The 68,602-nt window shown below is 46.6% G+C and overlaps 1 protein-coding gene across 1 annotated transcript; it reads right to left on the bottom strand.

Moving 5' to 3' along the window:
* Nucleotides 1–10,555: 10,555 nt before the first annotated feature.
* LOC148147678 (uncharacterized) lies at nt 10,556–60,446 on the bottom strand. The gene is made up of 7 exons (XM_087994622.1): nt 60,408–60,446; nt 47,943–48,011; nt 44,405–44,473; nt 39,592–39,660; nt 27,965–28,101; nt 19,843–19,966; nt 10,556–10,698 (listed from the first exon to the last, which is right to left on the bottom strand). Exons 1-6 carry the CDS (start codon nt 60,444–60,446, stop codon nt 19,846–19,848), a joined length of 504 nt encoding a protein of 167 aa, XP_087850748.1. The 3' UTR covers nt 10,556–10,698; nt 19,843–19,845.
* Nucleotides 60,447–68,602: the final 8,156 nt, after the last annotated feature.

Raw genomic sequence — 68,602 nt, 5'->3', positions numbered from 1 at the left:
TCGACAAAACAGACAACAGTTCTGCTTTGTGACAGACCGACCTTAGCCCGAAACAACAGAAACTGAGCAGACTCCCCCAAAACAGATGGGCCAGCTCATTTTTGGGAAGGCCTGCATTCAAATGGCATCCTTCTGGATGACCCAAAGCGATTTGCAGTCAGTGAAATACTGTACTTAGGTGGTGTCTTTGATATGAAGTTAGAGGTCAGCTGGATTTGAAACGGCTCTCACAGACAGTGATAAAAACCTTCTGTAAATGTTTGATTGAGAAGTATTGGCCATTATCTTCAAAATAATGCCAGGGGATCTTTTTAGACAGCGCAGCACTACCTACAGTGATGAACTGAACATCAGGATTAATACACTTCTCTGGAGTTTAAACATTCTGACTGAAGAGGGGTTGATGCTTACTGAAAGGAGAAAGTGAGGTCTGCAGATGCTGGAGATCAAAGTTGAAACTTTATTGCTGGAACAGCACAGCAGGTCAGGCAGCATCCAGGGAACAGGAGATTCGACGTTTCGGGCACAGGCCCTTCTTCAGGAATGAGCAGAGAGTGTTCAGCAGGAGAAGATAAAAGGTAGTGAATGCTTACTGAAACCCAACTGAAAAAATGTTAACTGATAAAGTTGTGAGCAAAATCATTATTCACTCTCTCCTTCACCCTGGCTGTTTCCCCTTACAACCTCATCTTCACACCGATTCAAAGGCCAACTGGTTTACCATCAACTGCACATCCGGCTGAATCACAAATCCTGGTGCCATCTGCCAAAACTGCTCACTGCAAGATTACCTTGGGTTTCTTTTCTCTGCTGCACACTGTCTTCAGAAATACTTCTGCCCATCTCTCCCACCATCACCTCCAACAATATGTGCAAGAAAGTCATCAATGTCTTTGTCATTAAGATCAAGACCATCTGATCAGCTGCTTCCCTCCCCTCCACTCGCCAAGCAGGTCAATATCATTTAATGGGAGAAAGTGAGGGCATACCTGATGAAAGAGTTTATGCTCGAAACTTCGACTCTCCTGCTCCTCAGATGCTGCCTGACTGGCTGTGTTTTTCCAGCACCACACTTTTTGACAATGTATTTTAATGGCCTAGCACCAATTTCTCTAGCCTAGTTTCTCTCCTACTTCTTCTCATGGTCTCTCTGAGTCCATCTTGTCTATGAGGGCCATCTCCTTCTCACTCAATCCTATCCCCCAAAAAACTGCTGACCACCATTGTTCCCTCCTGGTTCTGTGTTACACAATATCATAAACAGTTCTTGCCCCTGAGATGTTGTCCCTTTCTTTATTGTCATCACCCCTCTCCTCATAAAGACCGTTGACCTGATGGTCCTTGCAAACTGCCATTCCATCTCCAGCTCCTCCTCAAAACAGCATCAACAAAATATTCTCCCTCTTTCCCTAAACTTCATGTTTCAATCTCTCCAATCCGATTTTCACGTGTACTGTGGCTTCAAAGTAGTTTTTATCAATAAGCATCACTGCAGAAGATTTTTTTTATCACATGATCAACATCCTGGGGATTACTATTGACCAGAAACTGAACTGCATCAACCAAGTAAGTACAGAGGGGGTACAAGAGCAAGTCAGAAGATAGTAAGTCATTGCCTGACTCCCCAAAGCCTGTCCACCATCTACAAGGCCCAAGTCAGGAGTGAGATGGAATACTCCCCACTTGCCTGGATGGGTGTCTCTCCAACAACACTCAAGAAGCTTGACACATTCCAGGTTAAACCAGCCCGCTTTAATTGGTCCAACTCACAAATATCCACTCACTACATCACTGACGTTCATTAGTAGTAATGTGTACTTTCTACAAGACACACTGCAGAAATTCACAAGACTCCTTAAACATCCAAAACCACAACCACTTCCATCTAGAAGGGCAAGGGCAGCAGATAAATGGGTAACCATCACCTGCAATTTCCCCTCCAAATCACTCACCATCCTGACTTGGAAATATATCCCCATTCCTTTCTATCATTGGAGCAAAGTCCTGAAACTCCCTCCCTAATGGCATTGTGGGTCTACCTATAACATGTGGTTTGTAGCAGTTCAAGAAGGGATTTGAACTAGCTTCTGAAAGGCAGTTAGGGACAGGCAATAAATCCCTGAATGAATTTTACAAACCGCTGTTTGCAGTTATCAGATTATCTTATGAGAAAGTTAGAGTATTCTATAAAGGCCACCATTAGATGATGCAGAGAATAGAAACAAAGTTGGTATCATTCTCAAGCAAAGCCTGTCTAAAGATGGCACTGCAAGATGTAAATAAAACATCCTGTCTGACAAAATAAGAAGTTAGTTTAATTTTGAAGTTAAATTCCCTTCTCTTTAGTGCCCCTCTCCCTTTCCCTTCTAGCAGTCTCCTCTCTCTCCCACTTTCCATGTGCCGTCAGATAGGGTTTCCACAATTTTGACCCAGCAACAGCAACCCACCAAGGATGGTGAGTGGCTTGGACGCTTAGGTGGTTTTCCTATGTATTTGCTGCCCTTGTCCTTCTGGATAGAGGTAACTAAGGGTTTATAAGGTGCTGTTAAAAGAAGCTTGGCGAGTTGTTGAAGTACATCCAGAATATGGCACTCCAGCTGCCACTGTGCATTGGTGGTGAAGGGATTGGGTGTTTAAGGTGATGTCCAAATGAGTTGCTTTATCCTGGAAGGTGTTGAACTCATGTCTCTAATTGAATCTCTCCACTCTCCTGTTTGCCTTTCCGCTCTCTTGTCTCACAATCATAGAGTCATTATGAGCCTCAGAGAATCCATTTGGCTTTCATAGAGTCATAGAGATGTACAGCATGGAAACAGACCCTTCGGTCCAACCCGTCCATGCCGAACCAGATATCCCAACCCAATCTAGTCCCACCTACCAGCACCCGGCCCATATCTCTCCAAACCCTTCCTATTCATATACCCATCCAAATGCCTTTTAAATGTTGCAATTGTACCAGCCTCCACCACTTCCTCTGGCAGCTCATTCCATACACGTACCACCCTCTGCATGAAAAAGTTGCCCCTTAGGTCTCTTTTATATCTTTCCCCTCTCACCCTAAACCTATGCCCTCTAGTTCTGGACTCCCCCACCCCAGGGAAAAGTCTTTGTCTATTTATCCTATCCATGCCCCTCATAATTTTGTAAACCTCTATAAGGTCATCCCTCAGCCTCCGATACTCCAGGGAAAACAGCCCAGCCTGTTCAGCCTCTCCCTGTAGCTCAGATCCTCCAACCCTGGCAACATCCTTGTAAATCTTTTTCTGAACCCTTTCAAGTTTCACAACATCTTTCCGATAGGAAGGAGACCAGAATTGCATGCAATATTCCAACAGTGGCCTAACCAATGCCCTGTACAGCTGCAACATGACCTCCCAACTCCTGTACTCAATACTCTGACCAATAAAGGAAAGCATACCAAACGCCTTCTTCACTATCCTATCTAACTGCGACTCCACTTTCAAGGAGCTATGAACCTGCACTCCAAGGTCTCTTTATTCAGCAACACTCCCTAGGACCTTACCATTAAGTAAATAAGTCCTGCTAAGATTTGCTTTCCCAAAATGCTGCACCTCGCATTTATCTGAATTAAACTCCATCTGCCACTTCTCAGCCCATTGTCCCATCTGGTCCAGATCCTGTTGTAATTTGAGGTAACCCTCTTCGCTGTCCACTACACCTCCAATTTTGGTGTCATCTGCAAACTTACTAACTGTACCTCTTATGCTCGCATCCAAATCATTTATGTAAATGACAAAATCTCCTGTCTGTTCTCTCAGGTGACTAACCTTTCTGGGATCCCCCGCCCTCCAACGCTCCAACATCTGACCCAGCTCCAATCTTTTTCCTTCCTTTGACCTCCTGTTTCCTCCCCACAAGCCTCCTGTGCTGTCACCCTCTGATATCATCTTCCCTCTTGGATTTATGCCCTTGCCTTCTCTGATTCCTTTGGGGCAGCATAGTGGCTGATTGGTTAGCACTTCTGCCTCACAATCCCAGGTTTGATTCTACCCAAAGGTACAAACTCCATCTGTATGGAGTTTGCATATTCTTCTTGTGTCTGTGTCGGTTTCTTCCCACAGTGCAAAGATGTGCAGGCTAAGTGGATTGGCAATGCTAAATTACCTAAATGTCTGGGATGGTACGTAGATTAATCATGAGAAATGCAGGGTTACAGGGATAGGACAGTGGAGTGGGTTTGGTTGGGATGTTCAGGAGGGTCAATGTGGACTCACTGGGCTGAATGATCTCTTTCCACACAGTAGGGATTCTGTGATAAATTCAATGATCTCCTGTCAAACCCTTGCACCCAACAATCTTTTCACTGACCTCTCATCCCTCTCTCCACTCTCCAATCTCCTGTTTATTTTGCCCAATTCCTCCCAACTCCAATCTGCAGCTTTGCTCTGCAATCTCATGCACACTAACCCCTCTGGAGTATTGGCTCCCCTTCCAATTTCCCGTGTACCAATCCCCTCCCGTTCTACGCACCAATCTCCTTTCTTGCCTCTGATTTTGTTCCTTGATCTTTTACCCCTCCAATCTCCTGAATATACCCTCCTCTGAGTTCTCCTCTCCACCTTTGATCTCCTCTCCCTTCCCTGACCACTTCGAGGTAAGCAATAAAAAGATAGAAAATGGGTGGGTGACAGTAGGAGATCTTAAAATAAAATCAGGAAATACTGGAAACACTCAACACATCAGGGAGTATCTGTGGAGAGAAAGAGTTAATGTTTCAGATGGACTGTGACCTTTGTCAAAACATCATTTCTGAAATTGGGGGTGGGGGTGTCAGGACCCCTCCCGGTATTGATATTCCAGGTTCCTGCCCTGTGAAACAACAATGACTGTTTTGGAATTCAGCACTCCTGAACTAGGCATCCACTCTCTGAGGGGTCATGTCAACCTTCATGCTTCACAGTGGGAAAGTGTTCGGGGAGCACTGACCTTGCTGATCACAGAGCAGAAGCATGAACTTTGCTTTTCTGTCTCAACAGATATTGCCTCACCTGCTGAGTGCATCCAGTATTCGTTTTCATTTCGGATTTCCAACAGCCACAGCGCTTTGATCATGTAATAGAGAGGAAACAGTCTTCACACCTCTCGGTTCCACCTGGGTATAGTCTGTAATTGGGTGCAATTGGATTGGACTGTGATGAAGAGTCATCCAAACTCAAAATGTTAGCTTGCTTTCTCTTCATAGATGCTGCCTGACCCGCTGTGATCGCCAACATTTTCTGTTTTCAGTACAGAATCCAGCATCATCCCTCAGCCTCAGACACTCCAGGGAAAACAGCCCTACCTCTGTCCCTCTGGGCTTTGTTTCCACTTATCCACTCACTCCTGTCCCCTCCAACCCACTGTCATCAGCATAAATACTACCTTTTCATAGTTACTATCAGATCTGAATAAGGACCACTGCACTCTAAATGTTAACTCTATTTTCTCTCCACAGATGGTCCCCAACCTGTTGAGGTTTTCCAGGAATTTCTGCTTTAACTTTTCTCTGAGAGATTTACTTGGCTGATGGTGAGGAAGGTCCTCCCCACATCACATTCTTCTTGTACAGCTGGACTTTCAAATTTTGCCCTCGAGATGACTGTGGAGGGGAAGAAAAACCACTTTTCAGAATGTGCCTATGAAAAGGCACCTTTGACAGCACCTTCAAAACCTGCAAACTATATGAAACTTGAAAGGATTCAGAAAAGATTTACAAGGATGTTGCCAGGGTTGGAGGATTTGAGCTATGGGGAGAGGCTGAATAGGCTGGGGCTGTTTTTCCCTGGAGAGTCGGAGGCTGAGGGATGACCTTATAGAGGTTTACAAAATTATGAGGGGCATGGATAGGGTAAATAGACAAAGTCTTTTCCCTAGGATGGGGGAGTCCAGAACTAGAGGGCATGGGTTTAGGGTGACAGTGGGAAGATATAAAAGAGACCTAAGGGGCAACTTTTTCACACAGAGGGTGATATGTGTATGGACTGAGCTGCCAGAGGAAGTGGTGGAGGCTGGTACAATTGCAACATTTAAAAGGCATTTGGATGGGTATATGAATAGGACGGGTTTGGAGAGATATGGGCCGGGTGCTGGTAGGTGGGACTAGATTGGTTTGGGATATCTGGTTCAGCATGGACGGGTTGGACCGAAGGGTCTGTTTCCGTGCTGTACATCTCTATGACTCTATATCTCCTCAAGGGGCACATACTACAGAACACAACCATTTGCAAGATCCCAAGTCATTCTCCATCCAGATTTGCAAATTTATCACTGTTCCTTCAGTATCAAATCCTGGAATTGCCTTCCTATTAGCATTGTGGGTCTACCTACAGTTCAGTGACTACAATGTTTCAAGAAGGCAGCTCATCAGTACATTCTCAATGACAATAAACACAAGCCCTGCCAGTAATGCCCACATCCTGTGAATGAATTAAAAGGCAGAACTGGAAAAAGATGCAAGTTTTATCAAGGTTCAGACTGAGCAGCTATGAGACACAGGGTTCTGCTCTACAATTGTTCCTCAGGATACATCCTGAGATAAACAGTCAACAGCAGCTGGAGGACCATCAATTCAGTTAAAAATTGACCCAAGTCTTTCAGCGCAACGAGTTGTCCGTGACCAAGTCTTGAAGGCATTTATTTTCCAGGGTCTGGGACAATGCACTGAGGACTTCACTAAAACCTGGGACAACCACTGCAATGTCCTTCACTCTTCATATACCGAAGGCTGTCAAAAAATTCCTAGGGCTATGTGACTGACATGTAATGAACGTTGCAAATATTGACTGTAATTGTGAATGATATGAGTAACCTGCACTCATAGCTGGAGAAACCCAGCAAGTCTGGCAGCTGTGGAGAGAAAGCAGAGGCAATGTTTCAAGTTCAGTGACCTTTCTTCAGAACTGGTTGTAGCTAGAAAAAGATATAAATGCTGAACTCATGGATGTAGTAAGAGAGGGAAGAGGAGTAACCAATAGGTGGAGATGGAACCCAGAGAGAGAGAGATCAGTAGTTGGGCGGAAAAAGGAATGGGTAAAGGTGAGCCTGGGAGAATGAATAGCTGCTAATGGGGACCTGAAGTAGATGAGAATGTGTTGGCTGTGCTGAAAGCAGCTCATTGTCATGACAGGGCCAGGGGTATGGGAATGGGGAAAGGAATTGGAATAAAGTGTTCAGGTTATAAAGTTATTGAACTTGATATTGGGACCTGAAAGGTTAAGGGTCCTCAAGTGGAAAATGAGATGCTGTTCTTCCAGCTTGTGCTAGAGCATGGCAACAAGCCTGAGACCATTGGCCAGGGAACACGGTGGTGTACTGAAGTGACAGGCAACAGGAAGATCAGGATTATTTTTGCGGTTAGAATATGTGTTCTGTAAAGCAATCACCCAGTCTGCATTTCATCTCTCCAGAGTGTGAGCAGTGAATACAGTGGACTAGATTGAATGGAGTGCAGGTAAATCACTGCTTCACCTGGCTTTGGATGGTGAGGAGGGAGGAAGTAAATGGGTAGGTGTTATAATTTTGTGGTTGCTTGGGCAAGTGTCCAGGAGGGGTGGACCAGGATGACCTGGAGGGAACAGTCCTGCAGATGACAATGGAGGGAGCATCCCACAGGAGTTGTAGGAAGTGGTGGCTTATGATCCTTTGGATGTAGATGCTGGTGGGGTGGAAAGTGAGGACCGTTAGCAGCTTTTCTTCAGCTCACTTTTATCCATTCCTTTGTCTGCCCAGTTGCTATACTCTCTCTCTCTCTCTGGGCTCCTTGTCCATATTGCTGGAAAAGTGCAGCAGGTCAGGCAGCATCCAAGGAGCAGGAGAATCGACGTTTCGGGCATGAGCCGTTCTTCAGCATATTTCCCATATTCCATTCAATTTGTGTAGCTACAAGAACAAACCTGATGCACAGTAATAATGATTAGACGAAGCCAAGTTGAAGAACCTCTTGATGAAGGGCTCATGCCCGAAACGTCGATTCTCCTGTTCCCTGGATGCTGCCTGACCTGCTGTGCTTTTCCAGCAACACATTTTCAGCTCTGATCTCCAGCATCTGCAGTCCTCACTTTCTCCTTGTCCATATTGTTAACTGCCCCCCCTGTCTTCAGCATCTATACCGAAAGAGGTCATTGGACCTGAAATTTTGCTTCTGCTTTCTCTCCACAGGTGCTGCCAGACCTGTTGAGTTTGTCCAACTATTTCTGATTTTGTTTCAGATATCCAACATCCACAGTTAAACCTTAAGCTATCTCGAGAATGTGACTTGAAAGAAGTTCTGGGATTTACATGTTAATGAACCAAAACCTGCAGCCCATTCTAAAAGATGAAAGACTTAACAGCAAGCTAGATTTGCTCAATATATCGTATCAGTTGCATGACATTGTGGTCTTATGCTATAAATTCTGTGTCTTATGGTCCTGCTCCACAGCTACATGATGAAGGAGCAGCACTCCGAAAATGAGTACTTCCAAATAAACCTTTCGACTATAACCTGATTTTGTGATTTTTAACTTTGTACACTCCAGTCCAACATAGAGAGTGGCACAGTAGCTCAGTGGTTAGCACTGCTGCCTCACAGCACCAGGGTCCCAGGTTCCATTCTAGGCTTGGGTGACTCTCTGTGTGGAGTTTGCACGTTCTCCCCGTGTCTGAATGGGTTACCTCCGGGTGCTCTGGTTTCCTCCCACATTCCAAAAATGCGCAGGTTAGGTGAATTGGCCATGCTAAATTGCCCATAGTGTTAGGTGCATTAGGCGGAGGGTCGGTGTGGACTGGTTGGGCTGAAGGGCCTGTTTCCACACTGTAGGGAATCTAATCAGAGAAAAAACAGCACCTCCACATCTTGTTTACTGTTGAGAAACATGCAGTTTTGGATGAAACTGATTTAGCAACATACAAATATAGAAAACATTTTGTAATTTATTTTGCATTTTATTTAATGTCAACTTTGAATGGTCATGTAGTATATCTTTATAATGCTTAAAGTAAAAAAAGTATATTTTTTGGAAATTATTATTGTAGATTTGCATGAATGATTTCTGCAGTCTCTGTTCAGTTAATAGTGAAGTTTAATTATTGATCAGTGATTTCTACACTCTCAGGACCATTTGGCAGTTATGCATGCAGGCCAGAAATACTCAGCATATTTCCCATATTCCATTCAATTTGTGTAGCTGCAAGAGCAAACCTGATGCACAGTAATAATGATTAGACAAAGCCAAGTTGGAGAACCTCCTGATGAAGGGCTTGTGCCCAAAATGTCGATTCTCCTGCTCCTCGGATGCTGTCTGACCTGCTGTGCTTTTCCAGCACCACACTCTCGACTCTGATCTCCAGGATCTGCTGTCCTCACTTTCCCCTCAGTGAATTTGAAGGTTGGAGTTTGTTGACTAGACTAGTTTGGTATTCAGAAGGTTAGGCTTGGTGAGAGATAGCCTGTTGGCATAGCAGAAGAGGTCAACAAACAAATTTCTTTTTATGTTGGAGTGGTATTGGGAAATATAATGAAGATAAGTCCTACCAAAGTCAAAAGATTAACTCCAGAGTTTCTTTCTCCATAGATGCTGCCAGACCTGCTGAGTATTTGCAGCACTTTGTTTTTGTCAGCCAATATTGTCTGTCTTTCACATTCAGTCTTTTTGAGTGCTGTAATTTGATAATCTTAGTTTCCATTCAAACTCAGATTTCCCCATAATGAGTTTGAGGTCCTCATTTTTATTTCTATTGCTTTTATCACACAAGGCCCACCTTTTATTCATAGCAAACCTTCAGAATTAGGAATTTTACATTAACTTGCACCTCCTTCACTCCTGATCCCAGTAGCATTAGGACTATTGTTCAATGAAATATTTGATTGTTGTCTTTCCTTATTTCTCTTAATTGTACAGTTACGTTTACCAATTACAGATGCCAATGATGGCTGCCAAGTCATACAACTCAATCCAGTACAACATAGCAACATTGTAAAATATTCCTCACTCCCAGAGTTCAATCATTGAGCTCATTTGCAGCTTACATTGTCATCATATTAGTGTCAAGGTTTTTAGAAATGCTGCAATTTCATCTCAATGCCAATTACACAGAACTCTCAAACTTTCTTGACCTGATGAACATTTTCTCTTGATCATTTAAAACAGGAGTACAACTTAATTGAAATCAATCTTAACTATTATAGATATGCTTTGCATTAACATAGACAGACAAGTTCCTTTTGCCACTGAAAATTCACAGGTAACCTCCATTAAATCCTTTCGAATAGCACCATTACCCAACTGCTCGGTTATTCTGTTTGTGTAGCTGTGTGTTCTGTTGGAGTTGGAAAGTGCCTATCTGTCTCTATGTATGTGCATTTGTGTACTGAGTCTGCATGCACACCCAACCCCTTCACAGTGTAGCAACAGTTCCTGCATCATGGGTAAATCCACAAAATACTGGAACTGAAGTGCAGGTAGAACTAAGCCGAGTCGGTCACTTTTTCAAGTGTGACTCTTCATTGGAACTGGGTCACAACCAGCATTAGTGATCCTTCTCCTGTAGAGGTTTGCTGGACCTACCATATGCTTGTAGCATTTTCTGCTTTTATTTCACACTTCCAAACATTCATAGCAATTTTTTGCACTTCACATAAAAGACTTTTCTATATAATATGTTGCCATCAGCCGGTGGTGCCCAAAATCACGAACAGAGTCTACCATCAATGGTCTGATTCTGAAAAAGTGAGATACAGAAAATTCAGCTCGATGTAAACTGAGGTTTAGAATGCATTATAACATCTCTTTGAGCAGATATTACCTGTGCGTTAGCTGAATGCAAAACCTTTTCTGTTCATGAAGGTCACGTGGTTAATAAACTTCCTGATGACCACATGATGTCACCTCTTCTTGAGGAAACCAGTGAAAGCTCAGTTACAATATTGTGTGCAGTTTTGGTCTCCTAGTCTGAGAAAGGGCATTCTTGCTACTGAGGGAGTCCAGCAAAGGTTCACCAGACTGTTTCCTGGGATGGCAGGATTGATATATGAGGAAAGACTGGACCAACTGGGCTTGCACTTGCTGGAATTTAGAAAAATGAGGGGGGATCTCACAGAAACATATAAAATCCTGATGGAACTGGACAGGCTAGATACAGGAAAAATGTTCCCGATTTTGGAGAAGTCCAGAACTAGGGGTCACAAGAATAAGGGTGATGTGGAGGTGCTGGTGTTGGACTGCAGTGGACAAAGTTAAAAATCACCCAGTACCAGGTTATAGGCGAACAGGTGTATTTGGAAATACTAACCTTTGGAGTGCTGCTCTTTCGTCAGGTAGCTGGGTGGAGTAGGATCATAAGATGCAGAATTTATAGCAAAAGATCTCAGTGTCATGCAACTGGCACGATATATTGAATAAACCTAGATTGCTGTTAAGTCTTTTATCTTTTAGAATGGGTTGCAGGTTTTGGTTCATTACTGTGTAAATCCCAGAACTTCTTTCAAGTCACAATCTCGAGATAATTTAAAGTTTTATAAAAAAAAAAGTAACATCTCAGCTCAGACAATGCATTATAGGTATGAGGTTAGAGTCTAATGTTGAGCCAGACTGGTTCTATTTCCAAAATAGGAGTTTATAAAATGTTACATGGATTGACTGCCTGCAGGTTGTGTGCTTTTTGAACAAAATAGAATGTATCTGCAATTATAATTCAGCAAATGCAGATTCATCCCATAGACTTTGTGTGTGCCAAGTTTGGTACCCGTGATGATGGCCTCAACTCGGGCCTTGGGTTCATGTCACACTACAGGTGACTCCACTACACTACACACACACACACACTTACATACTCACACACTCACGCAGACCCTCTCTCATACGCAGGCTATCTCTCAAACACACATACACTCATGCAAACAACCTCTCACAAGCTTATACTCTATCACACTCACACACATCCTCTACCAAGCACATGCAAGCACACTCACACGCAAACACACTCACAGGCATAACTCACACACATACACACACACTCTCTCTCTCTCTTCCCCCTCACATGCATATGCACACACACATCGGTTTATGGGGTGAATTTGCATTTGCTGATTTGTAACTGCAGATACTTTCTATTTTGTTCAAAAAGCACACAACCTGCAGGCAGTCAATCCATTTTATAAATTCCTACGTTAAAAATAGAACCAGCTCGGCTCAAGACTGGGATACAGACAGACTCTAACCTCACATCTTACCCTATTGTTTGAGGTGAGATGTCCCGTTTTTTTTAATAAAACATTAAGTTATCTCGAGAATGTGACTGGGAAGAAGTTCTGGGATTTACATATTAATGAACTGAAACATGCAACCCATTCGAAAAGATGAAAGACTTAACAGCAATCTAGATTTGCTCAATATATCGTTTCAGTTGCATGACACTCAGATCTTTTGCTATACAGAACAACCTCGGTTATCTGAAAATCAATTAACTAAATTTTGGATTATCCGAATGTGATCCCAAGGTCCCATAAAAATATTATCCATTATCTGAAAAATCAGTTATCTGAGCACAGTTATCCGAACAAGATACTCCCCTCCCATTTCATTTGGATAATTGAGGTTGTTCTGTAAATTCTGTGTCTTATAATCCTGCTCCACAGCCACCTGATGAAGGTGCAGCTCCGAAAGATAGTATTTCCAGATTAACCTGTTGGACTATAACCTGACATTGAAAAGCACAGCCGGTGAGGCAGCATCCGAGCAGCAGGACAGTCGACATTTCAAGCATTAGCTCTTCATCAAGAATAATATTCAAAACATCGACTCTCCTACTCCTTGGATGCTGCCTGACCTGCTGCGCTTTTCCAGCAACACACATTTCAACTCTGATCTCTAGCATCTGCAGTCCTCACTTTCTCCTACAGGTATGTAACCTGGAGTTTGTGATTTTTAACCAAGAATAAGGGGTAATACACTCAGGACTGAGATGAGGAAGAATTTCTTCTCTCAGAGAGTTGTGAACCTGTGAAAACCTCTACCACAAAAAGCCTTTGGGGCCAGTTCAGTAGATATATTCAAGAGGGGACTGGATGTCGCCCTTACGGCTAAAGGGATCAAAGCATGTGGAAAGAAAGTGGGAATGGGATACTTAAACTGCATGATCAATCATGATCCATATTGAATGGTGGTCCAGGCTCGAAGGGCTGAATGGCCTACTCCTGTTCCTATTTTCTATGCCTCTCTGAGACATTTTGAACCTCAAACTGCCCGAGTTGGCCAATGTCCCTGGGGTGTGTTTGAGGGAACAGGAAAACATCATGACATGGTAACGTCTTTCATAGGTTGACTGACACAGACGTTGTCATTTGTGGTAGACTGACCATGCGAAACTCGATTTCCCCTGACACAGCCAAGCTTGTGAGAAGTACAATTACACGGTTCAGGCAGTGCTGAATGCAGACTAGCACCTGACGGCTTGCTAGTTCCTGTAATTGTTAGGCCTTTGCAAACTCCCTTTCTTGTCAGAGACATATTTATTAAAGTAATATTTGGCACTCTGCAGCCTGTAGTGATAATATTTGACAGTGTAATTGTAGTGGCAATCAAGAATAATGGTGGAAAATGTCAAAAGCAAAAATTGCTTAATTTTGAACTGACATAACAAAAAGAGATAAATATAACAGAAAGCTCAAAATCTACAATAAATTGCAACAAGTCTAGTGTCAAAAAGAGCATTTGTTTCCACCAGGTCAGGATCCCTGCAGTATACAAGTAATATGAGTAGTCAGCATTAGTTATTTGTCAGGATATTCACAGGAACGTGGTTTCAATCAGTAATGAATGTAGAGGGACTGGGTGGCACTGGTCCCACAATCACAAAGAAGCCCAGCTGGATTCACCCCAAACGTGGAATCTAACTTGTACCTACCACTCTGTGCTGGGCGGTGGGGGGGGGGGGGGGTGGACAGTTCTGGGGGGGTTGGACAGTGCTGGGGGGGTGGACAGTGCTGGGGGGGGGTGGACAGTTCTGGGGGTAGTGGACAGTGTTGGAAGGTGGACAGTGCTGGGAGGGTTGGACAGTGCTGGTAGGTGGACAATGCAGGGAGGCGGACAGTGCTGGGGGTGGGTGGACAGTGTTGGAAGGTGGACAGTGCTGGGAGGGTTGGACAGTGCTGGGAGGTGGACAATGCAGGGAGGCGGACAGTGCTGGGGGTGGGTGGACAGTACTGGGGGGGTGGACAGTGCTGGGGGTAGTGGACAGTGTTGGAAGGTGGACAGTGCTGGGAGGGTTGGACAGTGCTGGGAGGTGGACAATGCAGGGAGGCGGACAGTGCTGGGGGTGGGTGGACAGTGTTGGAAGGTGGACAGTGCTGGGAGGGTTGGACAGTGCTGGGAGGTGGACAATGCAGGGAGGCGGACAGTGCTGGGGGTGGGTGGACAGTACTGGGGGGGTGGACAGTGCTGGGGGTAGTGGACAGTGTTGGGAGGTGGACAGTGCTGGGAGGGTTAGACAGTGCTGGGGGATGGACAGTGCTGGGAGGCGGACAGTGCTGGGGGGGGTGGAAAGTGCTGGGGGGGTGGACAGTGCTGGGAGGGGTGGACAGTCCTGGGGGGAGTAGACAGTGCTGGGGGGGTGGACAGTGCTGGGGATGGTGTACAGTGCTGTGGGAGATGGACAGTGCTGGGAGGGTGGACTGTGCTGGGGATGGTGTACAGTGCTGTGGGAGATGGACAGTGCTGGGAGGGTGGACTGTGCTGGGGGGGTGGACAGTGCTGGGAAGTGGACAGTGCTGGGAAGTGGACAGTGCTGGGGCAGTGGACAGTGCTGGGGGGGTGGACAGTGCTTGGGGGTGGACAGTGATACAGTGTGGACAGTGCTAGAGGGTGGACAGTGCTGGGGTTGTGGACAATGCTGGGGTGTGGATAGTGCTAGAGGGTGGACAGTGCGAGGGGATGTGGACAGTGCTAGAGGGTGGACAGTGCTGGGGGTGTGTGGACAGTGCTAGAGGGTGGACAGTGCTAGAGGGTGGACAGTGCTAGAGGGTGGACAGTGCTGGGGGTGTGTGGACAGTGCTAGAGGGTGGACAGTGCTAGAGGGTGGACAGTGCTAGAGGGTGGACAGTGCGGAGGGGTGTGGACAGTGCAGGGGTGTGTGGACAGTGCTTGGGTGGTGTGGACAGTGCTTGAGGGTGGACAGTGCTGGGGGGATGGACAGTACTGCAGGGATGGACAGTGCTAGAGAGTGGACAGTACTGGGGTGGTTGGCAGTGCTGAGTAAGTGGACAGTGCTGGGGGGGGAAGTGGACAGTGCTGGGGTGGTTGGCAGTGCTGAGTAAGTGGACAGTGCTGGGAGGGTGTGGACAGTGTTGGGGGCGAGGTGGCCAGTGCTGAGGGGTGGACAATGCAGTGGGGGAGGATAGTGCTGGGGGTGGGGTGGACAGTGTTGGGGTGGACAATGCTGGGGGGATGGATAGTGCTGGGGATAGCGTGGACAGTGCTGGGTGGGGTGGACAGTGTTGGGGGGGTGGATAGTGCTGGGGATGGGGTGGACAGTGCTGGGTGGGGTGGACAGTGTTGGGGGGGTGGATAGTGCTGGGGGTGGGGTGGACAGTGCTGGCTGGAGTGGACAGTGTTGGGGGTGGGCAATGCAATGGGGGTGGATAGTGCTGGGGGATGGGGTGGACAGTGTTGGGGATGGACAATGCTGGGGGAGGTGGGCAATTGTGGGGAGATAGCAGTGTTGTGGGCTGTATAGGACTGGCATGGTGGACAATGATGGGTGGTAGCCAGAGCTGTGGGGTTGAAGTGCTGGTGTGTGGACACTGCGGGGGAGCGGGGAAGTGGACAGAGCTGGGATTTGGATAATGCTGGGGTGAAATCAATTCTGGGGTGTGGATTGTGTAGACATATGGGTTGCACCAGCTGTGGACTGGAGTCATGGTTGGTTGGAATTGGTACAAGGTCTCTTTATTCTGGATTAGTGGTGCTGGAAGAGCATAGCAGTCCAGGCAGCATCCAAGGAGCAGTAAAATCGACATTTCGGGCAAAAGCCCTTCATCAGGAATAAAGGCAGTGAGCCTGAAGCGTGGAGGGATAAGCTAGAGGAGGGTGGGGGTGGGGAGAAAGTAGCATAGAGTACAATGGGTGAGTGGGGGAGGGGATGAAGGTGATAGGTCAGGGAGCGGGGGGAGGGGGGAGTGGATAGGTGGAAAAGAAGATAGGTAGGTAGGACAAGTCATGGGGACAGTGCTGAGCTGGAAGTTTGGAACAAGGGTGAGGTGGGGGAAGGGGAAATGAGGAAACTGTTGAAATCCACATTGATGCCCTGGGGTTGAAGTGTTCCGAGGCGGAAGATGAGGCTTTCTTCCTCCAGGCGTCTGGTGGTGAGGGAGCGGAGGTGATGGAGGCCCAAGACCTCCATGTCCTCGGCAGAGTGGGAGGGGAAGTTGAAATGTTGGGCCACAGGGCGGTGTGGTTGATTGGTGTGGGTTTCCCGGAGATGTTCCCTAAAGCGCTCTGCTAGGAGGCGTCCAGTCTCCCCAATGCAGAGGAGACCGCATCGCGAGCAACGAATACAATAAATGATATTGGTGGATGTGCAGGTAAAACTTTGATGGATGTGGAAGGCTCCTTTAGGGCCTTGGATGGAGGTGAGGGAGGAGGTGTGGGCGCAGGCTTTGCAATGGCAGGGGAAGGTGCCAGGATGGGAAGGTGGGTTGTAAGGGGGGGCGTGGACCTGCCCAGGTCACCATCCCTCTAGACCCCCCTCTCACTGAGGACGAACGATCAGTCCTCAGCAAAGGACTCACCTTCATCCCCCTCAGTCCACGCATCAATGAATTTAATACACGCCATGACGTCGAACAATTCTTCCGTTGCCTCCGCCTCCGAGCTTACTTTCACAATCAGGACTCCCGCCCACCTTCCGAGGACCCCTTCGCCCACCTCCAACACACTGCATCCACCTGGACATCCCGCGCTGGCCTATTACCTGCCCTCGACCTCTTCATTTCCAACTGCCACCGGGACATTAACCGCCTCAACCTGTCTACCCACCCTCCCCCACTCCAACCTCTCACCCTCACAACGCGCAGCCCTCCAATCCCTCTGCTCCAATCCTGAACTCACCATCAAGCCAGCGGATAAAGAGGGCGCAGTGGTAGTCGGCGCACTGACCTCTACACCGCTGAAGCCAAACACCAACTCGAGGACACCTCTTCCTACCGCCCCCTCGACCATGACCCCACCCCCCATCACCAAACCATCATCTCCCAGACCATACAGAACCTCATCACCTCAGGAGATCTCCCACTCACAGCTTCCAACCGGGAACCCCGCACTGCCCGGTTCTACCTCCTTCTCAAGATCCACAAGCCTGACCATCCTGGCCGACCCATTGTCTCATCATGCTCCTGCCCCACTGAACTCATTTCTACCTTCCTGGTTACTGTCCTATCCCCCCTAGTCCAGGAACTGCCCACATACGTTCGAGACACCACCCACGCCCTCCACCTGCTCCAAGACATCCATTTCCCCAGCCCCCAACGCCTCATCTTTACCATCCATCCACACCTCTATCTGCCATGACCAGGGCCTCCAAGCCCTCCGTTTTTTCCTCTCCCAACGTCCCCAACAGTACCCTTCCACCGACACTCTCATTCGTTTGGCCGAACTGGTCCTCACCCTTAACAATTTCTCCTTTGAATCCTCCCACTTCCTCCAGACCAAAGGGGTAACCATGGGCACACGTATGGGCCCCAGCTATGCCTGTCTCTTTGTTGGCTACGTAGAACAGTTGATCTTCCGTAATTACACCGGCACCACTCCCCACCTCTTCCTCCGCTACATCGATGACTGCATTGGCGCCACCTCGTGCTCCCGCGAGGAGGTTGAGCAATTCATCAACTTCACCAACACATTCCACCCTGACCTTAAATTTACCTGGACCATCTCTGACACCTCCCTCCCCTTCCTGGACCTCTCCATCTCCATTAATGACGACTGACTTGACACCGATATTTTTTACAAACCCACCGACTTCCACAGCTACCTGGATTACACTTCTTTTTAGATTAGATTAGATTAGATTACATTACAGTGTGGAAACAGGCCCTTCGGCCCAACATGTCCACACCGCTCCGCCGAAGCGCAACCCACCCATACCCCTACATTTACCCCTTACCTAACACTACGGGCAATTTAGCATGGCCAATTCACCTGACCCTGCACATCTTTGGACTGTGGGAGGAAACCAGAGCACCCGGAGGAAACCCACGCAGACACGGGGAGAATGTGCAAACTCCACACAGTCAGTCTCCTGAGGCGGGAATTGAACCCGGGTCTCCGGCGCTGTGAGGCAGCAGTGCTAACCACTGTGCCACTGTGCCGCCCACCACCCTATCTCTTGCAAAAATGCCATCCCGTATTCCCAATTCCTCCGCCTCCGCCATATCTGTCCCAGGAGGACCAGTTCCACCACAGAACACACCAGATGGCCTCCTTCTTTAGGCCATTTTCCTTCCCACGTGGTTAAAGATGCCCTCCAACGCATCTTATCCACATCCCGCACCTCCGCCCTCAGACCCCACCCCTCCAACCGTAACAAGGACAGAACGCCCCTAGTGCTCATCTTCCACCCTACCAACCTTCGCATAAACCAAATCATCTGCCGACATTTTCGCCACCTCCAAACAGACCCCACCATCAGGGATATATTTCCCTCCCCACCCCTTTCTGCCTTCCGCAAAGACCGTTCCCTCCGTGACTACCTGGTCAGGTCCACGCCCCCCTACAACCCACCCTCCCATCCTGGCACCTTCCCCTGCCACGGCAGGAATTGTAAAACCTGCGCTCACACCTCCTCCCTCACCTCCATCCAAGGCCCTAAAGGAGCCTTCCACATCCATCAAAGTTTTACCTGCACATCCACCAATATCATTTATTGTACCCGTTGCTCCCGATGCGGTCTCCTCTGCATTGGGGAGACTGGATGCCTCCTAGCAGAGCGCTTTAGGGAACATCTCCGGAACACCCGCACCAATCAACCACACCGCCCTGTGGCCCAACATTTCAACTCCCCCTCCCACTCTGCCAGGGACATGGAGGTGGGCCTCCCTCACCGCCGCTCCCTCACCACCAGACGCCTGGAGGAAGAATGCCTCATCTTCCGCCTTGGAATACTTCAACCCCAGGGCATCAATGTGGACTTCAACAGTTTCCTCATTTCCCCTTCCCCCACCTCACCCTAGTTCCAAACTTCCAGCTCAGCACTGTCCCCATGACTTGTCCTACCTGTCTATCTTCTTTTCCACCTATCCACTTCACCCTCCCCCCGCTCCCGACCTATCACCTTCATCCCCTCCCCCACTCACCCATTGTACTCTATGCTACTTTCTCCCCACCCCCACCCTCCTCTAGCTTATCTCTCCACCCTTCAAGCTCACTGCCTTTATTCCTAATGAAGGGCTTTTGCCCGAAATGTCGATTTTAATGCTCCCTGGATGCTGCCTGGACTGCTGTGCTCTTCCAGCACCACTAATCCAAAATCTGGTTTCCAGCATCTGCAATCATTGTTTTTACCTTCAAGGTCTCTTTAAACAGGGTTAAAAATCACACAACACCAGGTTATAGTCCAAAAGGTTTATTTGGAAGCACTAGCTTTCGGAGCGCTGCTCCTTCATTAAGTAGCTGTGGAGCGCTCCGAAAGCTAGTGCTTCCAAATAAACCTGGTGTCGTGTGATTTTTAACTTTGTCCACTCTAGTCCAACACCGGCACCTTCATATTTCTAAACATGAGTGACACTCCTTGTGGAAGAATGTGACCCTGATCGATGTTGGCTTGGCTGTGAGCACACAGTGGTTGTTTTCTTGTCGGATGATGTGTACTCACTGATCACAGCAGGCTCTCCCAGCAGGATCGAGTGCAGCAACGTCTCCTGAATCGACATGGTGAGGATCTGCACATGACCCTGCGAGAAGGAATTCGAATTCGCTCAGGAAGCCACTGGAAAAATCTGCAGAGAGAAAATACGGTTCAAGAACAGGAAAAAATACACTCCTTAAAATCAGAATATTTGAGATACGGAAAATCCTTAAGTACTGGGGAACCAGATAGTTAAGAATCAAGGACTCAAGCAAGGCGACAGGAGGCCATTCAATCCATCATGTCTGCTCTTTCCCCCAGGACAATGGAAACATCTCCTACTCAATTCTACATTGAATTCCCTTCTGAAAAGTTACTATTCAGTCTCCTTTCATCACTCTGTGAGGTAAATAAATGACATTTAAAGAAAGTTTCTCATATTTCTGATTTCATTGATATGGTGTTCTCACTTTGGAGATCATTCAAAGTGGGAATTACACTATCTCCACCATTGTCATAAACCACAATCCAATTATTTTAAAGAGGGAGTCTCAGTAAACTCTCTACAGTGTAGTAAAAGTGATAGTGGGATTAACATAAACCAGGAATGTAGGAATAAAGTGTGGTCACTGTTATTCTTGAAGTGTAGGTCTTCCATTAATGATGTGAAGAGGTGTAACCCTAACTTCCCCATTATGTTACAGTGCACAGTTGGACATCTTGTTTAGAGGAAATTATCAGCATTTTGGGGAATCTTATAATTACGTGGATGGCTCAAGAATTTGCTAATGGACCCAGCGTGGATAAGCAAAAAATTATACAAACAGAATTGTGTGTACTGAACTACATACATTTCCACTTCACATGTGGGTAATAATTAGACTGAGTGACCAACATTACAAGTGACCATGCATTGAGAGAGAAAAGACTTTGAGTGATTTGAACAGGCCTGAAAATGGATAAAGACAGAGGACCAAATAGGATGTATTCCAGGCTGCTGTGGGAGACCAGGATGGAGACTGCAGAGGCTCTGATGTTAATTTTCAAATCCTCTCTGGCCACAGGAGAGGTGCCAGAGGATGGAGGGCAATTAATGTGGTTCCATTATTCAAGAAGTGTGGCAGGGACAACCAGGAAATTGCAGGCCAGTGAATCTAACAACTGTAGTAGGGAAACTATTGGAAAAAGTAATTGTTAGATAGAACAAATTTCCATTTTGAGAGGCAACATTTAATAAAGATGGGGGTGGGGGGGGGGGGGGTGGGGTGCGGGGATCATGCCTAACAAATTTGATTGATGCTTTGAAGGAGCTAACTAGGTGTGTAGGTGAGAGTAGTGCAGTTGACGCAATCTGTATGGAGTTCAGTAAAACTTGTGGCAAGGCCTTGCATGGGAGATTGGTTAAGGAGCTAAGAGCCCATGGGATCCGGGAAAATTTGGCAAATTGATCGACGGATTTATTGTCACATTTTACTGCGATACAGTGAAAAGTGTTTCTTTTTACATGCTGTACAGATTGTACCAATCAAAGTGCATCAGGGGAGCACAAGGGAGTGCACAATAGTGTTACAGCTGCAGAGGAAGTGCAGAATGAGAGATCAGGATTAACACTTGAGTGGTCCATTTAAAAGCCTGATAACAGTGGGGGAAGAAGCTGTTCCTGAATCAAACTGGATCCAACATTAGCTTAACAGCAGAAAGCAGAGGCTGATGGTCAAAGGGTAGTGTTGTGATTGGAAGCCTGGTGTACCACAGGGTTCAGTGCTGGATACCTTGCTGTTTGTAGTGTATGATAATGATTTAGTTACGAATGTAATGAAAACTGATGGTGCGTTAAACAGATTGGTGGAAAACCTTAGAGAATAGATGGGCTGGACAGATGGGTTGAAATAGAATTTAATCCTGAAAAATGAGACGCATTTTGAGAGGACTAACAAGGCAAGGGAGTACACATGCATTGAATGGTAGCACCCTCGGAAGTACTGAAGTTCAGAGCTGTACCTGATCATAAATCCTTGAAGGCAGCAGGTTAGGAAGGCATATGAGATACTTGTCTTTATTAACCAAATCACTGTAGAGGGTAAGTACTTAGGAAAGGGGTCAATACCTAGAGGTATAGTTTTAAGGCAGGGACTGAAGATTTCACAGAAATTTGAGGAAATTTCACCCAGAGGGTGATGGACATCTGAAACTCACTGCCTAAATAGGTAGCAGAGGCAGGAACCCTCAAGACATTTAAGAGGTACATTGTTCAACACTTGAAATGCCACAGCATACAAGTAAACAGGCCAACAGTATAACTAGTGCAGACACAATGGGCTGAAGGGCCTCTTTCTATGCTGTTAAATCTCTATGATTCTTGCAGGAGAAGGTGGCACACAACCAGAGTCAGTGGCCAACTGGTGAGTCAGGTACTGCTGCCTGTCTCTGGCCTTTGGGAGGAGATGGTGCATGTTTGAGGCCAGAGCCGACAGCAGGCTGAAATCCTTAAGGAGGACGGTACTTCAGTGTTAGTCTACTTTCTCATATCCCACTTGCCCTCATCCTGAATTAAAAGTGGCAGATGGTGTAAGCAAGCACCTCTTGACTTCTACTCACCCACTCAGATACATTAGGGACTCTTGGATAGGCACATGGAAGTTAGTACAATGAAGGGTATGTAGGTTAATTTGATCTCAGAGTAGGATAGAAGGCCAGCACAACATTGAAGACTGAAGGGCCTGTACTGTGCTGTATTGTTCTATGTTCACCTCAACCCTGTAATTGTATCTTTCTCCAGATACCAAAGAATTGCAATCTGGCCAGGCAGGGGAACAGGTACAGGAACTAACCAAAGATGGCGGAATTATAGAATCCCTACAGTATAAAAAGAGGCCATTCTGCCCATCGTGTCCACACTGACTCTCCACAGAGCATCCCACCCAAATCAAATCTCCCTACCCTATTCCTATAACCCCTCTGAAGAGCATCCCACCCAGAGCCACCCTGCACTTCCCATAGCCAAGCCATCTAACCCACCCATCTTTGGACTGTTGCAGAAAACCAGAGCACGCATAAGCAAACCCATGTAGACATGGGGAGAATGCGTAAACTCCACCCAGACAGTTGCTCGAGGCTGGAATTGAACCCAGGTCCCTAGCGCTGTGAGGCAGCAGTGCTAACCACTGTGCCACCATGTTACCCATAAGGAGAGACGGATAAAGATGAAACAACACCAGTCATTCTGATATGCAGAAACACCAGCTTGGATACTGATACTGTAAATAATTCACAAGTTTGATAAGGAGCTGGGTCTCAGGTTGTAGTCAGAGCAGGAGGAAAGGATAACGCAACAGATGGTAAGTCCCTGCAGGGAAAGATACAAGGGAAAAACCAACACCTACAAATTCACCTCTAAGTTACTAATCCCCCTGACCCGGAAATACACAGCCATTTCTTCAGAGTCGCTGGGTTAAAATCCTGGAGCTCCCTCCCTAACATCATTGTGGGCGTACCTGCATCAAATGGATTACAGTCGTTTCAGAAGGTGCCCCATTGTTACCTTCTCCAGGGCAACATGGGATGGGTAATAAATGCTGGTCCAGTTTGACATCTACATCCCATGAATGAATAGAAAAAGTAGCCTCCCACCTTCCTACAGCAGCAAGTTACTAGAATTACTAGATTCCATACCTAGGTACCCTTGTACCTAAAATGATGCAGTAAATGGCGACTTGTAAACATTTCACTATAGCCATGTGTTTTCATGTGACAATAAACATAATTCAGTTCAATTATTGGAGTGCTACCTCGGGGACTGGCAGTGAAGGACAAACCTGCTGTCCTCATTCAGGATATCAGCTTGCAAACTCCTACCACTGCCACCCCATCAATGCTTTTACTTCTGTCTATTACTGGTGGTACAGTCCCGGACCTGGATCTGATGGTCCAAAACAGCTCAAGACCAACCTCCCCGAGTGAAAGTCAGCAGTTTTCAACAGCTATGCTGTGTAGGAGCACCAGGACAGCCAATAGCACATAAACGTTTATGGGAATGCAGAACAGAGAATGATTTGTCCGCGAGGTCTTGGATGGCCAGTAATACATGGACTGTATGACTTTTGAGGTTTGTTCAACAAGGAATTGAGGGTGTGTTCATTGGTACTACAGTCAGATGTACCAACCAAGGACATAGAAACTACATAATCCATGTCTGGGAGCAAGGGGTGTGATTTGAACTCAAAGTCAGAACCAAAGGCATCATTACATGTCACATCACTACCAAGAGCCAAGAGAAATCCACCTTAAAGTAGCTGAGGAACCCTTCCAGGTGGATTTGTTCCTTTTTCTGGCCGGTTTCATGTTCAGCTTTGTGAAGTTAAAAGATGCTGTTAGGGGTGCTTGGATGTTAAAAAAAAGCACCACTACAATCAAGTCAGCATTCCTTGCTGATTGACAGACAACATGAACTATCTGCTCTGCATATTCAAAGGCATGCTCCCAGCAAATATACTAACAAAATTTGTTAAAATGGTGAGTGCCAGAAATAGAGTTTTAGATTAGATTACATTACAGTGTGGAAACAGGCCCTTCGGCCCAACAAGTCCACACCGACCCGCCGAAGCGAAACCCACCCATACCCCTACATTTACCCCTTACCTAACACTACAGGCAATTTAGCATGGCCAATTCACCTGGCCCTGCACATCTTTGGAGTGTGGGAGGAAACCGGAGCACCCGGAGGAAACCCACGTAGACACGGGGAGAATGTGCAAACTCCACACAGTCAGTCGCCTGAGGCAGGAATTGAACCCGGGTCTCTGGCGCTGTGAGGCAGCAGTGCTAACCACTGTGCCACCGTACCGCCCAAAGTTGTAGAGATACACAGCACAGGAAGAGAACCTTCGATCCAACTTATCCATCTCAATCAGATATCCCAAATTAATCTAGTCCCATCTGCCGGCATTTGCCAGCATTTGGCCCATATCCCTCTGAACACTTCCTATTCATGTACCTATCCGGATTCCTTTTAATTGTACCACTCTCCACCACTTCCTTTGGCAACTCATTCCATACATACACCACCCTCTCCACAAAAAAGTTGCTCTCAGGCCCCTTTTAAATCTTTTCCTTCTCATCTTAAACCTCTGCCTCTAGTTTTGGACTTGCCTACCCTGGTGAAAAGACCTCGGCTACTCACCCTAACCAGGCCCCTCATGGTTTTAGAAACTTCTATAAGGTCACCCCTCAGCCTCGAGGCTCCAGGGATAATAGCCCCTGTCCTCTTCAATGTTATTGCTGAAGTAATATGAAATTATTTCTGCTCCTGTTGAGTCCTGTTCATTTTTAACAAATAAGTAATTCTGATCCCTGAGCATTGAAGTGATGAATGTGGAGCCTTGGCAGAATGTTCATAATTAATTGACCAGAGCTTCTCACCTCAATATACCAATATAGCAGTGTCATTGACAAAAGGGGAGAGGGGGAAGATCCATCCACTTGTGGAGCTGGATTAGGAACACAGAAACCAGGGGCAGGAGTAGGCCATTTGGCCCTTTGAGACAGTTCTGCCATTTACTATGATTGCAGCGTCTGACTCTGGTAGCAAATTCCACAGAGTGACCGCTCCCTCAGTGAAGAAATGTCTCCTCATCTCAAACCTAAATGGCTTACTCTTTATCCTGAGACTGTGACTCTTGGTTCTAGATTCCTCAAACAGAGGAAGTACTTGCATCCAGTCTGTCTACTTACTTTACCTTGCTGGTATGCTTAAAATGTTACAACTCATAGACTCTTGTCAGTTGGACCGGTAGTTTGGAATTTTCTACTCTCCATCCCCTAGCTTTCAGCAGACTGAAATACAATGGGATGGATTCCAGTCTGCATATGAAATCTCAGTGAAGTGTTTCGCTCAGGGGAGGTGCAGATGGTTAATTCATAAATGGTGACAATTGTATCCAAACATCTATGGTCACCTGGGCTGCAAAGTTTGAATGCGTAACACGTGTATTTTCAGCGTTCAAGGGTATTGTTTCAGTTCTATATGGGATCAAATTAATATTCACCTCAACATTACGGGCTATTTGAAGGCAGCCAGCGTGGACTTGTAAACATCATCATATTCAGTATGATATATATTCGATAGAGGTTTTTGAGAAAATAGCAGAGTTCACTGTTAATAAAAATGCATTGGATGGGGTTTAAAGAAGGTCTTTGGTAAGGAGAAACATAGGCGGTTTGTTAATAAAATTAAGGCATTTGCTGGGATGCAGGAGCATGAATGGAGGGTTAGTTAAGGAACATAAAAAGAGAGTCATGGTTAATAGCCATTTTGCAGAGTATAAAGAGTGATTGAATCATTGCTCTTCTCATTTTATGAAGATCATCTGAACCCAAATGTCCAGATAACACAGGTACAGAGGACAGACCATAGTCACTTCAGACAGCATGGATTTAATGGGATATATTGGTTGTACAGATTGATGTTGAGTGTAGAGAAAGGACCGCTTATACATTTTAGGAGGAAAAATAAAGATACAAAATATACATTAAAATACTAAATACATTTGAAAACAGACATTTTATCAAAGCATTATATCTTGACAACTCACTTGAAATACCAGGTAAAGAGAAAAATGACCTGTTTTATATCTTATGAGCAGAGCGTGCAAACTGTTCGGCAAATGGTATCTGATTGATAGAGGCACTGGTAGGCAGAATGCACCAGTTAGATGATGACTGACAACTAACTGCCAATCTTTGTTTAAATTTAAACAGGCAGATTGATTCCAATTGGTCAAAACACTGCCCTGGGAAATGAACCAGTGAATTGCCATCTTCTGTTTTGTCTTTCTATCGTTTAAGTTGAAATAAACATTATCAAATGACAACTTCTTAAATGTTAAGAGTTGTAGAGAGAATTTTAGGTTCAGGTACACAGAGCTTTAGAATGGGGAGATATATTGACAAAGCTGTTAAAAACATATTGATTCTACATTTTAAAAATAAAAGTAGAATCCAAAAGCAATGAGGAAATGCTGAAGTTATACAAAACACTATTTTGGTCACACTTTACACATTCAGGATAATCTTCCTTTGTCTTTTGCCTGGGGAATGTGTTGCATTATACCGCTCTGAGGTTACCTAGAGCTTTCCCAGAAAGCATTACTGAGGTAGATGCACATATGAAGCTGAGGCTGAGGGGCATTTCAGACCCTTGTCTCATCTCACACAAACCCACACAGAAATGCCCTTGAACATCTGACACTCATAACCCTGCCAAATGGAGGATCAGAAGGAATCAGCTGAAGAAGGCAAATACTAAACTGCAGCTTTCAGACTCTGACCTGAAGGATTTGAGTTACTTGGAAATTTTCGTTTCATTGTTAGTGATCACTTTAAATAGAACAATGGATGTAAATAAATTAATGTTTAGTCCATGTCACTGAGGAAAAGATCACTATTCTAATACATGGCTGAGATACAAAAGGCCGATATGGAGTCAACGTTTCAACCAACCGTTCAGTATTTCATTGACAAAGGAAACGGCAACTGTATCAGTTTAAACTGAAACTTTGTAAACTCTAATTGTTATCCAGTTCCAGACAACACCTTTTCTAACCTCAAGACATTCTAACTTCCACACATCAGAATCACTAGATTACTCATTACTGTATTGTAGGAAAAATAGCAGCCAGTTGCACACAGCAAGCACCCACTAATAGCAATAAAATAAATGGCCAGATATTGTTTTAAGTGGTTGTTGAGCAATAAATATTGGCCAGGACATCACACACCTGCTCTTCTTTAAAAGTGTCAGGATGTCTTTCGCATTTACCCGAGGGTAGACTCGACCTAGGTTAATATCTCATCCAAGACACCTCCAACAGTGCAGGACACCCTCACAATTGCATTGGAGTTCCAGCCTCGGTTATCTGCTGAGGTCTTTGAAGTGGGTTTTGGATCTACAACTTGCTCGTTCTAAGGCATCTGAAACTTGAAAAAGCTTGGTCGGAAGAGTGTGCAGCCCTCTAACACGGATAGTGTCTCTCTCTAGTGGATAAAATTGCTCCATATGTTCAGCTAAGCTATTTAACCTCTGCAATATTCAAACATCTGTTCTGATATCAATACTTTTAACTATGGTACTATCCTTTTCTCCCTTCCTCACCTAGCGGTAGTGAGGTATTGATAATAACACATGTCCAAGTGCAGAAGTTTCCAACTCTCGGTGACTACTTGTTGCAGAAGGTCAAGTTTTTCATTCAAACAATTAAGCATTCGCAATATGTTTAGGTCCCTGCGTATCTGCACAGATCAGAGAAAAGCCGTTAGTATTGTTAATTGTGAGAGCAATGATGGGAACATCACAGATTAATCCCAGAACTCAGTCCTGATTTCCCTCTGCTTATCACCTGATCGGTCTTCAGGCAGTATTCATGGGGGCAGGAGCAGGTGAGAAGCAAGACTCCTTCCATTCTTTCTGGAAGATCGTTTCGATCATTAGATTAGATTACTTACAGGTTGGAAACAGGCCCTTCGGCCCAACAAGTCCACACCGACCCACCGAAGTGCAACCCACCCAGAACCATTCCCCCACATTTACCCCTTCACCTAACACTACGGGCAATTTAGCGTGGCCAATTCACCTAACCTGCACATTTTTGGACTGTGGGAGGAAACCAGAGCACCCGGAGGAAACCCACGCAGACATGGGGAGAATGTGCAAACTCCACACAGTCAGTCGCCTGAGGCAGGGAATTGAACCCGGGTCTCTGGCGCTGTGAGGCAGCAGTGCTAACCACTGTGCCACCGTGCCATCATGTGGCAACTATCGAACTGGAGAGGGTTATAAATTCAAATCACACATGTATCTTAGAAAATGAGAACACACGAAATGAGAACTGGAGTAGGCCATTCAGTATGATCACAGCTGATGAGTGAATTTTTGAGAAGTTTTGAAGCTCAGCTTGATGTTTTGGATGTAGGTTTGCTCGCTGAGTTGGAAAGTTCATTTCCAGATGTTTTGACACCTTACTAGGCCCACTGAAAACGTTACCTAGTAGGGTGACGAAGTGTCTGGAAATGAACCTTCCAGCTCAGCGAGCAAACCTACATCCATCACAGCTGATTCTCTACCTCAATTTCCTTGTCTTTCACTCGTCCTAAATTTAAGTTCCTTAATATCCAAAAACAAATCTATAAAACTTTGGCTTGATACTCAACAACTGAGCATCCATAGTCCTCTGGGGTAGTGCATTCCAAAAATCCACAAATCTTTGAGTTAAGCAATTTCTCCTCATCTCAGTCCTAAGTTGATCCCTTATTTTGAGAACACGACCCTTATGTAGTTTGAGACTCCCCAGCAATGGAAAATAATTTTTCAGTGAAAACCTATCAAGCTCTTTAAGCAGGTTATACATTCCAGGGAATATAGTCCCAGTCTACACAATCCCTCACTGTCAGATGAATACTTCATAGACCATAGAACATAAAAAAAGTACAGCACAGAACAGGCCCTTTGGCCCAAGATGTGCCTAATGTAAAATAAAATAACTTAACCTACGGACCCCACAATTCACTGCTGTCCATGTGCATGTCCAGCAGTCGCTTAAATGTCCCTAATGACTCTGCTTCCACCACCACTACTGGCAACGCATTCCATGTATTCACAACTCTCTGCGTAAAGAACCTACCTCTGATGTCTCCTCTATACCTTTCTCCTAATATCTTAAAATTATGACCCCTCGTGCCAGTCAATCCTGCCCTGGGGAAAAGTCTCTGGCTGTTGACTCTATCCATTCCTCTCATTACCTTGCATACCTCGATCAGGGTCACCTCTCTTCCTCCTTCTCTCCAGAGAGAAAAGTCGAAACTTAGTCAACCTCCCTTCATAAGGCAAACCCCCCAGTCCAGGTAGCATCCTGGTAAACCTTCTTTGCACCCTCTCCAAAGCCTTTGTATCTTTTCTATAAGTAGGGCAACCGGAATCTGAGGACAAGGTGGGGGGAGGGGAAATGTGGAAACTGGAGAAATCTGAGGACAAGGTGGGGGGAGGGGAAATGAGGAAACTGGAGAAATCTGAGGACAAGGTAGGGGGAGGGGAAATGAGGAAACTGGAGAAATCTGAGGACAAGGTGGGGGGAGGGGAAATGAGGAAACTGGAGAAATCTGTCCTCCCTTGTCCTCAGATTTCTCCAATTTCCTCATTTCCCCTCCCCCCACCTTGTCCTCAGATTTCTCCAGTTTCCTAATTTCCCCTCCCCCCACCTTGTCTCAGTCAAATCCCTCGAACTCAGCACCGCCGTCCTAACCTGTAATCTTCTTCCTGACCTCTCCGCCCTCACCCCATTCTGGCCTATCACCCTCACCTTGACCTCCTTCCACCTATCGCATTTCCAGCGCCCCTCCCCCAAGTCCCTCCTCCCTACCTTTTATATTAGCCTGCTGGACACACTTTCCTCATTCCTGAAGAAGGGCTCATGCCCGAAACGTCGATTCTCCTGCTCCTTGGATGCTGCTTGACCTGCTGCGCTTTTTCAGCAACACATTTTCAGCTCTGATCTCCAGCATCTGCAGTCCTCACTTTCTCCTCCAACCAGAATTGGACACAATGTTCCAAGTGTGGTCTCATCAGGGACTTGTAGAGCTGTAGCAAAACCTCGCAGCTCTTAAACTTGATCCCTCTGTTAATGAAAGCCAAAATACCACCTGCTTTCTTAACAACCCTATCCACTTGGGTGGCAACTTTGAGGGATCTATATACTTGATCCCCAAGATCCATCTGTTCCTCCACACTACCAAGAATCGGGTTCCGGTTCAACGTTCCAAAATGCATCACTTTGCATTTATCCAGGTTGAACTCCATTTGCCATTTCTCAGCCCAGCTCAGCAGCCTGTCTATATCACGCTGCAGCCTGCAATAGCCCTCGATACTATCAACGGCACCTCCAACTATTGTGTCATCTGCAAATTTACTAACCCACCCCTCAACCTCCTCATCCAAGTCATTTATAAAAACTACAAAGAGCAGAGATACAAGAACAGAGCCCTGCAGGACACCACTCAACACTGACCTGCAGGCAGAATACTTTCCATCTACAACCACACTCTGCCTTCTATCAGCCAACCAATTCTGAATCCAAATAGCCAAATAGAGTCATAGAGTCATAGAGATGTACAGCATGGAAACAGACCCTTCGGTCCAATCCGTCCATGCCGACCAGATATCCCAACCCAATCTAATCCCACCTGCCAGCACCCGGCCCATATCCCTCCAAACTCTTCCTATTCATATACCCATCCAAATGCCTCTTAAATGTTGCAATTGTACCAGCCTCCACCTTCTGGCAGCTTATTCCACACACGTACCACCCTCTGTGTGAAAAAGTTGCCCCTTAGGTCTCTTTTATATCTTTCCCCTCTCACCCTAAACCTATGCCCTCTAGTTCTGGACTCCCCCACCCCATGGAAGAGACTTTGCCTACTTAGCCCCTCCATGCCCCATATAATTTTGTAAATCTCTATAAGGTCACCACTCAGCCTCTGATGTTCCAGGGAAAACAGCCCCAGCCTGTTCAGCCTCTCCCTGTAGCTCAGACCCTCCAACCCTGGCAACATCCTTGCAAATCTTTTCTGAAACCTTTCAAGTTTCCTAACATCTTTCCGATAGGAAGGAGACCAGAACTGCAAGCAATATTCCAACAGTGGCCTAACCAATGTCCTATACAGCCGCAACATGACCTCTCAACTCCTGTACTCAATACTCTGACCAATAAAGGAAAGCATTTGTTCAACATTGTTAATGAAACAGGAGTTCATTTATCAATTGACTAGATTTTTATATGCCTGCAACCAAGCTGAAATGATCAGTTTGTTCATTATAAATATTAATGACTTTGACATTGAGGTGGGGCAGCACGGTGGCTCAGTGGTTAGCACTGCTGCCTCGCAGTGCCAGGGACCCAGGCTCAATCCCAGCCTCAGGCAACTGTCTGCATGGAGCCCGCACACTCTCCCCGTGTCTGTGTGGGTTTCCTCCGGGCGCTCCAGCCTCCCCCCCACCACAGTCCAAAGACGTGCAGGTCAGCTGAATTGGCCATGCCAAATTACCCATAGTGATAGGTGCATTAGTAGGGGAATGGATCTGGGTGAGTTACTCTTCAGAGGGTCGGTGTGGACTTGTTAGGCTGAAGGGCCTGTTTCACACTGTAGGGAATCTAATCTAATAGGGAATGTATTATAGCTAAGTTTGGAGAGGACCCAAATATAGGTGGGAAGGCAAATAGTAAAGATGACAATCTGCAGGGGGGATATAGACTGGCTAAGGGTCAACAAAAACTTGGCAGATGAAGTAAAACTATGGGAAAATGAGGTACTGAATATTAAACAAACTGCAGAAACCATGTAAAAATTCTCAAAAGCTAGTGTACAACTTCAGCTACTGAGAAAAGAAAAGGAATATAAAAATAGGGAGGTCAACCTAAAACAAAATACTGTGACTATGCCTTGTCTCCCTGTATCCCATACTTTCTGACTTTATGAATGAGCCTACCATGGAGAACCTTATCAAATGCCTTGCTGAAGTCCATATACATAACATCCACTGCTCGATCTTGGTCGACCTGTCTTGTCACCTCCTCAAAGGACTCAATAACATTTGTGAGGCATGACCTGCCCCTCAGAAAGCCATGCTGACTGCCTTTAATCACGCTATGCTTTGCCAAATAGTCATATATCCTATCCTTCAGAATTCTTTCCAAAGCTTTGCTGACCACAGACGTAAGACTGACTGGTTTGTAATTGCCAGGGATTTCTCTATTCCCCTTCTTGAAAAGAGGAACAACATTCACCTCCTTCCAATCCTCCAGTATGACTCCCATGGAGAGTGAGGAGGCAAAGATCTTCGCCAGCGGCTTAGCAACCTCCTTTCTCGCTTCCCGGAGCAGCCTAGGATAAATCAATGTTTGCCAAATGGTCATCTCAGGAACATGCATTGCACTCCTTCTGAGGAAACATATTTTACTAAGGGGATTCAAAACTGTACACATTGTTTGAGGCGTAGTGGCTTAATACCATTTCAGCATTACTCCTTCACCCTTATACCTCAATAACTTTATGATAAAGTCTAATATGAAAGTTTACTTCCCTAATTGCTTTTGGGATGAATGTTCATTTTCTGTAGTTGTATACAAGATAAATGCAAATCTCTGAATACCAACATTTCCCAGTTGCTCATAATTTAAAAGGAAATCTTTGCTTCCTCATTTTTACTTCCAAAGTGAATTTCACACTTACTTATATTAAAATCCATCTATTGTATTCTTCCTCACTCACACATCCAATAATAACCTTTGTAGTTACTCTGTGTCCTTAATTTCTCAACTAACTTTATATCACTACAAAACTTGAACTTATGAAACCTGTTGGGGACTGACTTCAGACAAAATAATGATGCTGAAAACTGCTGAACAGCATCGAACAAGCCCTAAGCCTGCTAACCAAGAGAGTCAAACTACACTATTCCCACTTATCTGCACTTGGCCTACTACACCCAGGCATTTTAAGTGCACATCCAGATACTTCTTAAATGTTAGAAGAGTATATGCCTCCATCATTCTCTCACGCAGTCCATTTCATATCTCTACCATCCTCTGGGTGAAAAAAAAGTTTTCTCAAATCTTCTCTAAACCACTTACTCCTCATCTTAAATGTATGCCCTCTGGTCTTAAACCCATCTGCCATGGGGAAAGGTTCTCATGATCTTCTCTGTCCATATTCTGTACACCTCAATCAGATTCCCCCTCAGCCTCCTCTGCTCCAAGGAAAACAAACCCAGCCTATCCAGTCTCTCCTCATAACTGAGATTCTCCATCCCAGGCAACATCTTAGTGAACCTCCTCTGTATCCTCTCCTGTGCAATCATGTCCTTCGAACAGTGTGGTGACCACATCTGCACATAGAATTCCATCTGTGGCCTAACCAATATTTTATAAAGTTGTAACAAGACTTCCTTGTCCTGCCATATTCTATGTGGTGGCTCATGAAGGCAAGAATTCAGTATGCCTTCTTCACCACCCTGTCTACCTGTGCTGACACCTTCAGCGATCTGTGGACTTACACCAAGGTCCCTTCATTCCTCAGAGTTCCCTAGGGACCTACCATCCTTTACTAAAGATTCCAAAATGCATCACCTCACACTTATCTGGGTTAAATTCCATTTGTCATTGCTGAGCCCAACTTATCAGCTAATTAATATCAGACTGTGGTCTGAGACCTTCCTCCTCACTACCAGGAAGACCACCAATTTTCATCAACTGCAAACTTACTAATTATACCTTCTACATTTACATCCAAGTCAGTCATGTACATAATAAGCAGAAAGGGTCCCAGCACCAATCCCTGTGGTATACCACTGTCACATGTTTCCAATCACAAAAAGATCCCTTCGCCATCACCCTTTGCCTTCTATCTGTAGGCCAATTTTGGATCCAGATTGCCAAATTGCCTTGGTTCCCATGGGTCCTGACATTTTGGACAGGTCTTCCACATGGGACCTTATCAAAGGTTTTACTTAGTCCATGTAAACACACAACTGTATTGCCCTCATCAACATATTTAGTCACCTTTTCAAAACCAAATCACTAAATCAGACTATCCATCATCAGTTCCAGCCTTTTTAAGTGTTGATTAATTCTGTCACTCAGAATGTTTTCCAATAATTTTCCTGCCACTGACATCAGACTAACCAAACTGTAATTACCTGACCTATCCCCGCTGCTCTTTTTTGAACAAGGGAACTATATTAGTCATCTGGCACCTGTGGCCAGCAAAGTATTAAATATCTCTGCTGAAAATGTGTTGCTGGAAAAGCGCAGCAGGTCAGGCAGCATCCAAGGAGCAGGAGAATCGACGTTTCGGGCATAAGCCCAATATCTCTGCCAGGACCCCAACAATCTCCTCTCTCGCCTCCCATCAGATATATGTGCATGGAATGCGCTGCCAGATGAAGTGATGGAGACAGATACAATAGCAATATTTAAGAGGCATCTTGGCAGATAAATGAACATGCAAGAATAGAGGAACACGACCACATGGAGGTTTTTAGGTTAGAAAGACAACATGGGCTGAAGGGCCTATTCTTGTGCTGCACTGTTCATTCTTTTGCTCTTTGTTTGATTGACAGGGCTAAGTGATCCCACAACAAACAGATCAGTCTGAGGTCTGCAGTCTTGCCACAACCAGTCATAAATGGTTGTGGACAATTAAACAACTAACAGGAGATGGAAACTCCACAAAGATCCCCATCCTCAATGATGGGGGAGCGCAGCACCAGTGCAAAAGACAAAGTTGAAGTATATATTGTGTGCAGTTCTGGTCTCCCAGCTATAGGAAAGATGCTATGAAATTTCAAAGGATTCAGAAAAGATTTAGACCAGGGTTGGAGGGTTTGAGCTATAGGGAGAGGCTGAATAGGCTGAGGTTATTTACCCTGGAGTGTCGGAGGCTGAGGGGTGACCTTATGGAAGTTTATAAAATCGTAAGGGGCATGGAGAGAGTGAATAGCCAAGGCCGTTTCCCTGGGATGGGGGATCCAAAAGTACAAGGCATAGGTTTAAGGTGAGAGGGGAAAGATTTAAAAGGGACCTAAGGGGTGATTTTTTCACGCAGAGGGTGGTGCGTGTATGGAATGAGCTCCCAAAGGAAGTGGTGAAGGCTGGTACAATTAAATTTAGAAGGCATCTGAATGGGTATATGACTAGGAAGGTCTTAGAGGGATATGGGCCAAATGCTGGCCAATGGGATTACATTAATTTAGGATATGTGACCAGCATGGACAAATTGGACTGAATGGTCTTTTTCATAGTGCGCAACTCATGACTCTATATTGCATCTCATTGACACTTACAGAAATAACTTACAGAATACTGAGAGGCCTCAATACAGTGGATTTAGAGGAGATGTTTCTCCACTAGTAGTGGAGACTAGGACCTGAGGGCACAGCCTCAGAGTGAAGGGACAACCCTTTAAAACTGAGATGAAGAGGAATATTTTGAGCCATAAGGTGACTAATATGTGGACCTCATTACCACAGAGGGCTGTGGAGATCAAGCCATCGAGACATTTAAGACAGAGATAGATAGGTTCTTGATTAGTAAGGGGATCGAAGATTATGGGGACAAGGCAGGAGAATGGGGTTGAGAAACAAATCAACTGTGACTGAATGGTAGAGCAAACCAGATGGGCCAAATGGCCTAATTCTGGTCCAATATCTTATAGTCTTATATGCATCCAACTTCAGCCAGAAGGGCCAAGTGGATGGTACGTCTTCCTCCTGTGGTCTCTAGCATCACAGATGTCAAAGAATTCGATTCACTCCACATGATATCAAGAAATGGCTGAAGACATTGCATAACTGCAAAGACTGTGGGCCCTGACAACATTCTGGCAATAGCACGGGAGACTTGTGCTCCAGAATTAGCCATGTCCCTCAACAAACTGTTCCAGCAAAGCTGTAACACTAGCAACTACCTGACCATGATAAGGTCACACATAAGAGATTAACATATATAATTAAAGCTCATGAGATGAGTGGATAGTGCATTGACATGGATAGAGAACTGCAGGAAACAAACAGTAGGAACAAAAGGGTCTTTTTCTGAGTGGCAGCCAGTTACTACTGAGGTACCATAGGCTTCAGAGCTTGGATCCCAGCTCACAATATATATTTAAATAAAGGGACCTAAATGTACTATCTCCAATATCAGACAATACAAAGCTGTTTAGGAAGGTGAACTGTGAGGAAGATTCAGAGATGCTTCGGTGTGACTTGAACAAGTCGAGTGAGTGGCAGATGTAGTATAATGTGAATAAATGTGAAGTTATCCATTTTGGTTGCAAAAACAGGAAGACTATCAGAATGGTGACAGATTGGGAATGTCACTGAAAGTAAGCATGTAGATGCAGCAGGTGGTGAAGAAAGCAAATGGTATTTACAGGAGCAGGGATGCTTTACTGCAATTGTTGAACAATTGTTGAGCCTTGGTGAGACCACACCTGGAGAACTGTGTTCAATTTTGGTCTGCTTATCTGAGAAAGGATGTTCAGGCTATTGAGGGAATGCGATATAGGTTTACCAGGGATGACAGGATGCATGAAGAGAGATTGGATTGGTTAGGACTATATTCACTGGAGATTAGAAGAAACGGGACCAGAAAGGGTAAAAGCAGGAAGAAAGTTTCTGATGACTAGGCAGTCCAGAAGCATGGTAAAGATAGGCCATTTAGGACTGAGATGAGGAGAAAGGGTAAACCTGTGGAATTCTCTTCCACAATAAATGGTTGAGGCCAAAACATTCTATCTTTTCAAGAAAGAGGTGGATACAGTTCTTTGGGCTAAATAATCAAAAGGTATGGGGACAAAGCAGCAACAGGGCATGAAGTTGGATGATCAGCTATGATCATTTGAATGCCAGAGCTGGCTCAAAGGGCTGAATGGCCTACTTCTGATACCATTTTCTGTGTTTTATGTAATATGAAAAATTGCCTCAGGTACACAAATTGCAAGACAAATTCGATCCAACCAATTACTGCCAATTTGGGTTCTCTGAGTCAACAGCAAAGAGATGGAAGGGATAGTCAATTGCAAAGCAATAATCTGCTCACTGATGTTCAGTTTGTATTCCACCAGGACCACCTGACCTCAATACAGCTTTGATCCAAACATGGACAATACAGCTGAACTCCAGAGATGAAATGATTCTTGACATCAAGGCAGCATTTGACTGACATGGGACCTAGTAGCCTGAGCAAAACTGGGGTCAGTGGGAATCAGGGGACAACTCTTCATTGGTTAGAGTCATATCTGGCACACAGTAAGATACTTGTGGTTGTTGGAGGGCAATCATCTCAGATCTAGGACATCACTGCAGGGGTTCTTCAGGGCAGTGTCCTAGGCCCAACCATCGACAACTGCTTCTTCCTAAGGACAGAACTGGGAATGTACACTGATGATTGTACAGTGTTCAGCAACATTCAGGACACCTTAGATACTGCTCATGGCCATATACAGCAATATCCAGCTTCAGCTGATAAGATTTATGCCACACAAGTGCCAGGCAAAGAACATCTCCAATAAGAGACAGTCTAACTATTGTACGAATGGCAACAGCATCACTGAATCACCACCGCACTATCAACAACCTGGGGGTTACCACTGACCAGAAACTGGACTAACTATATAAATACTGTGGCTGCAAGAGCAGATCACAGGTTAGCAATCCTGCAGTGAGGAACTCACCTCCTGACTCCCCAAAGTTTGTCCATGAGGCACAGTTCAGGAGTGTGATGATTTATTCCCTGCTGGCCCAGGAAAACCGCAGCTCCAACAACAGTGAAGAACCTTCACACTATCCTGAACAAAGCAGCCCGCCTGATTGTCACCCCGTCAGCCACCTTGCCCTTTCCACCAACACTCAGTGACAGCAGTGTGTACTAGCTACAACATGCCTGCAGTAATTCACCAAGACTCTCCGACACCACCTTCCATGCCCACGTACACATCCACTACCTAGGAAGACAAGGACAACAGATACATGGAGATACCACTAACTGCATGATCCCCTCCAAGATCTTCCTCATTTCAAAAGATATTGCCTGTGTTTTTGTGTTCCTGGAACTCATTCTCTAACAGCACCATTGGTCTACCTCGGACTGCAAGGTTCCTAAAAGGCAGCTCACCACCCCCTTCTCCAGGACAATTATAGATGAGCAATTAATGTTTGCCCAGACAGCAAGGCCATCTTAATGTGAATATAAAGGTCAGAGGCCCAGGAAAGGAGTTCAAATCCAAAGAGCGGTGGAATTTTAATTCTATTAATAAATCTGGAGCCGAATGATAGTGTAGAGGTCAGTCTAACTGAGCAAATCATGCGTTGTCATAATAACACATCTGGTTCCTAACATCTGTCAGGGAAGGAAATCTGCTGTCCTTACCTTGACTGGACGATATGCAACTTCAGAGTGAGGGTGAGAATGGGGTTTGGGAAGCAAGGATGGGGATCAGTGTGGATGGGGGTGAGGGTAATTCATTGCGAGGGAGGGCTGGAGTTAGGGTGGGGTGTTGCTTTAGATTACTTAGTGTGGAAACAGGCCCTTCAGCCCAACAAGTCCACACCGACCCGCTGAAGTGCAACCCACTTCAGCTAACACTACGGGCAATTTAACTTGGCCAATTCACCTGGACTGTGGGAGGAAACCGGAGCACCCGGGGGAAACCCACGCAGACATGGGGAGAACATGCAAACTCCACACAGTCAGTGGCCCGAGGCAGGAATTGAACCCGGGTCTCTGGCGCTGTGGGGCAGCAGTGCTAACCACCGTGTCACCCTTTGATGACTCCGTTTTCCTATTTTTGAGATTTGAGAGTTGGATTGGGAATGGGTTTGGAGAATGCGGGTAAGGGGATAAACATTTAGAGAATGTTAGGGTTTTGAGTAAGTCCTGCACTGGTTGAGGTTACTATGAAGGAATCTCCTTCTCAACCTCTCTGCTCACCTGGGGCACAGGGATTCTCAGGTTGAACCATCGCCAGTCATTTCTCTCTCATGGGGGAGCTGAGGGAGGAGGTGGGACTGAGTGGGCCCTCACTGTGTAGGGGTATTTAAATGTAGGGGTGTTTGGGGTTGGTGTATTTGGGGTGCAATATTTGGGTGTTGGTGTATTTGGGTGTTGGGGTAATTGGGGTTGGTGTATTTGGGTGTAGGGTATTTGTGAGGGATAGTGTGTTGTGCCCCCCTACCTGTCTCAGGTGGTTGATGTCCTCCCAGTATCTCGCAGGGACGATGATGCTTTTGGGATTGACATCACTCTGAAGGAAGACAAGAGCAGAGCGGCAGGTCAACACCAGGACTGGGACAGCACCGGTACCAGGACCGGGTCAGCACCAGTGGCAGGTCAGCCCCAGGGGCAGGCTGGCGCAGACAAACCTCCCTCCCGTCCCCGACAAACCCCTGCTTCCTCCTTCGGGCTCTCCGCCCTGTTCCAGGCCATTCCTACTTATGAGGCTGGAAGCACATTGGGGTGTAGGGGTATATGAGGTATGGGTATTTGTGTATTGGGTATTTTGGTATTTGTGGATGGGGATATATGGGTATTGGGCTATTTGGATGTTGGAGTATTTGTGAGCAGGGATATTTGGGTGTTGGAGTCTTTAGGTGTAGGGGTATTTTGGCATGGGGTACTTGGGTTTTGGTGGTATTTGGTTGTAGGGGCATTTGTGGGGAGATTGGTGGGGCAGGGGTATTTGGGTGTTGGATTATTTGGGTGTTGGGGTACTGGGATGTTGGGTATTTGTGTTTAGGGGTATTTGGATGTTGGGGCATTTATCGGGGTGGGGTATATGAGTGTTAGGATATTTTGATGTTGGAGTATTTGTGTTTAGGGATATTTGAGGCTTGGGGTATTGTGGTGTAGGGGTACATGTGTGTTTGGGGATTTATGTGTAGGGGTATTTGGGTTTTGGGTATTTGTGTGGTTGAGGTATTTAGGTGTTGGGATATTTGGATGTTGGGAGTATTTGGGTGTAAGAATATTTTTGTGTTGGGGTATTTGGGTGTTGGGGTATTTGTGAGGATGGGTATTTGGGCATTGGGGTATTTTAGGGGTTGGGATATTTGGGTGTAGGGGTATTGTGGTGTAGGGGTACTTGCGTGTACAGGCATTTGTGGGGAGGGATATTTGTAGGGCGTGCATTTGAGTGTTGGGTTATTTGTGGGTTGTGTATTTGTGTGTAGGGGTATTTGAATGTTGGAGTATTTGTGTTAGGATATTTGTGTTTTGGGGTATTTGAGTATAGGGACATGTAGGAATAGGGGTACTTCGGTGTTGGTGTATTTGAGTGTATGGGCATTTGTGGGTTGGGGTATTTGTGGGGAAAGGGTATTTGTGGGGAAGGAGTATTTAGATGTAGAGGTATTTGAGCATTGCGTATTTGGGTTTTGGGTTTTAGCTGTTGGGGTATTTGGTTGGTGTGGTATTTGGATGTTGCTGTATTTGTGGGGAGAGATATTTGGGTGTTGGGGTATTTGGGTGTGGGGGTACTTATTGTTGGGGTAGTTGGGTGGAGGATCATTTGTGGGGAGGGGCATTTTAGGGGAGGAGTATTTGGATATTGGAATAATTAGGAGTAGGTGTATTTGTGGGGAGGAGTATTTATGGGGAGGGGTGTCTGTGGGGAGGGGTATTTGTGTGTAAATGCATTTGAGTTCAGGTGTATTTGTGGGGAGGGGTGTTGAGATAATTGAGTGTTGTGGTAATTGGGTGTTGGGGTAATTGGGTGCAGGGTATTTGTGGGTGAGAATATTAGTGCATACGGGTATTTGTGGGAAGGGATATTTGGGTTTGGGGCATTTGTGTGTAGGTGTATTTGGGTATAGGGGTAATTGGGGTTGGTGTATTTGGGTGTAGGGGTAATTGGGGTTGGTGTAATTGGTGTAGGGGTAATTGTGGTTGGCGTATTTGGGTGTACAGTATTTGGGGTGCGATATTTGGATGTTGGGGTAATTGGGTGTAGGGGTAATTGGGGTTGGTGTAATTGGGTGTAAGGGTAATTGGGGTTGGTGTATTTGGGTGTAGGGGTAATTGGGGTTGGTTTATTTGGGTGTAGGGGTAATTGGGGTTGGTTTATTTGGGTGGTGGGGTAATTGGGGTTTGTGTAATTGGGTGTGGGGTAATTGAGGTTGGTGTATTTGGCTGTAGGGTATTTGGGGTGTGATATTTGGGTGTTGAGGTAATTGGGTGTAGGGGTAATTGGGGTTAGTGTATTTGGGTGTAGGGGTAATTGGCGCGCAATATTCGGGTGCAGGGGTAATTGGGGTTGGATTATTTGGGTGTAGGGGTAATTGGGGTTGGTGTAATTGGGTGTAGGGATAATTGGGGTTGGTGTATTTGGGTGTAGGGGTAATTGAGGTTGGTGTATTTGGCTGTAGGGTATTTGGGGTGTGATATTTGTGTGTTGGTGTAATTGAGTGTAGGGGTAATTGGGGTTGGTGTAATTGGGTGTAGGGGTAATTGGCGCGCGATATTCGGGTGCAGGGGTAATTGGGGTTGGATTATTTGGGTGTAGGGGTAATTGGGGTTGGTGTAATTGGGTGTAGGGATAATTGGGGTTGGTGTATTTGGCTGTAGGTATTTGGGGTGTGATATTTGGGTGTTGAGGTAATTGGGTGTAGGGGTAATTGGGGTTAGTATATTTGGGTGTAGGGGTAATTGAGGTTAGTGTAATTAGGTGTAGGGGTAATTGGGGTTGGTGTATTGGGTGTATGGTATTTGGAATGCGATATTTCGATGTTGGGGTAATTGGGTGTGGGGTAATTGGGGTTGGTAGAATTGGGTGTAAGAGTAATTGGGGTTGGTGTAATTGGGTGTAGGGGTAATTGGGGTTGGTGTATTTGGCTGTAGGGGTAATTGGGGTTGGTGTAACTAGGTGTAGGGGCAATTGGCATTGGTGTATTTGGCTGTAGGGTATTTGGGGTGCGATATTTGGATGTTGGGGTAATTGGGTGTAGGGGTAATTGGGATTGGTGTAATTAGGTGTAGGGGTAATTGGGGTTGGTGTATTTGGGTGTAGGGGTAATTGGGGTTGGTGTATTTGGGTGTAGGTGTAATTGGGTTTGGTGTAATTGGGTGTGGGGTAATTGGGGTTGGTTTATTTGGGTGTAGGGATAATTGGGGTTGGTGTAATTGGGTGTAGGGGTAATTTGGGTTGGTATATTTGGGTGTACAGTATTTGGAATGCGATATTTGGATGTTGGGGTAATTGGGTGTAGGGGTAATTGGGGTTGGTGTAATTGGGAGTAAGGGTAATTGCGGTTGGTGTATTTGGCTGTAGGGGTAATTGGGGTTGGTGTACCTGGGTGTAGGGGTAATTAGGGTTGGTGTATTTGGCTGTATGGTATTTGGGGTGCGATATTTGGGTGTTGGGGTATTTGGGTGTAGAGGTAATTGGGGTTGGTATATTTGGGTGTAGGGGTAATTGGGGTTAGTGTAATTAGGTGTAGGGGTAATTGGGGTTGGTGTATTTGGGTGTAGTGGTAATTGGGGTTAGTGTAATTAGGTGTAGGGGTAATTGGGGTTGGTATATTTGGGTGTAGGGGTAATTGGGGTTAGTGTAATTAGGTATAGGGGTAATTGGGGTTGGTGTAACTGGGTGTAGGGGTAATTGGGGTTGGTGTATTTGGCTGTAGGGTATTTGGGGTGTGATATTTGGGTGTTGGTGTAATTGGGTGTAGGGGTAATTGGGGTTGGTTTATTTGGGTGTTGGGGTAATTGGTGTTGGTTTATTTGGGTGTTGGGGTAATTGGGGTTGGTTTATTTGGGTGTAGGGGTAATTGGGGTTGGTTTATTTGGGTGTTGGGGAAATTGGGTTTGGAGTATTTGGCTGTAGGGTATTTGGCGGCGATATTTCGGTGTTGGTGTAATGGAGTGTAGGGGTAATTGGGGTTAGTGCAATTGGATGTGGGGTAATTGGGGTTGGTGTAATTGGGTGTAGGGGTAATTGGGGTGCGATATTCGGGTGCAGGGCTAATTGGGGTTGGTTTATTTGGGTGTTGGGGAAATTCGGTTTGGAGTATTTGGCTGTAGGGTATTTGGCGGCGATATTTCGGTGTTGGTGTCATTGAGTGTAGGGGTAATTGGGGTTAGTGTAATTGGATGTAGGGGTAATTGGGGTTGGTGTAATTGGGTGTAGGGGTAATTGGGGTGCGATATTCGGGTGCAGGGCTAATTGGGGTTTGTTTATTTGGGTGTAGGGGTAATTGGGGTTTGTGTAATTGGTGTAGGGGTAATTGGGGTTGGTGAATTTGGGTGTACAGTATTTGGGGTGCGATATTTGGATGTTGGGGTAATAAGGTGTAGGGGTAATTGGGGTTGGTGTAATTGGGTGTAAGGGTAATTGGGGTTGGTGTATTTGGGTGTAGGAGTAATTGGGGTTGGTGTATTTGGCTGTAGGGGTAATTGGGGTTGGTGTAGTTGGGTGTAGGGTATATGGGGTGTGATATTTGGGTGTTAGTGTAATTGGGTGTAGGGGTAATTGGAGTTGGTCTATTTGGGTGTTGGGGTAATTGGTGTTGGTTTATTTGGGTGCAGGGGTAATTGGGGTTGGTGTATTTGGGTGTTGGGGTTATCGGGGTTGGGTTATTTGGGTGTTGGGGTAATTGGGGTTGGTGTAATTGAGTGTACGGGTAATTGGGGTTGGTGTAATTGGGTGTAGGGCTAATTGGGGTGCGATATTCGGGTGCAGGGGTAATTGGGGTTAGTTTATTTGGGTGCAGGGGTAATTGGGGTAGGTTTATTTGGGTGCAGGGGTAATTGGGGTTGGTTTATTTGGGTGTTGGGGTAATTGGGGATGGTGTATTTGGGTGCAGGGGTAATTGGGGTTGGTGTATTTGGGTGTTGGGGAAATTGGGGTTGGTGCAATTGAGTGTAGGGGTAATTGGGGTTGGTGTAATTGGGTGTAGGGGTAATTGGGGAGCGATATTCAGGTGCAGGGGTAATTGGGGTTAGTTTATTTGGGTGTAGGGTATTTGTGAGGGATAGTGTGTTGTGCCCCCTACCTGTCTCAGGTGGTTGATGTCCTCCCAGTATCTCGCAGGGACGATGATGCTTTTGGGATTGACATCACTCTGAAGGAAGACAAGAGCAGAGCGGCAGGTCAACACCAGGACTGGGACAGCACCGGTACCAGGACCGGGTCAGCATCAGTGGCAGGTCAGCCCCAGGGGCAGGCTGGCGCAAACAAACCTCCCTCCCTTCCCCGACAAACCCCTGCTTCCTCCTTTGGGCTCTCCGCCCTGTTCCAGGCCATTCCTACTTATGAGGCTGGAAGCACATTGGGGTGGGCATTCTGCCCAAGACCCCCACATGGTTTCAGGCCACGGCGGGAGCTGAGGGCGGGGTGGAGGGGGGGAGTAGGTCGAAGTGTGTAGGGGTATATGAGGTATGGGTATTTGTGTATTGGGTATTTTGGTATTTGTGGGGTGGGATATATGGGTATTGGGCTATTTGGATGTTGGAGTATTTGTGAGCAGGGATATTTGGGTGTTGGAGTCTTTAGGTGTAGGGGTATTTTGGCATGGGGTACTTGGGTTTTGGTGGTATTTGGTTGTAGGGGCATTTGTGGGGAGATTGGTGGGGCAGGGGTATTTGGGTGTTGGATTATTTGGGTGTTGGGGTACTGGGATGTTGGGTATTTGTGTTTAGGGGTATTTGGGTGTTGGGGCATTTATCGGGGTGGGGTATATGAGTGTTAGGATATTTTGATATTGGAGTATTTGTGTTTAGGGATATTTGAGGCTTGGGGTATTGTGGTGTCGGGGTACATGTGTGTTTGGGGATTTATGTGTAGGGGCATTTGGGTTTTGGGTATTTGTGTGGTTGGGGTATTTAAGTGTTGGGATATTTGGATGTTGGGAGTATTTGGGTGTAAGGATATTTTTGTGTTGGGGTATTTGGGAGTTGGGGTATTTGTGAGGATGGGTATTTGGGCATTGGGGTATTTTAGGGGTTGGGATATTTGGGTGTAGGGGTATTGTGGTGTAGGGGCACTTGGGTGTACAGGCATTTGTGGGGAGGGATATTTGTAGGGCGTGCGTTTGAGTGTTGGGTTATTTGTGGGTTGGGTATTTGTGTGTAGGGGTATTTGGGTGTTGTGGTATTTGTGGAGGTGGTGTATTTGTGTGTTGGGGTATTTGAATGTTGGAGTATTTGTGTTAGGATATTTGTGTTTTGGGGTATTTGAGTATAGAGACATGTTAGAATAGGGGTACTTCGGTGTTGGTGTATTTGAGTTTATGGGCATTTGTGGGTTGGGGTATTTGTGGGGGAAGGGTATTTGTGGGGAAGGAGTATTTAGATGTAGAGGTATTTGAGCATTGCGTATTTGGGTTTTGGGTTTTAGCTGTTGGTGTATTTGGTTGGTGTGGTATTTGGATGTTGCTGTATTTGTGGGGAGAGATATTTGGGTGTTGGGGTACTTATTGTTGGGGTAGTTGGTTGTAGGAGCATTTGTGGGGAGGGGCATTTTAGGGGAGGAGTATTTGGGTATTGGGATAATTAGGAGTAGGTGTATTTGTGGGGAGGAGTATTTATGGGGAGGGGTGTCTGTGGGGAGGGGTATTTGTGTGTAAATGCAATTGAGGTCAGGTGTATTTGTGGAGAGGGGTGTTGAGATAATTGAGTGTTGTGGTAATTTGGGTGTTGGGGTAATTGGGTGCAGGGTATTTGTGGGTGAGAATATTAGTGCATACGGGTATTTGTGGGAAGGGATATTTGGGTTTGGGGCATTTGTGTGTAGGTGTATTTGGGTGTTGGTGTATTTGGGTGTAGGGGTAATTGGGGTTGGTGTATTTGGGTGTAGGGGTAATTGGGGTTGGTGTATTTGGGTGTAGGGGTAATTGGGTGTAGGGGTATTTGGGGTTGGTGTATTTGGGTGTAGGGGTAATTGGGGTTGGTGTATTTGGGTGTAGGGGTAATTGGGGTTGGTGTATTTGGCTGTAGGGTATTTGGGGTTGGTGTAATTGGGTGTAGGGGTAATTGGGGTTGGTGTAATTGGGTGTAGTGGTAATTGGCGTGCGAGATTCGGGTGCAGGGGTAATTGGGGTTGGATTATTTGGGTGTAGCGGTAATTGGGGTTGGTGTAATTGGGTGTAGGGGTAATTGGGGTTGGTGTATTGGGTGTAGGGGTAATTGGGGGTGGTGTATTTGGCTGTAGGGTATTTGGGGTGCGATATTTGGGTGTTGAGGTGATTGGGTGTAGGGGTAATTGGGGTTGGTGTATTTGGGCATAGGGGTAATTGGGGTTAGTGTAATTAGGTGTAGGGGTAATTGGGGCTGGTGTATTGGGTGTATGGTATTTGGGATGCGATATTTGGATGTTGGGGTAATTGGGTGTGGGGTAATTGGGGTTGGTGTAATTGGGTTTAAAGGTAATTGGGGTTGGTGTAATTGGGTGTAGGGGTAATTGGGGTTGGTGTATTTGGCTGTAGGGGTAATTGGGGTTGGTGTAACTGGGTGTAGGGGTAATTGGGATTGGTGTATTTGGCTGGAGGGTATTTGGGGTGCAATATTTGGGTGTTGGGGTAATTGGGTGTAGGAGTAATTGGGGTTGGTGTATTTGGGCGTGGGGTAAATGGGGTTAGTGTAATTAGGTGTAGGGGCAATTGGGGTTGGTATATTTGGGTGTAGGGGTAATTGGGGTTGGTGTATTTGGCTGTAGGGTATTTGGAGTGCGATATTTGGGTGTTGGTGTAATTGGGTGTAGGGGTAATTGGGGTTAGTGTAATTGGATGTAGGGGTATTGGGATTGGTTTATTTGGGTGCAGGGGTAATTGGGGTTAGTTTATTGGGTCTTGGGGTTATTGGGGTTGGTTTAATTGGGTGTTGGGGTAATTGGGGTTGGTGTATTGGGTGTACGGTATTTGGGGTGCGATATTTGGATGTTGGAGTAATTGGGTGTGGGGTAATTGGAGTTGGTGTAATTGGGTGTAAGGCTAATTGGGGTTGGTGTATTTGGGTGTAGGAGTAATTGGGGTTGGTGTATTTTGCTGTAGGGGTAACTGGGGTTGGTGTAACTGGGTGTAGGGGTAATTGGGGTTGGTGTATTTGGCTGCATGGTATTTGGGGTGCGATATTTGGGTGTTGGGGTAATTGGGTGTAGGGGTAATTGGGGTTGGTATATTTGGGTGTAGGGGTAATTGGGGTTAGTGTAATTAGGTGTAGGGGTAATTGGGGTTGGTGTATTTGGGTGTAGGGGTAATTGGGGTTGGTGTAATTGGGTGTAGGGGTAATTGGGGTGCGATATTCGGGTGCAGGGGTAATTGGGTTTGGTTTATTTGGGTGCTGGGGTAATTGGGTTAGGTTTATTTGGGTGTTGGGGTAATTGGGGTTGGTTTATTTGGGTGCATGGGTAATTGGGGATGGTGTATTTGGGTGTTGGGGAAATTGGGGTTGGTGTAATTGAGTGTAGGGGTAATTGGGGTTGGTGTAATTGGGTGTAGGGGTAATTGGGGAGCGATATTCAGGTGCAGAGTTAATTGGGGTTGGTGTATTTGGGTGTAGGGTATTTGTGAGGGATAGTGTGTTGTGCCCCCCTACCTGTCTCAGGTGGTTGATGTCCTCCCAGTATCTCGCAGGGACGATGATGCTCTTGGGATTGACATCACTCTAAAGGAAGACAAGAGCAGAGCGGCAGGTCAGCACCAGGACCGGGACAGCACCGGGACCGGGACAGCACCGGGTCAGCACCTGGACCGGGACAGCACCGGGTCAGCACCAGGACCGGGACCGCACCGGGTCCGGGACAGCACCAGGACCGGGTCAGCACCAGGACCGGGTCAGCACCGGGTCAGCACCAGGACTGGGTCAGCACCGGGACCGGGTCAGCACCGGAACCGGGTCAGCACCGGGTCAGCACTAGGACCAAAACAGCACGTGGACCGGGTCAACACCGGGACCCAGACAGTACCGGGACCGGGTCAGCACCAGGACCGGGTCAGCACCGGGACGGGCCAGCACCGGGACCGGGTCAGCACCAGGACCGGGACAGCACCGGGACCGGGTCAGCACCGGGTCAGCACCAGGACCGGGTCAGCACCAGGACCGGGTCAGCACCAGGACCGGGACCGGGTCAGCACCAGTACCGGGTCAGCAACTAGAACCGGGTCAGCACCGGTCAGCACCAGGGCCGGGTCAGCACCGGGTCAGCACCAGTAATGGATCAGCAAGGGGACAGCACCGGGACCTGGACAGCACCGTGACCTGGTCAGCACCGGGTCAGCACCAGGATCGGGTCAGCACCAGGACTGGGTCAGCACCGGGACCGGGACAGCACCTGGACCCGGTCAGCACCAGGACCGGGTCAGTACCGGGACCGGGTCAGCACTGGGTCAGCACCTGGACCGGGTCAGCACTGGGACCGGGTCAGCATCGGGACCGGGTCAGCACCAGGACCGGGTCAGCACTAGGACCGGGTCAGCACCGGGTCAGCATCAGGAACCGGTCAGCACCGGGACAACACCAAGACCGGGTCAGCACCGGGTCAGCACCAGGACAGCACCGGGACCGGGTACAGCACCGGGACCGGGTCAGCACCGGGTCAGGGTCAGCAACGGGACAGCACCGGGACCGGGACAGCACCAGGATCGGGTCAGCACCAGGACCGGCGCAGCACCGTGACCGGTACAGCACCAGGACCGGCTCAGCACTGGGACCGGGTCAGCACCAGGACAGTGTCAGCACCGGGACCGGGTCAGCACCGGGTCAGCACCAGGACCGGGTCAGCAACAGGACCGGGTCAGCACCAGGACCGGGTCAGCACCGGGAGCGGGACAGCACCAGGACCGGCTCAGCACTGGGACCGGGTCAGCACCAGGACAGTGTCAGCACCGGGACCGGGTCAGCACCGGGTCAGCACCAGGATCGGGTCAGCACTAGGAGAGTGTCAGCACCGGGGACCGGGTCAGCACCAGGACCGGGTCAGCAACAGGACCGGGTCAGCACCAGGACAGTGTCAGCACCGGGACCGGGTCAGCACCGGGTCAGCACCAGGATCGGGTCAGCACTAGGAGAGTGTCAGCACCGGACCGGGTCAGCACCAGGACCGGGACAGCAACAGGACCGGGTCAGCACCGGGACCGGGTCAGCACCGGACCGGGACAGCACCAGGACAGTGTCAGCACCAAGGGACCGGGTCAGCACCGGGACCGGGACAGCACCAGGACAAGCCAAGCTCACCTCCCCCCCCCCCCCCACCGTGCACCGTCCAGCTCCCGGCTTGCTCCCCCACCCTCCCTCCCCTGGTCCCGGCACCGGTCCCTGTCCCCTCCCCGCCCCCTCCCCCCCCCCGGCCCCGGTCCCTGTCACCCCCCCCCCGCCCCCGGTCTCTGTCTCCCCCCCCCCCCCCCGGTCCCTGCCCCCCCCCCCCCCCCCGGTCCCTGTCCCCCCCCCCCGGCCCCTGTCCCCCCCCCCCCCGGTCCCGGTCCCCCCCCCGGGCCCTCCTGCCTGTGATGCCGCGGGACTGGCCGCTCGATGCGGCGGGCTCTCCGCCCAAAACCACCACATGGTTTCAGGCTGCGGCGGGAGCTGAGGGGGAGGGGAGGGGCCCTCAGGCCCCGGGGTCGCGTCACAAACCCCCCCCCTGTGCGGGCCCGTGAGGTGGGCAACACCCCCCTCCCCTTCACCAACCCCCCCCACACACCTCCCCCCCCCCTTCACCAACCCCCCCCTTCACCAACCCCCCCCCACACACCTCCCCCTCCCCCCTCCCCTACACCCCCCCCCGACACCAACCCCCCCCCCACACCAACCCCCCCTTCACCAACCCCCCCCTCACACACACACCTCCCCCTCCCCTTCACCAACCCCCCCCCACACCCCCCCCTCCCCTTCACCAACCCCCCCTCCCCCACACACACCTCCCCCTCCCCTTCACCAACCCCCCCTCCCCCACACACACCTCCCCCTCCCCTTCACCAACCCCCCCCCACACACACCTCCCCCTCCCCTTCACCAACCCCCCCCGACACCAACCCCCCCCTTCACCAACCCCCCCCACACACACACACACACCCCTCCCCTTCACCAACCCCCCCCCGACACCAACCCCCCTCCCCCACACACACCTCCCCCTCCCCTTCACAACCCCCCCCCGACACCAACCCCCCCCTTCACCAACCCCCCTTCACCAAAACCCCCTCCCCCCACACACACCTCCCCCTCCCCTTCACCAACCCCCCCCGACACCACCCCCCCCTTCACCAACCCCCCGCACACACACACACACCCCCCTCCCCTTCACCAACCCCCCCCGACACCAACCCTCCCCTTCACCAACCCCCCCCCCTTCACCAACCCCCCCCCCCACACACACACACACCCCTCCCCTTCACCACCCCCCCGACACCAACCCCCCTTCACCAACCTCCCCCACACACCTCCCCCTCCCCTTCACCACCCCCCCCCGACACCAACCCCCCCCACACCCCCCCTCCCCTTCTCCAACCCTCCCCACACACCTCCCCTCCCCCTTCACCAACCCCCCCCACCCCCCCTCCCCTTCACCAACCCCCCCCACACACACACACCTCCCCTCCCCTTCACCAACCCCCCGACACAACCCCCCCTTCACCAACCCCCCCCCACACCCCCCCCTCCCCTTCACCAACCCCCCCCTCACACACACCTCCCCCTCCCCTTCACCAACCCCCCCCCACACACACCTCCCCCCTCCCCTTCACCAACCCCCCCACCACACACACACACACACCTCCCCCTCCCTTCACCAACCCCCCCCCACACACACACACACCTCCCCCTCCCCTTCACCAACCCCCCCACACACACACACACCTCCCCCTCCCCTTCACCACCCCCCCCACACACACACCTCCCCTCCCCTTCACCACCCCCCCCACACACACACCTCCCCCTCACCTTCACCAACCCCCCCACACACACCTCCCCCTCCCCTTCACCACCCCCCCCCACACACACACCTCCCCCTCCCCTTCACCAAACCCCCCCACACACACCTCCCCCTCCCCTTCACTAACCCCCCCACACACACACACACACCTCCCCTCCCCTCCACCAACCCCCCCACACACACACCTCCCCCTCCCCTTCACCAACCCCCCCCACAAACACACACCTCCCCCTCCCCTTCACCAACCCCCCCAACACCTCCCACTCCCACCCAACGTCACTTCATCCCCCAAACCCACCTCATGTTTTTCCCCAATCCCCCTCCCTCATCTTCCCTCCATTCCCTCTCTCTGCATCCTTTATTGCTCTCATCTCCCCAGCCCCCCATCCCCTCATCCCCCCTGATCCCCCTGCCCATTCCTCTTCCACCTCCCCTTCGTCCCCCAAGCCCCTATCTTCCTCACTTTTCTCCCTTGCAACCCCCTCTCAGTCCCCTTCAACTTCCCTCCCCCGTCAATACCATCTTACATCATTCCTAAATATTAAGGTGAGCATGTTAAATGTAGATTGCACTTTGTTCTGAGGACTTAGTGTCTCTCTCATGTCAACCTTCCAGATGTCAGGCAGGTACAATGATATTTCATGTTGTAAACTATTCAAAACTTTGAACATAAGATTTAATGCATGTTGCAGTGAGGTTGTAAAGGGTTAAAATTCAGTTGGTCATCACAATCAGAGGAGGTATGTTCACACCAGTGGAATGATTGCTGGCTGCTTTTTAATATTTTGCAAACACTTCTTGTGACCCATTTGGCTTCATTGTGTTGGGACAATATAAATTGGCTGTCCTACTGTCCAAACCCTGGATTCTGAAGGTTGGAAGTGAGTGATGCCCAAATCGAAGCGTGAATTTTGATACTCCCCATGTGAGGTTCCACTGTCAGCAGACCAGTGCTGGACACATGCTTCTCACTTCCTTTATCTGCCCTTGCAACAAAGGTTACATTCCAGTCAGATTAATACAGTATCACCTAAAACAGTAAGTCACGTAATGTTATATGCATGGTTTAAGCATTCATACAAAGGTCAGAAATAGAACAAGGTTAGGCCAAACCGCCCCCAAACTTGCACCACTATTCAAATTGTATTACTAAACTTCAAAATTAGATCCTGCTTTCTGGCTTCCTCCTCTGCCCAAAACTCTATTAATTACCATCTTGAATATACTTGGAGTCATAAAACAGGCCTTTCGGCCTAACTCGTCTATGCCAAATAGATATCCCAAACAGAACTAAACTATCTGCCTGTGTTTAGACAACATCCCTCTAAACTTTTCCAATCTATGTGACGGTCCAAATGTCTTTAATTGTATCCACCTCTATCACTTCCTCTGGCAGCTCATTCCATATACGCACCATATCCTGTGTGAAAAAGTTTCCTCTCAGGTCCTTTTTAAATTTTACCTCTTACTCTAAATCTATGCCCTCTAATTTTGAACTCCCCTACCTTGTGGGAAAAGAACCTTGTCTATTCACTCTATCTATGCCCCTCATGACTTTATAAACCTGTATGTGGTCACCCCTCAGCTTCCTTCACTCTAGGGAAAAATGTCCCAACTTATCCGGTCTCTGCTTATAACTCAAACCCTCCAGTCTCAGTAATATTCTTGTAAATTTTTTTGCACCCTTTATAGTTTAATAACATCCACAGCAACCAGAATTTTAAGCAGTACTCCAAATGTGAGCTGACCAATGTCTTGTACAGCTGTAATATGATGTCCCACTCCTATACTTACCTATTGAACACCCACAACCATATTAGATAATAAATTCCATAGTCTTACAAACATCTGCATACAGAAATTTCTCCTAAACTTGGTCCTAAATGCTGACCCCTTATTCTAAGAATTCTAATTTTATACATGATATCACCACTCATTCTATTAAAATCCAGAGAATATTGGCCCATTTTCTTTCCAAGAATACACTCTATTCATTACATTTATAAAAGTACACTGCGTGACCAGTAAAACATATAAAGTGCAGAGCAAATCAATTTCTTGTAATATTGCTACTCATTACAGTTACATTTATGTTATTATTGACAATATGCATTCCATGTTAAACTGACTGATGAGAAGTTTTACACTGTGGGGCGGCATGGTAGCTCAGTGGTTAGCACTGCTGCCTCATGGCACCAGGGTCCCAGGTTCGATTCCAGTGGAGTTTGCACATTCTCCCCGTGTCTGCGTGGGTTTCCTCCGGGTGCTCCAGTTTCCTTCCACAGTCCAAAGATGTGCAGGTCAGGTGAATTAGCCATGCTAAGTTGCCAATAGTGAGTGCTAGGTGCATTAGTCAGAGGGAAATGGGTCTGGGTGGTTTATTTTTCAGAGGGTCAGTTTGGACTAGTTGGGCTGAAGGGCCAGTGGCCACACTGTAGGGAATCTAAGCTAATCAGTTTCTCTCCCTTCCATGTGCTCTGCTAGGAGGGCCATTGGAAGGTGGCCTTTCCAATTGTGACTTTGTTGCAATTGTTCCAAGCTTTAGAGTATTCCTCGGCACTTTGGAATGTGCCGGTCTGCAACACTGGTTCACTGACATCCCTCTGCATTGGAGGGCAAACCAGACAACATCTTTCGCCATATTGATGGGCTCTCAGTTGCAGTTAATTTGGTCTTCATGTATGTTTTTGGGCACTGGGTCCCACACCACGTCACTTCTCTCTCCAGACCTTCTTTGCTGAGGCACATTCCAAAAGGAGGTGGACAACAGGTTCTTCCTCAGCATAGCCACCATGAAAGGGAAAATGGGCTGAGGGGGTGAAGGAAGGATTTGACAGGCAGGGCCTTTCTCACCACCAGTTAGACACATTTTGGTGTTTGTTAATTCTGCATTTGTAAAAGCTGTCATACTGCAGGACTGAGGAATGGGCACACGCACAGCAACATTAAGAATTCCTCGCACGTGAAGACCAGGTTCTTAGCTGCAATGACAAGGGCACATTGCTCCCAGGTTATTTAGACAATAGACAATAGACAATAGGTGCAGGAGTAGGCCATTCAGCCCTTCGAGCCTGCACCGCCATTCAATATAATCATGGCTGATCATTCCTAATCAGTATCCTGTTCCTGCCTTATCTCCATAACCCTTGATTCCACTATCTTTGAGAGCTCTATCCAACTCCTTCTTAAATGAATCCAGAGACTGGGCCTCCACTGCCCTCTGGGGCAGAGCATTCCACACAGCCACCACTCTCTGGGTGAAGAAGTTTCTCCTGAGCTCTGTCCTAAATGGTCTACCCCGTATTTTTAAGCTGTGTCCTCTGGTTCGGCACTCACCCATCAGTGGAAATATGTTTCCTACTGCCAGAGTGTCCAATCCTTTCATAATCTTATATGTCTCAATCAGATCCCCTCTCAATCTTCGAAACTCAAGGGTATACAAGCCCAGTCGCTTCAGTCTTTCAGTGTAAGGTAATCCTGCCATTCCAGGAATTGACCTCGTGAACCTACGCTGCATTCCCTCAATAGCCAGAATGTCTTTTCTCAAATTTGGAGACCAGAACTGCACACAGTACTCCAGGTGTGGTCTCACCAGGGCCCTGTACAGCTGCAGAAGCACCTCTTTGCTTCTATACTCAATTCCCCTTGTTATGAAGGCCAGCATGCTATTAGCCTTCTTCACTACCTGCTGTACCTGCATGCTTGCCTTCATTGACTGGTGTACAAGAACACCCAGATCTCTCTGTACTGCCCCTATTGTTTAGTGCTTGGTGTTGTAAGCCTCCAGCTGGTCTTGGCCAATCCAGACCCATGGAGGTGGATGCAGTTAAGCTGAGAAACCATTGCTTCTGGGATTTTCACTCAATTTGAAGGGCTTGATGGCCTTAGTCAGCTGTGCAGCAATTGCAAATTACACAGAATTTCTTGTGTACTGTCAACTCAACCTCCATGTTAGAGAACAGGAATAACTAGGAGACTGTGCTGTCAACATCTTTTGCATTGGAGATGCAGATATCAATTTTCCTGATCTATGGTACGTCAGACTCACCATGAAATGAACTGTGGGTCCAGAAGATGACCTAAGGAGCATCTGAGGCAAATAGCAAGACCTGTTGGCCTTTCATCTCTTGAAAATTCTCCTTGACATCAACACCCATTCACTGCAGTTGAAGCAGATTTTGCAGGATTTTCTGGAGTCAGGACATTTCCCTCTGCTTCTCTCTTCATCTTCTACCCACCTCTCAAGGATGAAAAACCTCTTGATGTTCACCTTGATCACTTCCACTAGAGCAGTGGGGACTCAAAGAGGGGCTTCACATTTGCAAGTCCATTCATAAATTTGTTTCTCCGTTGTAAGCTCCTCAGTGCTCTTTGGGATCAACTGTTTGACATTCAGCTTCCACATTTGCCTGCCAATCCTCTGCTTTTCTTGTAAGTGATGGCCAGGCAGTAAGAGGCAAAACTCAGAGAAGAACATTGGTTTGACATTGGAGAATCTGACCATGGTGAGCACGTGGGACACAAGCCGGGAGTCTATTGTGGAACACACAAAACTGACTGGCTTGAACAAGGTGTACCTTCATTGCACTCCACCTGCAGGGTTCTAAAGGTATTGGAAAGCTAATGGGTTTTGCCCTGTCCATCAGGAGTCTGGACATGGCGTCCAGTTTACTGTTGGTCCTGCTGGATCATCCAACCGTGGCATTGATGCAGTTGAAATCACTGAAGTATCCATCACTGGGGAAGTTCTGCAAGTTAGGGAGTGTCTGTAGCTTTGAATCTGCAGCATTCAAATGGCCTTCATCAAATGGTTTGATGAAGAAGGCACGTCAGTGAGTGCACCTTCTTCAATATTTTACATTACCACTTCAGCAGTGTTATGTCCCTCCTGTTTTGGGGCTCACTTAATGATGGGAGGCTGAGACAGAAAGAAGATAACCACCACAGATGAGGTTCAACACCAAAGAGTGAAAGACTGAAGCTCCTATAGCTAAAACAAAACCTAATGTATGTGACTCACACTGATTCTGTCCAATTTACCTTCACAGTTGTGGACTCTCCCTGGCAGGTAAGTACAGCTATTGGCCCAATTTCTTTAACCCGAACATCTAGCTCCCATAGCTGTCTAACTTACTAAGGTATCGGGTGTTAGCCTTTGCTTGAATCGAGTCTATACATAAACTTTCCCCATGATATGTCAAACTAGAATGTAAGCAGCACCCAGAACCACTGCCAAATGGCAATGCCTTTCACCTTAATGGATACATTCTTGTAAAAGAAAATTCTGATAAGAATCTCGTGCTGTTCAGGAACTCAGATGTCCCAAGGGACCTCAGAGCTAATGAAATGTTTCTCAGGTAGGAGTATTGAGGGGTAATAGGAGAACACACTTTGAAAGGATTCCCGAAACATTAATTTCTTCACTCAGCGAGTCGTTAGTTCATGGAATGCCCTGCCAGTAACAGTGGTGGACTCTCCCTCTTTATGGGCATTTAAGAGGGCATTGGATAGGTATATGGAGGATAGTGGGTTAGTGTAGTTTAGGTGGGCTTGGATCGGCGCAACATCGAGGGCCCAAGGGCCTGTACTGTGCTGTATTCTTCTATGTTCTATGTTCTATGTTCTATGTAATGAGCTGATGGCAATTAATCCGTTTCAATGGCGTGGTTGAGGGATAATTGTTATCCAGAACAAGAGAGAGAAATCCCGTGCTTTTCTTCGGAATACTAGCATCTACCCAAGGAGGAGACTGGCCTGAGTTTAGTCAAAACGCAGCAAATCTGACAGTGCCACACTACCTTGGTACGACACTAGAGTGCTGACCTACAGCTTGTGTCTGAGTCTGGAGTAGGGCATGAACACACTAACATAGACCCAAGGGTATGCCCAACTGAGCTGTCACCAAAATCCAACTCAATGTATGTGCTGACCAATAGGTACAGAGATCAGTGTTGTAAACAGGAAATGTGAATGCAACATTTGTCATGTTGTAAAATTGTTCATTTTGATTGAAAACAAAACAGAGTTCTGTCACCCCACCATCGGAAAGGGAGCAGTGTTGGGGGGGGGGGGGGGGGGGGGTGTCTGCCAGGGTCTGAATATTGAGGCACAACTGGAGAGATGTGACTGTCCATGCTTGGCATGGAAGAATTTAAGGATCAATTTTGTAGAGGGATGTAAATAATTAGGAGATAGAAAATGTTAATCCAGAATATTTTTACTTAATTCTTGGGAATTGCTGACTGGGTTATCATTTATTGTCCATCCCGTACTGCTCTGAGAAGGTAATGGTAAGCTGCCTTCTTGAACCGCTGCAGTCCAAATCTTCCACTTAAATAAAAATCTTCCACCACGTCCGCCTCCCCACCTAAATAAAAGTCCTCAGTAAAGGCCTCACCTTGATCCATCTATGGTCCCAGATTAACAAGTTCAATACACACTGCGACCTTGAATGTTTCTTCTGCCGCCTCCGCCTCCATGTGCACTTAAATAAACCCACACCCATCAACCCCACCGCCCCATGGCTGAACACTTCAACTCCCCGTCCCACTCTGTCAAGGACAAGCAGGTCCTGAGCCTCCTCCACTGCTAAACCATTACCACCAGAGGCCTGGAGGAGGAACGCCTCATTCCGCCATGGGACCCTGCAACCCCCCCACGGGATAAACGTGGATTTCAACAGCTTCCTCATTTCCCCTCCCCCCACATTATCCCAGTCCCAAGCTTCCAACTTGGCACCGCCCTCCAGACCCGTCCGTCACTCGCCCCCGGCCTATCACCTTCTCCCTCATCTTCATCCACCTATCGCTTTCTCAGCTACCTTGCCCCCAATCCCAACCTCCTCCCATTTATCTCTCAGGCCTGACCCATAAGCCTCATTCCTGATGAAGGGCTTATGTCCAAAATATTGATTCTCCTGCTCCTCGAATGCTGCCTGACCTGCTGTGCTTTTCCAGCACCACAGTCTCAACTCTGCAGTCCAAACCTGCCAGCTCAAAGGGCCGAATAGTCTACTGTAATTCCTTGTTGGTATGTTCACAGTGGGGAGATCCCGTGGTTTTGATAAAATTTAAGTTAAATAGTGGGAATTGAACAAAGGGACAAGAGTCGAAAAGGTAAAGGTAGCTATGACTGATTTCCGAAATGTCTTCAAATTCAGAGTGACCATCATTTGGAATGGAATAATGGAAGGAAAAGTCTGGAATTATTGAAGAAGCAATTTGATGCAGCAGTGCGTAAGATGTAATATTGTACTACATAATTGCATTAAGATGGGCTGAATGGTCTCAGTCATGTATAAGTACAGGGGAGTAGCTGTTGGTGATTTGCTCTTGCAGCGGACCAGCACAGGCACAATAGCTGAATGGCCTCTTTCTGCGCCGTAACCATTCCCTGATTCTATGATCCAGAGGAAATAATGGCCGAGTACTTTCATCGCTAGATGAGTGATCCAGAAATCCAGGTAGTATTCTACCTGGGACTTGAGTTCAAATTGCACCAAGGCAGATGGTGGAATTTGAATTCAGTAAAAATCTGGAATTGAGAGCCATGAAGCCAATGTCAATTGTTTCAAAAACCATCTAGTTCACTAGGGAAGGAACCTGTCGTCTTTACCTGGTGTGACTGACTCTTCAGTACCCTCCGAAATGTCTAGCAAGCCATTCAGTTGTAGCAATTGCTAAAAAGTATTAAAAACAGAATGAAACTGGATGGATCACCTGGTGTTGACGTAGGTACTAGGTATGACAACGGTAAACACAGTCCTGTCAACCCTGCAAAGTCCTCCTCACAAACATCTGGATGCCAAATTTGGGAGAGCTGTCTCACAGACTAGTCAAACAGCCTGACACAGTCATACTTGCAAAACCATCCCTTACAGACAATGTTCCAGACACCACTATCTCAATCCCTGGAGATGATCAGAAGGTCAGACCCAGCTGAAATGGCAGCACAGGGGTACACAGTCAGGAGGGAGTTGCTGTGATAGTCCTCAACATTGATTCTGAGCTCCATGAAGTCTCATGGCTTCAGGGTAAACATGGAAGCCTCCTGTTGATTACCATTCACCATCCTCCCTCGGCTGATGAATCAGTGCTCCTCCATATTGAACAACACTTCGATGAAGCACTGAGAATGGCAAGGACGCTAAATGTACTCTGGGTGGGAGATTTCAATGTCCATCACTAACAGTGGCTCAGCAGCAGCATTATGATTAAGCTGGTCAGGACCTAAAGAATATAACTGCTAAACTGGGTCTGCAGCAGGTGGTGAGGGAACTAACAGGAAGGAAAACATACGTGATCTCAACCTTATCAATCAGCCTGCTGCAAATGATCTGTCCATGCCCGTCTCGGTATGAGGGGAGATGAGGTCTCGCTTCCAAATTGAGAATACGACCATCATGTTGTGTGGCACTATCACCATTCTAAATGGAACAGACTTCAAACAGATGAAACAACTCAAGACTCTGCGTCCATGGGGTGCTGTGGGCCAACATTAGCAGCAGAATTGTACTGCAGCACAATTTGTAACCTAGAAATGATGTCCCTAACTGGTGAAACTACCAAACAGGACTGCTGTGTGCTAAGCAGCATAAGCAGCAAGTGATTGATTTAAACAATCCCACAACCAATGAATCAGATCTAAGCTCTGCAGACCTGCCACATCCAGTCATGGTGTGGTGAATGGTGAGCAGGATTCACAAAGGTCCCCATTCTCAATGAAGGGCACTCCAACACATCAGTGCACAAGATAAGGCTGAAGCATTTGAAACAATCTTTAGCCAGGAGTGGTGAATGGATAATCCATCTTCGTTTTGTCCAGATGCCAATTTCTACCCAGTTTATTTCAATCCATATGATATCTATGCAAGGCTGTGGGCTCTCTAACATTCTGACAATAGTACTGAAGACTTGTGCTATAGAACTTGCCACTCACCTAGCCAAGCTGTTACAGTCCAGTTACATCAGTGGCATCTACCTGACACAATGGAAAATTGCCCAGGTGTGTCCTGTACACAAAAAGCAATCAAATCCAACCCAGCCAATTACTGTCCCATCGGTTTTCTCGCGATTGTCAGTAAAATGATGGAAGATGCCATCAGCAGTACTATCAAGCAGCACCTGCTCAGCAATTACCTGCTCAGTGACACCCCATTCGGGTTCTGCCAGGGTCATTTAGCTCTTGACCCCATTCCAGCCTTGGTTCAAAATCGGACAAAAGAGCAAAATTCCAGAGATGAAGTGAGAGTGGCTGACACTCCATAGAGCACAAGTTAACATTAAATGAGAACGATGCAAATGAACAGGCTTTTTTTTGTTCCTTCATGGGATGTCGGTGCCGTTGGCTGGATCCTCACCCAATCAAGACTGTTTGCATGGATACAGACTGAGGCTTCTTCCCCTGTTCTATTTGTTGAAGTTGCTGGTTTCATCCACTTTGTGAGCACATACAAACATCCGGAACACGTAGTTCTGTCTCAATAACATGATAAGCAATAGCTAAAATTCACAACTCAGACCTGATCTGCCTGTAAGATCTGTACTATAAATGTTGCTACACTCCTTTCTAGGGAGCCTTGTAAGTTGTGTGATCCAGTGTGTCTCTGTAATCCAATTGTCACTCTTGGAAGAAGTGTATGTGTGTACATGTGTGTTACTGTACCAGTGTTCTCCTCCCCCATCGCAGCATCTATATTTTATTGATGTGAATAGGGATTTGAATGCAGCTGGTCACATTTCTATTGCTCATTCTTATTTCCCTGAGAAGGCAGTTGTGAGTTACCTTCTGGAATAGTGTAAGCAGAATGGTGTGACTAGAAAGAGTCCCTTCTACACATCATGTTTATAACAGCCAAGCTTTCCTGCTCTTGCTCCATAGCCCTGTTGGTTACAGCACCTCAAGTGCACATGCAAGTACCTTTTAAATGCAATGTGGGCTTCTGTCTCCATCAATCCTTTGAGTGGTAAAAAAAGTCACTGAAACCGTCCCTGGAATCCTTTTGTAAATTAATTCAATCTTTTGCCCCCCCATGTATTGGTGTCTCTGCTATGGAAAACATTGATTCTGGAGTTGAGGGGGTTGACTAATGAGGAGAGACTGAGTAGACTGGGATTATATTCATAGGAATTTAGGAGAATGAGAGGGTATCTTTTCGAAACATAAAATTATGAAGGGAATAGATAAGATAGAAGTAGAGAGAATGCTTCCACTGGCATAGCGTCAAAGCTAGGGGGAGCAGATTTCGGACTGAACTGAAGAGGAACTTCTTCACCCTGAGGGTTGTGAATCTATGGAATTCACTGCCCAGTGATGTAGTTGAGGCTTCCTCAGTAAATGCTTTCGAAGCTAAGATAGATGATTTTTTGAACAGTAAAGGAATTAAGAAATATGGTGAGCGGGCGGGTAAGTGGAGCTGAGGCCACAAAAAGATCAGCCATGATCTTATTGAATGGCGGAGTAAGCTCGAAGGACCGGATGGCCTACTCCTGCTCCTAGATCTTATATGAATTCAAAGCAGGAGTAAGCCATTCAGCCCCTTGAGCCTGCCTATCCCCAATAACCTCTCACTTATTAGAATCTATTTACCTCTGCCTTAAAAATATTTCAAGACTCTGCTTTGACAGCCTTTTGAGGAAGACTTCCAAAGACCCACGAGCCTCTGTGAGAAAGAAAATCTCTTCACCTCTGTTTGTGGGCGGCACGGTGGCACAATGGTTAGCACTGCTGCCTCACAGCGCCAGAGACCCGGGTTCAATTCCCGCCTCAGGCGACTGACTGTGTGGAGTTTGCACGTTCTCCCCGTGTCTGCGTGGGTTTCCTCCGGGTGCTCCGGTTTCCTCCCACAGTCCAAAGATGTGCAGGGTCAGGTGAATTGGCCATACTAAATTGCCCGTAGTGTTAGATAAGGGGTAAATGTAGGGGTATGGGTGGGTTTCGCTTCGGCGGGTCGGTGTGGACTTGTTGGGTCGAAGGGCCTGTTTCCACACTGTAATCTAATCTAATCTAATCTAATCTAATCTAAATGGACAATTACATATTTTTAAACAGTAATGACTAGTTTGAGATTCTCCCATGAAAGGATCCATCCTTTGTACATTGACCCCTCAGGAACTTGTATGTTTCAATCAAGTTCCATCTCACACTTTGAACCAACTATTCACTCCTTTTCAGGTATTGAACAAGTAAACCTTCCCTGATCTGTCTCCAACATATTTGTATCCTTCCTTAAGTAAGAAGACCACTACAGTACTCCTAATATAGTCTCACCAATGCCCTGTATAAAATATAATGAAAACAGAGTGACACATAACTTTCAAACATTTGTGTTCAATTTCCCTCGCAACAATCAATAATATTCTATGAGCTTTTCTGATATTCACTACACCTGCATACTAGCCTTTTGCAATTCATGCATTAGGTCACCCAGATCCCTTTGCAACTCAGAGTTGTGTAATCTTTTAGTATTTTGATAATATGCTGCTTTCTTTTACTCTTCCTGTCAAACTGGACAATTTCACATTTTTCCACATTATACTTCAATGCAAGATCTTTTCCCATCACTTTATGTATATTTCATATGTCCTCTTCAGTATTTACTTTCCTACCTAACTTTGTGTGATCAGCAAATTTAGCAACTGCCTTCAATCCTTTCATCCAAGTTATTCATATACATTCTGTAATGTTGAGGCTGCAGTACTGATTGCTCTGCTGCCAACCAGAAAATTACCCTTTTTGGTCCACTCTATTTCTGGTTACCTGATCAAATATATCTAATCTTCTTAACAGCACCACATACATCATCAATATGTACCCAGTGCTGAGCCCATTGGAACCTGACTGAAAACAGGAATTGCAATTCACCTATCCAAAAAGAATAGACTTTATTTATTGCTGAGGATGAGAGAAGATTTAAGAAGGTAATAGCAAAAGTATAATATACACTTCAGAGAAGGATTGACAGTTTGGGAGTCTTCTTGACCAAAAAAAAGATGCCTTTAAAATTACGAAAGGTTTTGTTAACATGCTAACTTTTCGTCTTGTGGAAAAGAGCCATAGAGCCATACAGCATGGAAACAGACTCTTCAGTCTAACCAGTCCACGCCAACCACATTCCCAAACTAAACTATTCCCCCCTGCCTGCACTTGGCCTTTGTCGTTCCAAACATTTCCTATTCATGAAAGTATCCAAATGTTTTTTAAATGTTGTAACTGTACCCACATCCACTACTTTCTCTGGAAGTTCATTCTACACACGACCAACTTGCTGCATAAAAAAAGTTGCTCCTTATGCCTTTTTAAAATCTTTCTTCTCTCACCTTAAAATTTTGCCACCCCCAGTTTTGAACTCCCCCACCCTCGGGAAAGATGTTTGTCATTCACCTATTCTAAGCCCCTCATGATTTTATAAACCTCAATAAGATCACCCCTCAATTTTCTTCTTCAGTGAAAAATGTCCCAACCTTTCCATTCAATTTTTATATCTCAAACCCTCCATTCCTGGCAACATCCTGGTAAATCCTTTTCTGAACTGTCTCCAGTTTAATAATATCCTTTCTAAAACAGGGTGAGCAGAACAGGATTCAATACTCCTGAGGAGACCTCATCAACTTCCTGAACAACTTTAACATGACATCCCAACTCCTTTACTCAAAGGTCTGAGCAATGAAGACAAGTGTGCTGAACGCCTTCTTAACCACCCTGTATCTGAGATGCAAATTTCAAAAAATTTTGTACTTGAACCTCTGTTCTACACCACTACCCAGGGCCCTACCATAAATTGTACAGGAAGCATCCAAGGAGCTTCGAAATCGATGTTTCGGGCAAAAGCCCTTCATCAGGAATGATGAAGGGCTTTTGCCTGAAATGTTGATTTCGAAGCTCCTTGGATGCTGCCTGAACTGCTGTGCTCTTCCAGCATCACTGATCCAAAATCTGGTTTCCAGCATCTGCAGTCATTGTTTTTACCTCATAAATTGTATAGGTCCTGTACAAGAAACATAATAGGGAATTCAGAAGAAATGTCTGCAGTAATTCTTTGTCTGTCTATTAGGTTCAAAGTGAACCAATTCTATGTCTCTCCCTCACCCTGGGACCTTTCTCTGTTACTCACACCAGAATTTTCCTCTCTGATTTATACTGCCATTATCCTCCTGCCATGGTTTAAGTGTTCTTCACCCTCTCTCACGATTGATCAGCAGAGATTTTTATCTCAAAACATGGTGAAGCAAAAACTGACTGCAAACACTATCTGAGTGAATCATAGGCTGTCAGCAGGTTCACAGCTCTTTTATAACTTACCAGTTAAGATTCATGGCTTCTTTCTGACATTACCACTAGGGGGAGTGATTAGTGTACAATTGAGTGAAACAATGGTCTTGCTCATCTCGGTGGGCTTTCTTTTAACTTTAAAAAATATTGGTGCCGTGGCATTCAGGCCAATGTACAGTGTTGCACTTGTTTTCTTAGGCCTTACTCCATCAATCACCCCGTCTCGTTATGTGCATTGATGAAAATTTTACCACAAACGGATTTAAAGGACTGTTTGGTTTTTTTTTCAAATGTTACCTTTAAATTATGTTTATGAGGAAGGCATTTGGTGTGTTTTCTTTATTGGTCAATACATTGAGTATAGGAATTGGGATGTCATGTTGCGGCTGTACAGGACATGAGTTGGGTTCATTTTTGGAATACTGTGTTTAATCCTGATCTCCCAGTTTTAGAAAAAAATGCTGTGAAACCTGAAAGGGTTCAGAAAAGATTTACAAGGATATTGCCAGGTTTGAAGGATTTCAGCTGATAGCTGAACAGGCTAGTGCTGTTTTCCCTGGAGCGTCGGAGGCTGAGGGGTGACCTTATAGAGGTTTACAAAATTATGAGGGGTTTGGATAGGGTAAATAGACAAAGTTGTTACCTCAGAGTAGGAGAGTCCAGAACTAGAGGGTAAGGTGTAGGGTGAGAGGGGAAAGATAGAAAAGGGACCCAAGTGGCAACGTTTTCACATAGAGGGATGTGTGTACATGGAATAAGCTACCAGAGGAAGTGGTGGAGGCTGGTACAATTACAGCATTTAAAAGGCCTCTGGATGGGCATATGAATAGGAAGGGTTTAGATGGATATGGACCAGTTCTCGGCAAATGGGACTAGATTAACTTAGGATATCTGGTTGGCATGGACGAGTTGGATCGAAGGGTCTGTTTCCGTGCTGTACGTCTCTATGACTCTACATACTATTTTTGTTGACATCTGTAGTTGTATTAATTTTCATGTGTTATAATGGGCTGACAATGGAAAATAGTTTGGAAAGCACTGATATACAGCATGGCATCCTGATACAGTTACATTGACTGGATTTACCGTTGTGCCAAGTTAGTATGACAGGCTCTTCAATCTCACCCTCCCAAGCAATTGGAGGAAGAATCTGTAGCTCTCACAGCAACAGTGTAGTTGGAAACTCTTGGAGAGATAGGCCAGCAGGAATGTGGTGCCCATGGCATCAATTTATTTGTAACTAAGTCAGCTCAGGAAAAAAAAATCCAAAACATTATTCAATTTGCTCATTCACCTACATGCAATGCTTTAAACCCACCTGCTACCTTTCTTTCACTTTGTCTTGCAAAATGTTTTCCTGCTGTTTGTAGTTCTTATAAATGACTTGGATGAGGAAATGGAAGGGTGGGTTCGTAAGTTTGCCGATGACACAAAGGTTGTAGGTAGTGTGGCGGTCTGTTGCAGACTACAACAAGACATTGACAGAATGCCGAGCTGGGCTGAGAAGTGACGGATGGAGTTCAACCTGGATAAATGCAAAGTGATTCATTTTGGAAGACCAAATTTGAATGCTGATTACTGAGTTAGAGACAGGTTTCTTGGCAGTGGGGAGGAACAGCGGGATCTTGCCGTTCATGTACATAGATCCTTCAAATTTGCCAGCCAAGTTGATAGGGTTGTTAAAGAGGTGTTTGGCTTTCATTAACAGGGGGATTGAGTTTAAGATTTTGCTGAACCTCTATAACACGTGGAATATTGTGTCCAGTTCTGGTCACCTCATAGGAAGGATGTAGATGCTTTAGAGAGGGTGCAGAGGAGATTTACCAGGATGTTGCCTGGACTGGAGGACATATCTTATGAAGAGAGGTTGAGGGAGCTAGGGCTTTTCTCATTGGAACGAAGAAGGATGAGAAGTGACTTGATAGAGGTGTTCAAGATGATGAGAGGCAGAGATAGAGTGGATGGTCAGAGACATTTCCCCAGGGCAGAAATGGCTGTCATGAGGGATCATAATTTTAAGGTGATTGGAGGAAGGTATAGAGGAGATGTCAGAGGTAGGTTCTTTATGCAGAGAGTGGTGGGTGCGTGGAATGTATTGCCAGTGATGGTAGCAGAATCAGAGATATTAGGGACATTTAAGCGACTGCTGGACAAGCACATGGACTGCAGTAAATTGAGTATGTAGGTTAGGCTGACCTTGGATTAAAATAAATGCTCAGCACAACATTGTGGGCCAAAGGGCCTGTACTGTTCTAAATTCTATGTTCTATAAAATCACTCTAAAGACTTTCAGCAGCACTCAGCCTTCACTCATCACTAGGCTATTAATCCATCATCCTTACTGCTCACTCTCAATTCTTGTGAAACCTGCTCCAAGTGTCTCAGCTATACTTTCACCAAATGCACTTTACCATCAGGTAAAGCTCTCTCACCTTCACTCACTCACAGGCTGTCTTTATTGCTCCTTAAAGAAGTCAGCAGAAAATGTTACAGAGGAGAAGAATCTGGGGGCAATGGGCTGCCACAGACCGTATAACTATCAAGGGAGTAATTGGAATTAAAAGGTTTATTTGCATTCTGCTCGGCCAGAGATGGATTGACAGCACAATTATCCCTGGCACACACATCCAGTCTTTATCCTCATTGAGATGAGGCCAAGGGTAAGAGGTGAGCACTTTCTGTGTTGTACACATTTCTGTGTTCCCCTTTCATAACTATTCCTCTGTTGGGCCAGTGTTTCCCATCCTGACGTTCAGCCAGACACAACCTGACATTCAGCTAATTCACCAGCGACTCAAACATCACAAGATTGACAACGGAGATAGGTTGCCTAAACTAAAATGTCTCTATTTTTCTTATTTCCAGGAGCCTCTTCACATGCATCATGGAACCTAATTTCTGCTGAAGGTACAACCTTACAGCCGGACACCAGCACAGATACTCACATTTTGGTGGGTCCCTTTAGACAGTTAGCTGTGTTCACTTTGTGATTTGCATTCAATTAATGAGCATGAGCCAATACTGGTGGTAGGGATTGCTTTGTAGAATCTGCCTTGTGGAGGGGCAGAAAGGAAGCATGGGACACAATTGTTTTCATGGCTGTACATAGCTCCAGCATTTGTGTCCTGCTATCAATGGAACATGAATGCTAAAGGTGGATCAGTAACTAACAGATGAGTGGTGCACATTATCGACATCTGTGGAAAATTGTGACTGAACCATTTAGTGGTTGGATGGTGTAGGGAGTCATGAGAATGACAAGATGACTGACAGCTTACACATTGCTTTACATCACTGGCTTTCACAAAGGTTGTGTCTAGTTGAAAGTCAGGATGGGAAACATTGGCCCAGGAGAAGAATAGTGACGAAAAGGGAACACAGAAATTTGAACATCATGGAAAGAGCTCATATATCTTACCCTTGGCCTCATCTCAATCAGTGCCCATGTTCTGATCCTCTGCTCCTATCCAGGGGAGCCCTCAGAGACTGAATGCCAGCTGCCATTGGTCAAGGTTGTCTGAGTAGACGCAGTAGAGATATGTAGGCGAAAGTGAGGACTGCAGATGCTGGAGATCAGAGTCAAGATTAGAGTGGTGCTGGAAAAGCACAGCAGGTCAGGCAACATCTGAGGAGCAGGAGAATCGACGTTTCGGGCAAAAGCCCTTCATCAGGAATGAACAAACTGATTTCGTCTGTCTCTACTGAAACAACACTGGAAAGGTTGACCTGCTAATGTATGTATTGTACCTTTCCCTTCCTCCTCCTCCTTCAGAAGGGCAAGGGATCAATAACCAGGGAAGATAGATTTAAGGCAATGGAGCAGGAGGTTTCGAGGGTATGCAAAGAAAAGCTTTTTCACCCAAAGGGTGGTGCGCTTTTGGACCTCACTGACAGTAAGGGTGGTTAGAAGCAGAAACCTTCATAACATTGAAGAAGTATTTAGATGTGCATTTGGGATGCCAAGATATACAAGGTTATAGGCCAAGTGATGGAAAATGGGATGAGAATAGTTAGGAAGTTACATTTGACTGGCATTAACATGAAGGACCGAGAGGCCTTTCTC

Source organism: Chiloscyllium plagiosum, unplaced genomic scaffold, assembly GCF_037043375.1.
Source record: "Chiloscyllium plagiosum isolate Xiang-an unplaced genomic scaffold, Cpla_swu_hap1 HiC_scaffold_15, whole genome shotgun sequence".
Taxonomy (NCBI): domain Eukaryota; kingdom Metazoa; phylum Chordata; class Chondrichthyes; order Orectolobiformes; family Hemiscylliidae; genus Chiloscyllium; species Chiloscyllium plagiosum.
The sequence above is the reverse complement of the archived record's forward strand: the minus strand, read 5'-3'. Positions and strand labels throughout refer to the sequence as shown.

What these genes read in the sequence shown, in the direction of transcription:
- LOC148147678 (XM_087994622.1), bottom strand. Translation starts at nt 60,446, where the DNA reads ATGACCCTGGCAGAACCCGAATGGGGTGTCACTGAGCAG. An exon ending in AATGGGGTGTCACTGAGCAG is followed by an intron (nt 48,012 to 60,407) that starts GTAATTGCTGAG and finishes GTCTTCCTTTAG; the next exon opens with AGTGATGTCAATCCCAAGAG. An exon ending in CAATACCTCACTACCGCTAG is followed by an intron (nt 19,967 to 27,964) that starts GTGAGGAAGGGA and finishes TTCTCTCTGCAG; the next exon opens with ATTTTTCCAGTGGCTTCCTG.